The sequence below is a fragment of the Zonotrichia leucophrys genome, chromosome 1 (genome assembly GCF_028769735.1).
Source record: "Zonotrichia leucophrys gambelii isolate GWCS_2022_RI chromosome 1, RI_Zleu_2.0, whole genome shotgun sequence".
NCBI classification, from domain to species: Eukaryota; Metazoa; Chordata; class Aves; order Passeriformes; family Passerellidae; genus Zonotrichia; species Zonotrichia leucophrys.
The window spans coordinates 96280866-96336769 of record NC_088169.1 but is presented as its reverse complement, the minus strand read 5'-3'; the positions used below and the strand labels follow the sequence as shown (position 1 = coordinate 96336769).

Below are 55904 nucleotides of genomic sequence, written 5' to 3'. Positions count from 1 at the left end.
ATAAAAGGAGACAGTATCACCCTCTCAATAGAACCCGCCTTTCTCAATGACTCTGGCACATACTACTGTGCTGAGGGCGAGCACAGTGGTGAGACTGCTGAGGGAGCTGAGCACAAACCTGTCCCTGCACAAACAGAACCTGCTTTCCACTTGTGGCTGCTGCACGAGGCAGGGTGATCACTTCTCATTTGCTGCTCTGCTTCCCGGCCTTGCCTTCCTCCTCTTCTCAGATGCTGACAGTTTATTTGTCCATCAATTCTTCTTGCAACTCCAGGCTTCCCTCGGCATTTCAGTCTTATTTGCACTACACTTGCTTCTGTCACCACTTCTCCTGCTCTTTGTCCCCCTTCCCTTCCCTTCCTTCGCTTCTTCTTTTTGTCTTCAATCTGCACTCCACTGACTTCCTCTTACTTAACTCCAGTCAACCCTGCTCATACTTCTCACTGTGAAATGGAAGGAGGGCTTGTGTGGGAAGTTCTTGGTGCACCTGTGCATGAAGGCAAGGCCTGGCAGGTGTGGCAGTAGCCAGCACCGTGTGGCAGCTGCCCACATGCTCCTCTGTTCCAGCACCTTGTCTGTGGTTGTTCTGTGGCCACGGAATAGGAACAGCAGAGCACAAGCCTGTGCTTGCTCTGGTAAAGTGCTCAGTGTCTCCCCAACTCCTCCATGCAGAGTGGTGTCTGGGGCAAGGTCCAGCCCCTGATCCACATACAGTTTATCTTCAGCAACAAACATAGGATAAAAATTACAGGTTACATTAGCAAGCTGAGCAGATAACAGAAATTTCCCACAGGTTACAGTATTCTATACATCAGAGACTCAGATGAAGGGTAGAGAGTGTCCTTATCAAGTTCCCTGATAACAGCAACTTAGGAGGAGTTTCTGATACCTGAGAAGGCTGTGCAGCCCTTCAGATGGGCCTTGACAGCTTGGAGGGATGGGCAGAGAGGAACATTCTCAAATTCAGAAAAGGCAAATGCAGGGTTCTGGACCTGGGGAGGAATTGTGCGATGCAGCAGCATATGGAAGCACTAAGCGTCTGGGAAGTAGCTTTTCAGAGAAGGACCTGAGGGTCCTGGTGGACAAGAAGCTCTCCATGAGTCAGCAATTTGTCCTGGGGGCCACGAAGCCAGTAGTGTCCTGGGATGCATTAGGAAGGGCATTGCCAGCAGTGGGAGGGAAGTGAGGCTCCACTTAGCGTGTTCCCATTTTGGGCTCTTTGGTGCAAAGGAGACATGGAGCTCCTGGAGAATGTCCAGGATGGGAGATGAAAGGTGATTAGTAGAGTGGTGCATCTCTTTAGAGAACAAAGCCTGAGGGAGCTGGGCCAGTTCTCTTCTGAGAAGAATCAACCAAGTGGCCACCTCATCAAGGTCTACAAGTATTTGTAAGAAGGGTTCCTAGAGGTGCATCCATGTCCTTCACTGCGATGCCAAGCGCTAGGGCAAGAGGCAGAAAATGATGGACAGGAAGTTCCACCTGAGTCTGTGTTAAGAGCATTGCACTGGAGAAGACTGTGGAAAGGAGCAGACAGGCCAAAGAGGTTGTGAACCCTCACTCTCTCTGAAAATATTCCAGAAGCATGTGGAGACACTTGTGTGCCCTCTGCTCTGGGATGACTCTGCTTGAGCAGGGAGGTTGGAGCAGTGACCCAGAGATCTCTTCTTGGCTGGCCCATCCCATGATTCTGTCCTGCATGACACACACCCGTGCACAGCACAGGCCTGCTCAGGGCACTCCAGGTGCTTCCCACCCTGCACATTCCCATGCTAACATCCAAGCCTCCCAGAGCCTAAACACAGGGCCCCACACAGCAGCCATGCCTGTTCAACATCACTGACTCCTCAAATCCTGTGTCTTCTGCAAGGCTCCCCATGCACTGCCCTGCCCTCTGCTCACCCCAGGCAACTGGAGACCCTTGGCATGGACACATCAGGCACAGCCTCCTCTCTGCTGGAGCGCTGCTGCTGCTGCTGCTGCTGGCAGGATTTGGGATTCCTACAAAGCAGCCCGATCTCTTTGCTTTTTTCTGCAACTTCTGTAGAGGAATCTGGGGTCTTTGCTGAATCTTCTCTAGGCAGCCTGGGGAAATGAATGCAATGGGACACACTCAGAGCTGCAGCAGAGGATTTGGGAGAAGCTGCAGGCATCGCTGCTCTCCTCTGCTGACAGGACACAGGGGAACATCTTCACTGCAAAGCCCTTCAGAGCCCTGGGCACTGGCATCACTCCATGTCCTGTATGGGCCAGCCTCACCCTGCTGTGCACACAGCCCAGCACGGATGGGCAGAGGCTGTGCCAGAGCTCTGTGCCCAAACTCAGGGCACACAAACTACGAGTGTCCCTTCCTGCCTACAGGGATTGTCCACTGCCTTGGGCAGGTGAGCAAGGCTGGGTGGACAGAGAGAGCAGAGGACATGGTTTTCTCCAGCTTTGTCCATTTTTGTCCTGGTGCTCTTTTGCAGACTGCTGCGATAAAGAGGCAAGGATTATATCTGTTCTTCTCTGGCACAGAGAAGGTCAGGGTGTATCAGCACATCATGTGGGGCACTTCTGCTCAGAATTCTCTCCAAAGTGAAGTGTCTCCAAAAGGATAAACTGAGTGCAGATGCAAAGGCAGACTGTTCTCGCCTGGAGATCCCCCTCGGGAGTTAGAGAAGTACCAGCTACAGAACTATTCTCTGCCAGGCTCCAAGAGACACCAGCTCTGCAGGTCAGCAGCTTCTCCCATACCTGGACAACACGTCAGGCCTGACTGGGAGAAGCAGAGATTCCACTTTGCAGTTTGCAGGGCTGGGAATCTGTGAGTGTGAGGGAGGCTAGGGAGGACACAAACAGCGGGACACGGACACACAAACATGCATTCCCGAGATCTCCTTGTCTTCCCATCAATTTCTGCCACTGTGTGCACTCCTGCGCACACACTCACGCTGCCCCACAGCCCCATCCTGCTCCGTGGTAGCTCTGAACTCTGGCACCTACTGAAGTCCCCCCTCCTCTTGCCCAGCCACGCTCGCACCCAGCAGGAAGCCAGAGGAGCAGAGCACAGGCAGCTCATGACTGCCTGCAGGTGTCATTGCCCACCGTTCCTGGGCAGCCAAGAGCCTTGGTGACATTTCAGACTGCCGCTGCCTCCCCTGCCCACCCACACAGAGACGCATCTCTCGCTCTGCACCTCTCCTCTTTGCACACCTCTGTGTCTGTGCTGGCACCAGGGGCAGGTGCCTGGAAGGAGGGCGCCTTTCTCCATGGATTTCCACCTGTTCCTTGTGGCCATGCTGCTCCCGGTGGGTAAGTGGGCATTCCCTTGGTCCTGATCAGCTGCACTGGAGCTGCTGCTGCATCCTCAGCTCTGCTCCCAGTTGCTGGCCCTGCCCGTTCCCAAGGATTCCAGGGCAGGGGTGGGCAAGGAATCAGGCAAATTTTCCCAAGACCCACTGAATCAAAAAACTCTGAAAAGCTACAGATTTGTTTTTCCCTGCCCCATTTTAATACTTCACTAGAGAGTACTGAAGTAATTTTTTCTAAAAACAGATTCACTTTTACATTTTATGTTGGTTTGTGTTTGTTTGGGGTTTTTTGTTCCTATCTGCCTTTTTCAGAGAAGCTGGGCACTGGCCCAATGCTTTCTGATATCCTGGTGCCATTCCATCCCATGGCATACATCAAGGATGTGTATTTTTATCCTCTTGAATGCATCTAACTTCCCACCTTTCATCTCCTGTCTCTCCAGGCTGGGCCCTTCAGCAGTCACCAGATACAGTTGTCCGGGTTGGAGACACCATCACTCTGGAATGTTCTGGATTGGGGAATGCAGTCAAGACCATGTACTGGTACAAGTTACCCATGGAGAAGGATGCCAGAATGCAGCTGGTTGTGTACTCAGTGGAAGGCAGCAAAGCAGATATTGAGAAGGAATTCCAAAATCGCTTCCAGAGCAGTGGGACTAGGAACAACCATTTAGCTGTGCAGATACAGCATGCCCTACTCAATGACACAGGCACATATTTCTGTGCTGAACAAGATCCACAGTGAGTCAAAGGCTGGTGCAGCACAGCACAAACCTTTCCAGGCAAGCAGGGATCTGCCACCAGCACACACTGAGCCCTGTGTTTGACATAACCCCGTTTTCTTATTTGGCCTCCAGCTCATCAGGAAGAAAATGGTTTGGATCTCTGTCTGTCCATCTGTCTGACCATCTTTATTTCTTTTGCTCTTCTATTCGTTCCCATCTCTGAATCACTTTCTCACTCTCAATTCTTTCTGTCCTCACTGTCTGACCTCCGTTATATCCCATTCAGATTGTTTCTGACTTTGCTCTTTTCACGTCATTCTGTCTGTCCCCCTGAATTTTCCTCTCTGTCCTCTCATACCTAGTCCCTTCCTCTTTCCTATTCCCTTCCTCCTCCATATCTCCTTCCTTACAATCAGTTACATCAATTCAGGGCCTGGGAAGCAGGATGTGGAATAGTTCACACAGCACTTTCCCTCTCCACCAGCTGGAAAGACAAGGCTCACTGTGCCTCAGCTCCCCACAGGTATTCACCTTCCTCTCCTGCCGCTCTCACTGCAGCGCCCATGAGAGCCCTCCCAGCTCTGAGTGCTTGGGGTGCTGTGGTCTCTTTCAGGCTCCTGCCTCCCTCTCACAGGTGGCATTTGCTGTGCTCATAGGGCTCATAGAGAAGAAGAGCTGTCACACAGCTGGCTGGGACATGGGGTGGCCAGGCAGGGACTGAACCAGCCATGACTGGGGAAGACAGGGAGAGTGCATGAGAAAATTCCAGGCACCTCTGTGTGGCCTTTATCCCTCATTCCTCCATCTCGCAAGGACTTCAGAGGCAGGAGGGGAGCAGCCATCATTCCTCTGCCTTGCACACACTCAGACTGCCCTGCAAGCTCAGCATAGTTCTGTCCTTCCAACCCCATCCTTCCCTCCACACCCACTCATGCCAGCCTGTCCATTCCACCTGCTGAATCCCTGCAGGGCTCCTGCTTTCCTGCAGAAACAGAGTTTGTGCTGACACACAGTTTGTGTCATTGCCCAGGGTTCCCAGCCAGCCAATGCCTTCTGTCATTTCTTGGCCAGCCCCACCCCGAGATGTCTCACCCTCACTCACTGCTCCCTCTGCACAAACCTTTGGGCAGCTCCAAGAGGCAGCTTGCTGACAGGGCAGGGGCTCTCCCGCCATGGTTCCCTGCTGTTTCTTTGTGGCCATGCTGGCCCCTCTGGGTAAGTGAACTCAACCCAGCCCTGAGCACCTCCACTCATCCCGCTGCTGCTCTCCCAGCTGTGGAGCCACTTCCTGGCACTGCTTCATCCTGCAGAGCTTTCTGCATGGAGGATCAGCAGGGAATGTGGGGGCAATGGGAATGCCTGAATCTTCTGCAATGGCCATCCATTTGTCATTCTTTGTGCAGCCCGTAGATGGTTCCTGGGTTTGGACTTAACCAGCCCAGGAATGCACATTGCCTATTGCGGAGAAATTGTAAATTCACCTTCTGAATTTACAAGATCTGAAGAGCTGTGCCATGCATGGAGCTGCTCCCTTGGCTGCCCAATCCCTTCTCACCATTTCCCTACCTGCTCACAGTGCCTAGTTGAGTTTATTTCTAGTTTTTTCCTTTGCCTCACTGCTCCTACTTTTCCTTTCCAGTGTTAGCCCTGGAACAGTCTCCAGACATGGTGATCAAAGAAGGCAAATCCGTGAATCTGGAATGCTCTGAGAAGAAATCCTCTAACAGAGCTATGTACTGGTACCTGCTGCCTTCAGAGAAGAATTCCAGTCTGACCCAGCTGGTTTATGCAGTTGAAGGTGCCAATGCAGTGGTGGAGAAGGGTTTTGAGAGCCATTTCAAGAGCAGCAATATAAAAGGAGACAGTATCACCCTCTCAATAGAACACGCCTTTCTCAATGATTCTGGCACATACTACTGTGCTGAGAGTGAACACAGTGGTGAGACTGCTGAGGGAGCTGAGCACAAACCAGTCCCTGCACAAACAGAACCTGCTTGCCACTTGTGGCTGCTTCACAAGGCAGGGTGATCACTTCTCACTTCTTAGCTGCTCTGCTTCCTGAACTTGCCTTCCTCCTCAGATTCTTACAGTTTGTTTGTCCATCATTGTCTCCTTGCCACTCCAGGCCTCCCTTAACATCCAAGTCTTTTTTGCACTACACTTGCTTCTGTCAGCCCTTCTTTTTCTCTCTGTCTCCCTTCCCTTCCCCACGTTCTTCTTTCTGTCTTCAATCTGCACTCCATTGTCCTCCTCTTACTTATCTCCAGCCAACTCTGCTCACACTTCTAAGTGTGAAATGGAAGGAGTGCTTGTGTGGGAAGTTCTTGCTGCACCTGTGCATAATGGCAAGTCCTGGCAGGTGTGGCAGTAGCCAGCACCGTGTGGCAGCTGCCCACATGCTCCTCTGTTCCAGCGCCTTGTCTGTGGTTGTTCTGTGGCCAAGGAATAGGAACAGCAGAGCACAAACCTATGCTTGCTCTGGTAAAGTGTTCAGTGTCTCCCCAACTCCTCCATGCAGAGTGGTGTCTGGGGCAGGATCCAAATGCCTTCCAGCCCTTGATCCACATACAGTTTATCTTCAGCAACAAACATAGGATAAAAATTACAGGTTACATTTGCAAGCTGAGCGGATAACAGAAATTTCCCACAGGTTACGATGTTCTATACATCAGGGACTCAGATGAAGGGTAGAGAGTGTCTTCATCAATTTCCCTGAGAACAGCAAGTTAGGAGGAGTTTCTGATACCTGTGACGGCCGTGCAGCCCTTCAGATGGGCCTTGACAGGTTAGAGGGATGGGAAGAGAGGAACATTGTTGAATTCAGCAAACCAAATGCAGGGTCCTGCCCCTGGGGAGGAATTGCTCCATGTAGCAGCACAGGGAAGCACTGACCATCAGCTCTTCAGAGAAGGACATGGGGATCCTGCTGGACAAGAAGCTCCCCATAATTCAGCACTTTGTCCTGGTGGCCATGAATCCAGGAATGTCCTGGGATGCATTAGGAAGAGCATTGCCAGCAGGGCAAGCAAAGTGAGGCTGCACTCAGCCCTGGTGAGGGGCACATCTGCAGTGATGTGTCCTGTTCTGGGCTCTTTGGTGTAAGAGACACATGGAGCTCATGCAGAATGTCCAGGACATGAGATGGATGACAGGTGATTAGTAGAGTGGAGCACCTCTTTAGAGAACAAAGGCTGAGGGAGCTGGGCCGCTTCTGTCCGGAGAAGAAACAATTAAGTAGCCATCTCATCAATATCTACAAGGATCTGAAGGTAGGGTTCCAAGAGGTGGATCCAGGTCCTTCATTGTAATGCCAAGCATTAGGAGAAGGGGCAAAAGGTAGAAACACACCTTAGTCTGTGTCAAGAGCATTGCACTGGAGAAGACTGTGCAAAGGAGTAGATTGCCCAAAGGTGTTGTGTAGGCTGTCTCTCAGGAGATATCCCAGAACCATCTGTGTGCCCTGTGCTGTGCGATGACTCTGCTGGAGCAGGGAGGTTGGAGCAGTGACTCCCTTAAGTCCCTTCTTGGCTGGCCCATCCCATGATTCTGTCCTGCATGACACACACCCGTGCACATCACAGGCCTGCTCAGGGCACTCCAGGTGCTTCCCACCCTGCATATTCCCATGCTAACCTCCAAGCTTCCCAGAGCCTAAACACAGGGCCCCACACAGCAGCCATGCCTGTTCAACACCACTGACTCCTCAAATCCTGTGTCTTCTGCAAGGCTCCCCATGCACTGCCCTGCCCTCTGCTCACCCCAGGCAACTGGAGACCCTTGGCATGGACACATCAGGCACAGCCTCCTCTCTGCTGGAGTGCTCCTGCTGCTGCTGCTGATGGTGGTGGTGCTGGTAGAATTTGAGATTCCTACAAAGCAGCCCAATATCTTTGCTTCTTTCTACAACTTCTGTAGAGGAATCTGGGGTCTTCCCAGAATCTTCTCCTGGCAGCCTGGGGAAATGAATGCAATGGGACACACTCAGAGCTGCAGCAGAGGATTTGGGAGGAGCTGCAGGCATTGCTGCTCTCCTCTGCTGACAGGACACAGGGGAACATCTTCACTGCAAAGCCCTTCAGAGCCCTGGGCACTGGCATCACTCCATGTCCTGTATGGGCCAGCCTCACCCTGCTGTGCACACAGCCCAGCATGGATGGGCAGAGGCTGTGCCAGAGCTCTGTGCCCAAACTCAGGGCACACAAACTACAAGTGTCCCTTCCTGCCTACAGGGATTGTCCACTGCCTTGGGCAGGTGAGCAAGGCTGGGTGGACAGAGAGAGCAGAGGACATGGTTTTCTCCAGCTTTGTCCATTTGTGTCCTGGTACTCTTGTGCAGACTGCTGCAATAAAGAGGCAAGAATTGTATCTGTTCTTCTCTGGCACAGAGAAGGTCAGGGTGTATCAGCACATCCTGTGGGGAACACCCTTCTCCTCAGAAATCTCTCTGAGAAAATCGCTTCCAGAGTAACAGGACTAGGAACAACCATTTAGCTGTGCAGATACAACATGCCCTACTCAATGACACAGGCACATATTTCTGTGCTGAACAAGATCCACAGTGAGTCGAAGGCTGTTGAAGCACAGCACAAACCTTTCCAGGCAAACAGGGATCTGCCACCAGCACGCACTGAGCCCTCTGCTTGAGAGAGCCCCGTTTTCTTAGTTGGCCTCCAGGTGTTCAGAAAAGACACTGTGTGTCTGTTGGCCATCTGTCTGTATTTAGCATGGTCTATATCTGCTTTTCTGCTCTTTCCTATCTCTGAATCACCTTCTGACTCTGTTTTCTTCTTGTCCTCACTACCTCCACTCATTTCTTTGCCATTCTCAGACTGATTCTCACTTTCTTCCTTCTGCGTCTCTCTGTGTCCCTCTCCTTTCCTTTCTGTTCAGTTACAGCTATTCTTTTCCTATTTTCTATTCCATTCCCCATCCATCTCTCCTTTAAATGTCTGGTATGTCAACTTATGGTTTGAAAACCAGGATGTGGAATAGTTCATACAGCACATTCCTTCTCCACAATCTTAAAATACTTGGCCCTCTAATCGTTGGCCCTACTGGTCTGAAAGGGAAGGGCACACAGCTGTGCAGCTGGGACCCCATGTTACATCACTAGCTTGGGGCCTGAGCACTGCAATGTAATCCAATCTTCCCAGTATCCCAGGAGTGTAGGCAAAGAGTCCCAGGCAGCAGCAGATACTCATGGCTACAACACTCCCTGACCTTTCCTTCCTGCCCTCCTGCTACTTTCATTTCCTGCCTTCCTTTAAGTGTTCATTCTTAAATGGACTTTTGCCTTTTTATCTTCCTTCCTTCTCTCCTGCTCTTTTCGTTACTTTCCTCCCTTTATGGCTCATGTTCTTGCTTCCCTCCCAGCTCTAAATCTTGTCTTCCTGCACTTTTCTGCCTTCCTTCCTCACTTCCCTCCTTTCTCTCTCCTGACCTTTTCATCTTGGGATTTGGGACACCACAGCCTGGTTCTGGGACTCTGCAAGCACAAAACACGACGTCCCAATCAGCCTCCTGGCAAGGACCAACTGTTCAACATGGCAGATCCAAATACTCTACTGCAATGCCCTGCCCTCTCCTGGTCTCCTGACCCTCAACATCCTCATCCCTCTTCCATTCCTCAGGCGGGGATATAAGCAGGCCCAAACAAATGATGCCATACTGGAGCTGGTAGTGTTCCAAGAGAAAGAGGATGAATTTCAGAATGTGGTGGTTTGACCAGGAAGAAGTGGGAATTCTGGGAGGCTGTGGTCAAACCAATGGAGGCTCGGAGTTTGATATTGGCACCTGGTGTGACCAGTGCGGTTTGGACACACCTCCGAGAATACACAGGGGTTAAAGAGCAGGGCTTCGGCCCTGAGAGGGCTCTTGGGACGTCGAGGCGAAGAGGTCAGATCTCCCTCCCCTGTCCAGCCACTGCTGCTGGGCGGGGGAGGGGCAGCCATTCGGTAGGCCGGGGCCTGGACAGAGATGGGGGGTGAGAAGGCCGTCGAGGATGGAAGGGTGGAGGAGCAGCCCCAAGAGACATCGGGCAGACATTTTCCCCCCCAAACGAGGGAAAGAGAGGAGAGCCGGGGTCTGAATGTGATAGCAGCCAGCCCAGGAGGAGAAAGGGGGGGAAGAGTGCGGCCTGGCTGGCCGCAGCAGCAGCGCGTGTGGGAGTACCGGTGCTCCGGGACAGACAGAGACTGAAATTTTTAACCATTTCTTACATGATTGGGGCCTTGCAAAAATGCTGATCCTCCTCAGAGTTGAATAAGAAGGGAGATAAGAGATGAGATGAGACAAAGACCTGGCCTGAAGGATTGTGGAGACGGCTGAGTGGGGAGAGATGATTGAAGTGGCCTTTTGGCTGGACTTTTCTTGTGTAGCCATGGACTCAGTTTGTTCCTGTGACACAGAGACTGCACTTGGGGGAAGCAGTGCCTCAGAACCAGGAGGGTTCATCGTGGGGACCCCTCGGCCCCAGGGGGTTGGAAAAATATGGGGGGGACAGATGTCCCAAAGCAGAGACTGTGCCTTTTTGGAGTGAGACAAGGCATCCTTAAAAGACAGCCCTAGAAGCAGCTCTGGTCCATGCACAGTGGTGAGAGCACTGAGCATGGAAGGAAGAGGTCACAAGCAGCAAAAGGACTATTCTGGGCAGTGCCGAGTGACATTGGAAACACACGAGGTTTCAGCATGTTTCCAGGGAAAGACTATGGAATAAGAAGGACTCCTCTCCTCTTCATGGACTGAAGTTTGAGTATTCTAAAGGGTGGTGCCAGGCTGGGCAGTTGGTGATTTTGGGAGAATGTATCGGACTGGGAAATTCTGGTGGTGGGGAGGAGGAAAGTGTTTTTTGTAAGGTTTTCAATTTTTTTTCTTTTCCTTATAGTTTCTTCCTATTTTCCTGTAGTTTAGGTAATAAAGTGTTCTTTATGTTTAAGCTAGAGCCTGTTTTGCTTACTCCTGGTCACATCTCACAGCAGACACCAGGGTGAGGGCATTTTCATGGGGGCACTGGCTCTGTGCCAGGCTCAAACCATGACACAGAATCACTTCAAGAACTGTTGAAATATTGGCTAATAATTTTCCTGCTCAAAAAGAACAGAAATGATGTTCTGCTTCAGAAACAAGAGCATGTGACTGACTGAAATAATCCTGATGATGAGTCTGCAAGGTGTTCCAAGACCCTGTCAATTGACAGGCACTACAAATAATAAGTATTTTCTCCTAACTGGTGTTCACTGCCACTGTGCTCCATATAAAAGCCTTTGGAAGTTTCCAGCAAAACTATGCACAAAGTAGGGGTGTCTGAAAGTTTTTATTAATTTCTCATAATTTTTGCTTGTCCAGACCCAAAAGAACAGAAATGATGAGGAAAAAATACAGGTCACGCCAAACAAGCATCTCAGTTGGAGGCAATGGTGGACTGGATCCAGGAGACGTAGTTGCAAACCTTGGTGTAAACTCCGGGATGGCCTCGCTGGGCACATCCATAACCCCAGGAGACAATGCCCTGGAGCTGTCCATTGCAGACCACGGGACCGCCGGAATCTCCCTGTGCACACAAAGGGTATGGATAAATAGCAAATGGCATCAGCCTGAGCAATGAGCCAGAGATCCCTGAGACCACTGACCCTGGAGGAAGCCCTGCCGGGCGTACTCTGCACAAAGTTCTACCAGGGCTGTTCCTGATTCACACTCTCCACCTGATGCTACCGTGCCTGACTTGAGCTCCAAGGGCACCACAGCTAAGGGTGAGTCAGCTGCCTGCTTTTGCTGGATGCTGTACTTGGCAAACCTTCAGGACATGTGTGCCTGAAGCCTCTGCTGTCATTCAGAAACTCAGATTTACCAGTGCAGTGAGTATAGCTGACTCTGTAATGTGGAGGCCTCTTCAGCTAGGAAAAGGTGGGAGAGAAACGACTGGGTGAGGAGAGGCAGATGAGTTACCTGGCAGGAGTCTTTTCCTCCCTCCACATATCCGACACACATCATGTTCTTGGTAATTTGCCCAGGGTAGGAATCAGAGCACTGCTGGTCAGTGAGGACAGGAGCCTTCAGGCACTGCAGCTCATCCGGGTAGTTAGCTGCAAAGAAATAGGGAGAGATGATTGCTGGCATTGCTGAGTCCTTTTCAGAGCTCAGGCAAGATCTTAGCAGAAAAGCAAATGCTGGACACCCTGTTCTAGCAGCCATTCTGCTCCCTGTCCACAGTAAGCACAGCATGGGTCCCTTCTGTAGAGATGGAACAAATTCCACCCATGGGCCCAAAATTCTACACTGCAGCCACCTTAACTTTTCTGGTACCTGGAAGTTCATCAGTTGGCAAAGGTGGGGCCACTCTTGTGATACATGCACTGGAAGAAACCTGAGCCTCAGGAAAACCATCCTCTCCTCTGGTGCAGGTTCAATGGAATACACACCACTGGCCATGCACATCTCTGACCATGGGTGTGAGAGAACAGGGATCTCTGGTAGGAATTCAAGTTCCACAGTCCCAGACTTCACCCTTACTCTCAGAGAACTGACAACTCTGTTGACATTAACTGTGCAGTCCCTACACTGACGCATCACTCCAAAAAGCTGTCCCACAGCACTTCCCTGTGTTTTAGCCTGTCCTGTTGGGGGTTAGTGGCCAGGTCCTAGAGACTGTCCTAGGCCCCCAGGGGTCTGTAGGCTCCCCCAGAGTACTCACAGCCACTGCTGAGAGTGTTGCCCCAGCCGGAGATCAGGCAGGTGGTGCCGGCGGCCACGCAGCTGGTAGGCAGAGCAATGGCCTGGATAGCTTTGCTGAGCTTGGCTGGGCTGGCCAGCTTGATGAGCATGATGTCGTTGTCCAGGGTGTAGGAGCTGTAGCCAGAGTGCCGGATGACTTTAGCAGAGTTGATAAACTGCTGTGTGGATTCAGTGAGCCCCAGGTTGTGTTTCCCCAGCTGCACTTGGATGCGACTGGAAAACAGAAGGCACAGCGTGTCCTTTACTGCTAGGGGCAGGTTGAGAGAAACCTCCCTGTCACTGAGTGCACTCGCTCCAACACCACTGCCACAGAAGCCTTCTGGGCAGAGCATCTTTCTTGTCCTGCAGGGAGCCCTGGGAATCCACACTGAGATCTTAACTCACTCCATGCGTGGGTGGTGAATTTCTGCAAGTCTGTAAATACCTGGCAGCAGTTGAATACAGAGCAGCACTAGATACAGATATTCTGGGACAAGGCAAACGGCTCCAGCCGAACCTTGATCCTCTTCCTGTTCTCCAGGAAGAATGCTTTAGCAAGATTCATGTAATTGATAGGAAATCAAAGCCCAGACCTCTCTGCTTGATTATCTCATTGTTATATCAGAAAATGCTCTGCATTCACAGGAATGTTTGCATAAGTGGAAAACCCCTCAGGATGCCTCGGCCTGGCTTCCTGAATGATCCACCCATCCCTTGGCTGTCTCTGGTGAGAATGGAGGCACTTACATATTTCTATCTCATAGCTCAGAATGCCGGCTAGAAGTGAACTGGAAGACAAAGTAGGTTCTAGAAGGATGTAATTTTTTGACTCACGATTTGTAGCAGTGAGCAGCTGACACGACCCACTGGCTGCTGATGAGGGAACCTCCACAGAAGTGATATCCAGAATTCAGGGACACCTGATAGGGCACAGAGTTCTGTGCACAGGTGTAGCCTCCCACAATCTTGTCATCATCGTCTTCAGCAAAGGTGGGGAAGGCAACTGGAGGACAAGAAGTGCCATGTGTCAACAGCTGGCCTAAGGTAATGTGGCCTGTAATCTGCCCTGTGGCTGCCTGTCTGAAGCCCCTCACTTGCAGGCTCCCCTTCTATGGACACTCAGGGCAGCGCTGGTGGGCAGGTCTAAGGCACATGCATTTGCTTGTGCAAACAAAGACGGGGATCAGACTTACACGGGTGCCTCACGTATCTGCAAATAAAGCCCTGCTGGCTACTCCCTGAGGGAGCATAGGGACACAGAAATGTTCTGGTTGGATCAGATCATGGGTGTGTCTTTCCCTGAATCCCATCTACTGAGACAGTCAAGTGATGACTGAGGGAAAAAGTAAAAACTACTGTGCAGTGACATCTTCTTGGAGCACCCACCAAGGGTCCAAAATTTTGCAGTTGCTTTAGGACTTCTCGGTCCAGAGCTATTCCCTGTGCACTCCTGAGTCCCGAAGGAGGAGGCATCCTTTTCTGAAGCTGTGGCCACATCTCCATAGCTGGGTCAGGAACGCCTATGAAGGGGTTCATTCTCCAGCTTGTGGCACAAGGCATTACAGAATGAACAGACAGAAGATGGAACCTGCAGGGCTCTGACTTGTGCAAGTCAAAACTGACTTGGCTTTCCCACAACAGGCTACCTTGCAGTTTTCATTTAGAAAATCAGCTTCCTACTAAATGGCAGAAATAGAAATAAAAGATATACTCACCAGCCACCCCAATAAAGGCAAGAAGCAGCAGGCACTTCATGGTCTCGATTTGACCTCAAACCCAGACTGGCTGACTGGACGTGGCAGCTGCTAGAAATACGTTTTTGGTGATGGTCTTATCTCTAGTCCAAGGTTTTCTCCAGAAAAAAAGTACACAGTGGAAAATTCGAAGACCCAAATGTGGGAATTAACAGGCATTGGTAGAATGTACAAATGTCATACACGTTAATCATAAACCTCTGCTAAGATAGAGATCTATTCTAATTTTTCCGTAAGGTAGCCTTCAATCTAAAAATATCTTTTGGCTTTGGAAGACGTGTAGTTGTTTGTCTGTCTCATTCTTATACACAGCACCTGTACAACAGGAATAACAACTCTCAAACCTTTTTCAATTTCCTCTGTGCTGATGGTATCTTTCTTAAAAATGCATGGTTTTACTCAAAGTTGCATAGTTTAGATAGCAGACACAAAGATACATTGCATTTATTTGGGAAAAAAAAGCAAAAAACTCCAGCAAACCCAGTGGTTAACTTTGTTAAATTTATTTTAGCAAATTCCTTTTCTTGAATAATATGTGCTTGTATCATATGCAATACAGTGTTTTCCTAAATCAAATTCCTCCATTGTAATTTCAAAAGGGAGGATAGAAAAACGATCCTGTGCCCCTCCTCGTTTCCCAAGTCAAATAGGTCAAATGGAATGCTCAGCATCTCCCTTTTCTAATTTCTCTCTCCTAACCTGTAATAAAATGTCTGCCTATGTACTGAACCATGCTTTTCTTCATCTTTGGAATGTTCTACAGACTCATTTTTGCCATATAAGAATTTCAGTACAATTCTGATGTTTATGAGTGTAATGTAGATGAGCAATAATGCTGTAAACACAAATAGTGAGATCTTCTGAAATCCCTCTCTGTAGGAGTGGGGATTTCTGTCATGATGCAAAGCTTTCTAAAGCTTAATGCTTTGCTGAATAATCATGTTCATTCTCCAAGCAGCTGCAAACAACATCATGTTAGCTCCTGAAAGACAAAGGCTTTTCTCCTGAGACATTAAAGAGAAGCCATATGTTTGGAAATGCTGGAATAGTTTGAGACACTATGGAATAGTTTGAGACACTAAATAAGAATACTCTTCCTCTCCCTTTCTTGATTCAAATTTTGTAGACTATGGAGGACTGATACACACAGTGTCACGATCCAGAGAGAAATTTGTGGCAGTGGTCACAAGGGTTGCAGGATGAAGAGAGAGACGAGAATATTGACCTCATGTTCAGAAGGCTTGCTTTATTATTTTATGATATATATTACATTATGACTATACCAAAAAGAATAGAAGGAAAAGTCCTCAGAAGGCTAGCTAAGCTAAGAATAGAAAAGAATGAATAACAAAGGTCTGTGTCCCAGCAGAGAGTGAGACCCAGCTCTGCCGTGCGTGGTCAGTAAATCCAAACATCAACCTGAGACCAATCACAGATCCACCTGTTGCATTCCACAGCAGCAGATAACCATTGTTTACATTTTGTAGCAATGTAAACAATTTCTGAGGCCACAGCTACTCAGAAGGGAGAAAAATCCTAAAGAAAGGATTTTAATGAAAAGATGTCTGTGACATGTCAGCTTTTTAATTTAATTTAATGAAAAAGAAAAGTGTTTGTAATTTTCCCTGCTGTGCACATGCAGCGGAAAGAACAAACACTTAACAGGTTACCTGTTGCCAATCAAACCCTCACTCAAGTACTGGTGTGGAATGAACAGGGGATTTCTTCACCTGTAGAACATACAATTCTATCAAATCACCAAAACAATTTTACAATATAAGAAAAGGCAAAAACAATGCAAAGAAAGTTCAAGTCCAAACAGCTGAGTTTCAAGAAAAAAGTCCGTGGACTGAAGATGTTCCTCTTTGACATCTTTGCAACTCCCTTTTGGTCCTGAAACAGGCTTGCTGCAGAAAGGTCCATCAATAGCTATCAAAAGCCATTGACAGTCATCAAACAATTTCAAACAATTTGAGACAACTTCTGGAATGTCCTGGCCACAGCCCTTTATTGAACAACTTTGGGCTGAAGGTAATTTTTGGCCCTTCAATGCTCCAGAGCTGCTGCCAGCTATTTCAACTCTTTGTATTTAATTTAATTTTTTGGAGGTTTTTTTTTTTTTTTTTTTTTGTTAGAGAAAAGAGCAGCAGCAGAGCAGCCAAAGAGAGGCCCTGGGGGGCCCTGGTCAATGTGGAAGGATCAGGAACCCCAGATCCTGATCCGCCACAGAAAGGCGGGCCAGGACCAGTAGGGGGAAACAAAACCCCCAACCCATCAAGAAGCCGGGCAGTGGCCCTGGCCCATTGACCCGAGCCCAACAGCCCAGCTCTGCATTCCCACAGCCTGGCCCCACACTGCCAATCGAATGGTGACCAAACGCTTCTTTTCCCCAAAATTACCAAGGCATGCCAGCAGCAGAGGAATAGAAGCCTTCCCCAGAAATCCCATCTTGGGTCTGGGGATGTTTTTTCCCCACAGCAAACAAGCCATTATCGCTTCCTGCTGTGCCCTCTGCCTCTGCAAAGCAAATGCAACAGGTGTGTCTCCCATCTGCCTCACGGCACCATCCCCTCCGGGCTAGGGACCAAAGGCAGAACTTTGGGGACCCACCTGCCCCTTTCCGCTGGGGTGCAAGAGGGGCGGCAGAGATGGCAACCTCCAAGGGACAGCAATTGACCAGACAACCCCCAACCTGCCGAGAATGCTGATTTTGAACGCAGGCAGACGGGCTGCACCCACAGTCAGCTGGCGAGCCCTGCCTCCACGGAAGTGGAGTTTTTTCCCAGTTTTTTCCTCATTCTCATTGCTCCTACTTTTCTTTCCAGTGTTAGCCCTGGAACAGTCTCCAGACATGGTGATCAAGGAAGGACAATCCGTGAATCTGGAATGCTCCGAGAAGAAATCCTCCAACAGAGCTATGTACTGGTACCTGCTGCCTTCAGAGAAGAAGGGAGGGAAGCGAGGCTCCACTTAGCGTGTTCCCATTTTGGGCTCCTGGGTGCAAGAGAGATATGGAGCTCCTGGAGAATGCCCAGGACAGGAGATGAAAGGTGAGTAGTAGAGTGGAGCATCTCTTTAGAGAACAAAGGCTGAGGGAGGTGGGGCTGTTCTGCCTTGAGAAGAAACAACCAAGTGGCCACCTCATCAACATCTACAAGGACCTGAAGGCAGGGTTCCTAGAGGCGGATCCAGGTTCTTCACTTTGATGCCAACCACGAGAGAAGTGGTAAGACACAGAAAATGATGCACAGGAAGTTTCAGTTGAATCTATGGTAAAAGCTCTGCACAGTTGAAGAATGTGCACCTGAGCAGACTGCCCAAAGAAGTTATGGAGCCTCTCTCTCTGGAGATACTCCAGAATCAGCTGGATACTGTGTGCTTAATGCTTTGGGTTGACTCTGCTTGAGCAGAGAGTTTGGAGCAGTGACCCCCCTGAGGTCCCTTCTTAGCTGGCTGTTCTAGGGTGATGTTATGATGCTTCTGTCCTCAGCTGTCTTTTCTGTTTATGCTGGATATTATGTTCTGTGCCTTCAAGACTGGCTCTGAAGAGTGGAGGTTTTTTTTGTCATCAGCCTGCTCCCCCAAAGCTGATGGGACACAGAGACAGGGCCGTACCTAGTGCAGGGTTTGCTTTTTGCTTTGCTCTCGCTCTTCCTTCTTCTTTGCTTCTGCTTTGCTCTTGCTTTTGCTTCTCCTCATTAGTCAGTTTAGCTAAGCAGTCAGAATTTTTCCCTGGACAGTTTTTCTCTTTCCTTTATGGAACCACTGGAGCCTGCTCTTGACTAGCAGCTGGGAACACCGAGAGTTTCCACCTTGTGGCTGCTGCAGCAGCCCCAGCACCGGAGGGACTGAGAACGGAGTGGCCGACCCCAAGAGAGACTTTCTGAACTTCTCAATTTTTTTCACAGTAGTGAAAGAGTGGTGTCATCTGGTATTGGTCATCTTCAGTGCTGAGGGGTGCTGTGCCTCTTAAATAAAATAAGGATTCTAAAGCATTCTTACCAAACCAGTGGGGGAAGGGACATGTGGGTTTGTTTCTGGAGGGACTCACTTTGGAGGCTTTAATTTGCCCTAAACGAGGACAGTTGCCCATCCCATGATTCTGTCCTGCATGACACACACCCCTGCACAGCACAGGCCTGCTCAGGGCACTCCAGGTGCTTCCCACCCTGCACATTCCCATGCTAACCTCCAAGCCTCCCAGAGCCTAAACACAGGGCCCCACACAGCAGCCATGCCTGTTCAACATCACTGACTCCTCAAATCCTGTGTCTTCTGCAAGGCTCCCCATGCACTGCCCTGCCCTCTGCTCACCCCAGGCAACTGGAGACCCTTGGCATGGACACATCAGGCACAGCCTCCTCTCTGCTGGAGTGCTGCTGCTGATGGTGCTGCTGCTGGTGCTGGCAGGATTTGGGGTTCCTACAAAGCAGCCCAATATCTTTTTTCTAAAATCGCTTCTTTCTACAACTTCTGTAGAGGAATCTGGGGTCTTCCCAGAATCTTCTCCTGGCAGCCTGGGGAAATGAATGCAATGGGACACACTCAGAGCTGCAGCAGAGGATTTGGAAGGAGCTGCAGGCATTGCTGCTCTCCTCTGCTGACAGGACACAGGGGAACATCTTCACTGCAAAGCCCTTCAGATCCCTGGGCACTGGCATCACTCCATGTCCTGTATGGGCCAGCCTCACCCTGCTGTGCACACAGCCCAGCACGGATGGACAGAGGCTGTGCCAGAGCTCTGTGCCCAAACTCAGGGCACACAAACTACGAGTGTCCCTTCCTGCCTACAGGGATTGTCCACTGCCTTGGGCAGGTGAGCAAGGCTGGGTGGACAGAGAGAGCAGAGGACATGGTTTTCTCCAGCTTTGTCCATTTGTGTCCTGGTGCTCTTTTTCAGACTGCTGCGATAAAGAGGCAAGGATTATAGCTGTTCTTCTCTGGCACAGAGAAGGTCAGGGTGTATCAGCACATCCTGTGGGGCACTTCTGCTCAGAATTCTCTCCAAAGTGAAGTGTCTCCAAAAGGATAATCCCAGTGCAGAATCAAAGGCAGCCTGTTCTCTCCTGGAGATCCCCCTCGGGAGTTAGAGAAGAACAGCTACAGAACTATTCTCTGCCAGGCTCCAAGAGACACCAGCTCTGCAGGTCAGCAGCTTCTCCCATACCTGGGATAACACGTCAGGCCTGACTGGGAGAAGCAGAGATTCCACTTTGCAGCTTGCAGGGTTGGCAATATGTGAGTGTCAGGGAGGCTCGGGAGGAGACAAACAGCGGGACACGGACACACAAACATCCATTCCTGAGATCTCCTTGTCTTCCCATCAATTTCTGCCACTTTGTGCACTCCTCCACACACACTCACGCTGCCCCACAGCCCCATCCTGCTCCGTGGTAGCTCTGAACTCTGGCACCTCCTGAAGTCCCCCCTCCTCTTGCCCAGCCACGCTCGCACTCAGCAGGAAGCCAGAGGAGCAGAGCACAGGCAGCTCATGACTGCCTGCAGGTGTCATTGCCCACCATTCCTGGGCAGCCAAGAGCCTTGGTGACATTTCAGACTGCCGCTGCCTCTCCTGCCCACCCACACAGAGACACATCTCTCGCTCTGCACCTCTCCTCTTTGCACACCTCTGTGTCTGTGCTGGCACCAGGGGCAGGTGCCTGGAAGGAGGGCGCCTTTCTCCATGGATTTCCACCGGTTCCTTGTGGCCATGCTGCTCCCTGTGGGTGAGTGGGAATTCCCTTGGTCCTGATCAGCTGCACTGGAGCTGCTGCTGCATCCTCAGCTCTGCTCCCAGTTGCTGGCACTACCCCTTCCCAAGGATTCCAGGGCAGGGGTGGGCAATGATCCAGGTAAAAATTTTCACCACATATTTAATCAGGTAACCCTGCAAAGCTAATTTTTTTTTCCTGCCGCATTTTAATATTTTACTTGAGAGTACCAAAGTCATAATTTCTCAAAACAGATTCACTGTTGTATTTGAAATCGGTTTGCTTGGTGTTTTTGGAATCTACGTGTCTTTTTCAGAGAGGATGTATACTGTCTCATTGCTTTCTTATATCCTGGTGCCATTCCATGCCATGTGATACTTTAAGGACGTGTATTATGTCTTCAATGCATTTCACTCCACACCTTCCATCTCCTGTCTCTCCAGGCTGGGCCCTTCAGCAATCACCAGATACAGTTGTCCGGGTGGGAGACACCGTCACTCTGCAATGTTCTGCATCAGGGAAAACTTTTGTAAACATGTACTGGTACAAGTTACCCATGGAGAAGGATGCCAGAATGCAGCTGGTTGTGTACTCAGTGGAAGGCAGCAAAGCAGATATTGAGAAGGAATTCCAAAATCGCTTCCAGAGCAGTGGGACTAGGAACAACCATTTAGCTGTGCAGATACAGCATGCCCTACTCAATGACACAGGCACATATTTCTGTGCTGAAAAAATCCACAGTGACTCAAAGGCTGGTGCAGCACAGCACAAACCTTTCCAGGCAAACAGGGATGTGCCACCAGCACACGCTGAACCCTGTGCTTGAGAGGACCCCGTTTTCTTACTTCCCCCCAGCTCTTCAGATAAAACACGGTATGACAGTCTGTCTGTCCATCTCTCCGTCTATCTCTCGATTGGTCTCTCTTCTGTTTTGGTCTCTATCTGCTTTTCTAATCTTTCCCATCTGTGAATCACCATCTCACTCTGGTTCCTTCTTGTGCTCACTGTCTCGACTCCTTTCTCCGACATTCAGATTGTTTCCCACTTAGCTCTTTTCATGTCTTTCAGTGTATCCCCATGACTTTTCCTTTCTGTACTCTCATACCGAGTCCCTTCCTATTTTCCATTCCCTTCCTCCTCCATCTCTCGTTCATTACAATCTGTTACATCAATTCTTGGCCAGGAAAGCAGGATGTGGAAGAGTTCACACAGCACTTTCCCTCTCCACCAGCTGGAAAGGCAAAGCCCACTGGTCCTTGGCCCCACTGGCCTACAGGAAATCGACACACAGCCCATGTTACACCCATACCCTGTGACCTGAACAATCTGATGTCTGAGAATTGTTCCTGCCCACAGCAGGAGGCTGCCCAGGTGAGCCATGGAATGTCCCTGGTGACCAGGACAAGGGCCAGGAGGAAGAACTCCAAGAGGAGTTTTCAGCAGGGCTTGTTGGTGTCTCCGAGCATCTTGTCTGGTCCATCCACTCCATCTCCTGCTGCTTGCTGAAAGTGACGAGCTGCCCTAACTGGCTTATTCCTCTTTATCTCCAGTTTAAAAAGAGGCCAAGGGCCCAGGGGAATCCTCACCTAAATGCTCATAATCCGTCAAGAACAGCTGCTGGGAATTCCTCGCTGGAGTGTGAAGCACAGGCTTGGTCAGGGGAGCTGCAGCTCATGCCATAGCAGTGGGGACATGGAGATGCTTTCTGGTGCTCAGGTCCTTGTGGTTAAAGCCCAGTCAGCTGCTGGGTGTTACATGCACTCCCACACTACCCCCTTGCCCTGGTGGGATGGGAAAAAGGGTAGAACTGACAGGCTGAGATCCCCATCCTTCCCTCCACACCCACCCATGCCAGCCTCTCCATTCCACCTGATGCATCTCTGCAGGGTTCCTGCTTTCCTGCAGAAACAGAGTTTGTGCTGACACACAGTTTGTGTCATTGCCCAGGGTTCCCAGCCAGCCAATGCCTTCTGTCATTTCTCGGCCAGCCCCACCCCGAGATGTCTCACCCTCACTCACTGCTCCCTCTGCACAAACCTTTGGGCAGCTCCAAGAGGCAGCTTGCTGACAGGGCAGGGGCCCTCCTGCCATGGTTCCCTGCTGTTTCTTTGTGGCCATGCTGGCCCCTCTGGGTAAGTGAACTCAACCCAGCCCTGAGCACCTCCACTCATCCCACTGCTGCTCTCCCAGCTGTGCAGCCCCTTCCTGGCACTGCTTCATCCTGCAGAGCTTTCTGCATGGAGAATCAGCAGGGAATGTGGGGGCAATGGGAATGCCTGAATCTTCTGCAATGGCCATCTATTTGTCATTCTTTGTGCAGCCTGTAGATGGTTCCTGGTTTTGGACACAAACAGCCCAGGAATACACCTTGCCTTTTGAGGAGAGATTGGAAATTCACCTGCTGATCTGAAGAGCTGTGCCATGCATGGAACTGCTCCCTTGGCTGCCCAAACCCTTCTCACCACTTCCATACCAACTCACAGTGCCTAGTTGATTTTCCTCTCAGTTTTTACCTCTTCCTCACTGCTCCTACTTTTCCTTTCCAGTGTTAGCCCTGGAACAGTCTCCAGACATGGTGATCAAAGAAGGCGAATCCGTGAATCTGGAATGCACTGAGAAGAAATCCTCTAACATAGCTATGTACTGGTTCATGCTGCCTTCAGAGAAGAATTCCAGTCTGACCCAGCTGGTTTATGCATATGAAGGTGCCAATGCAGTGGTGGAGAAAGGTTTTGAGAGCCATTTCAAGAGCAGCAATATAAAAGGAGACAGTATCACCCTCTCAATAGAACATGCCTTTCTCAATGACTCTGGCACATACTACTGTGCTGAGAGTGAACACAGTGGTGAGACTGCTGAGGGAGCTGAGCACAAACCAGTCCCTGCACAAACAGGACCTGCTTTCCATTTGTGGCTGCTGCATGAGGCAGGGTGATCACTTCTTACTCATTTGCTGCTCTGCTTCCTGGCCTTGCCTTCCTTCTCTTCTCAGATGCTGACAGTTTGTTTGTCCATCATTGTCTCCTTGCCACTCCAGGACTCTTATAACATGTAAGTCTTTCTTCAACTACACTTGCTTCTGCCAGCTCTTCTTCTTCTCTCTCCCTCCCTTCCTTTCCCCACGTTCTTCTTTCTGTCATCAATCTGCACTCCACTGTCTTCCTCTTACTTAACTCAAGTCAACCCTGCTCACACTGCTTGCTGTGAAATGGAAGTAGGGCTTGTGTGGGAAGTTCTTGGTGCACCTGTGCATGAAGGCAAGGCCTGTCAGGTGTGGCAGTAGCCAGCACCGTTTGGCAGCTGCCCACATGCTCCTCTGTTGCAGCGCCTTGTCTGTGGTTGTTCTGTGGCCAAGGAACAGGAACAGCAGAGCACAAGCCTGTGCTTGCTCTGATAAAGTGTTCAGTGGATCCCTAAGTCCTTCATGTAGAGTTGTGTCTGGGGCAGGATCCACCTGCCTTCCAGCAGTTTATCCACATAATACCATTCAGCTTTACGAAAAACATTCTAGAGTTCCTATATATGTTCACAAGCTCTGCAGCTAATAGAGATTTCCAAGAGGTTACAGTGTTCTGTTCATCTGTGATTCTGGCGATGGTGTAGAGGGTCTCCTCATGAACATCACTGATAACACAAATTAGGAAGAATTCCTGATAGCCCACAATTCTGCGGAACCCCTCAGATGGTCCTTGACAGATGTGAGGAACGTGCAGAGAGGAGCATCCTGAAAATCAGCAAAGGCAAATGCAGGATTTTAAGTGAGTGGAAAAATAACCTGCTGTACCGGCACAGGCTGACCTGCTGGGGAGCAGCACTTCAGAGAAGGACCTGGGGGTCCTGGTGGACAAGAAGTTCCCCATGGTCCAGCAATGTGTCCTGGTGGCCAAGAAGCCAGAGGTGTGCTGGGATGCATCAGGAAGAGCATTGCCAGCAGGGCAAGGGAGGTGGATCCAGGTTATTCACTGTGAGACCAAGCAGAAGGACAAGAGGCCAAGGGCAGAAAATGATGCACAAGATGTTCCACCTGAATCTAAGGTCAGAGCTTTGCACTGTGATAGACTGTTTCCCTGTAAGAAACTGCCAAAGAAATTGTGGAGTCTATTGGGAGATATCCCAGAACCATCTGGATACAATTGTGTGCCACGTGCTCTGGGATGACTCTGCTTGATCAGGGAATTTGGAGCAGGGACCCCTGAGGTCCCTTCTTAGAGGGTTTGTCCTGGTTTAGAGCAAATTTGGGAGAGAATCCCAAAAGGGGCTCCAGTAGGACAGCAAATTCAATTGTCCCCTACCCCCAACCAGTCCGGTAGAAAATACCTCCTTGGAGAAAAGTGGAAAAACCTGTTTATTATACAATAAAACCTTAACAATATTACAAAATAAAACCCCTTGCTGCTCCAAAAGTGATGACAAACTGAGAAAGTCCTCTCCCAGGGTTGCAGTTCAGCTCACTCAGTCTCTGATCAGCCCCTCAGGCACTGGAAATGCCACGGCCCAGGCCCGGCCCGGTGGGCCCAGGTGTGAGCTGCCGGTGCCCTGCTGGTGTTCAGGCCAGAGCAGCTTTGAACAGCTCCAGAGAAAATGGGAAAAAACCCACTGGCCAGGGAACTTCTCTGCCTCAGCTAGCTGAACTAACTAAAGACAAAAAAGACCTCGGTCCCACAGACAACACAGTCCAGAGCAGGAATGTGGAGGAGGGACAGCAGTGCCTAGAAAATAAAAACTGTGCACTTCTCCTCTCCCACCTTCACTCTCTGCAACAAGACTTAAAGGGGCAAAACTTATTATTCAGCATAACAGAATGAGAAGATTGGGGATAAAAGCATCATATAGTCAACACAGGACACTGGCCCATCCCATGATTCTGTCCTTCATGACACACACCCGTGCACAGCACAGGCCTGCTCAGGGCACTCCAGGTGCTTCCCACCCTGCACATTCCCATGCTAGCCTCCAAGCTTCCCAGAGCCTAAACACAGGGCCCCACACAGCAGCCATGCCTGTTCAACATCACTGACTCCTCAAATCCTGTGTCTTCTGCAAGGCTCCCCATGCACTGCCCTGCCCTCTGCTCACCCCAGGCAACTGGAGACCCTTGGCATGGACACATCAGGCACAGCCTCCTCTCTGCTGGAGTGCTGCTGCTGATGGTGCTGCTGCTGGTGCTGGCAGGATTTGGGGTTCCTACAAAGCAGCCCAATATCTTTGCTTTTTTCTGCAACTTCTGTAGAGGAATCTGGGGTCTTCCCTGAATCTCTTCTAGGCAGCCTGGGGAAATGAATGCAATGGGACACACTCAGAGCTGCAGCAGAGGATTTGGGAGGAGCTGCAGGCATTGCTGCTCTCCTCTGCTGACAGGACACAGGGGAACATCTTCACTGCAAAGCCCTTCAGAGCCCTGGGCACTGGCATCACTCCATGTCCTGTATGGGCCAGCCTCACCCTGCTGTGCACACAGCCCAGCACGGATGGGCAGAGGCTGTGCCAGAGCTCTGTGCCCAAACTCAGGGCACACAAACTACGAGTGTCCCTTCCTGCCTACAGGGATTTCCCACAGCCTTGGGCAGGTGAGCCAGGCTGGGTGGACACAGAGAGCAGAGGACATGGTTTTCTCCAGCTTTGTCCATTTGTGTCCTGGTGCTCTTTTCCAGACTGCTGCGATAAAGAGGCAAGGATTATAGCTGCTGTTCTCTGGCACAGAGAAGGTCAGGGTGTATCAGCACATCCTGTGGGGAACACCCTTCTCCTCAGAAATCTCTCTGAGAAAATCGCTTCCAGAGTAACAGGACTAGGAACAACCATTTAGCTGTGCAGATACAGCATGCCCTACTCAATGACACAGGCACATATTTCTGTGCTGAACAAGATCCACAGTGAGTCAAAGGCTGGTGAAGCACAGCACAAACCTTTCCATGCAAACAGGGATCTGCCACCAGCACGCACTGAGCCCTCTGCTTGAGAGAGCCCTGTTTTCTTAGCTGGTCTCCAGGTGTTCAGAAAAGACACTGTGTGTCTGTTGGCCATCTGTCTGTATTTAGCATGGTCTATATCTGCTTTTCTGCTCTTTCCTATCTCTGAATCACCTTCTGACTCTGTTTTCTTCTTGTCCTCACTACCTCCACTCATTTCTTTGCCATTCTCAGACTGATTCTCACTTTCTTCCTTCTGCGTCTCTCTGTGTCCCTTTCCTTTCCTTTCTGTTCAGTTACAGCTATTCTTTTCCTATTTTCTATTCCATTCCCCATCCATCTCTCCTTTAAATCTGTCTGGTATGTCAACTTATGGTTTGAAAACCAGGATGTGGAATAGTTCATACAGCCCATTCCTTCTCCAGAATCTCAAAATACTTGGCCCTCTAATCGTTGGCCCTACTGGTCTGAAAGGGAAGGGCACACAGCTGTGCAGCTGGGACCCCATGTTACATCACTAGCTTGGAGCCTGAGCACTGCAATGTAATCCAATCTTCCCAGTATCCCAGGAGTGTAGGCAAAGAGTCCCAGGCAGCAGCAGATACTCATGGCTACAACACTCCCTGACCTTTCCTTCCTGCCCTCCTGCTACTTTCATTTCCTGCCTTCCTTTAAGTGTTCATTCTTAAATGGACTTTTGCCTTTATATCTTCCTTCCTTCTCTCCTGCTCTTTTCGTTACTTTCCTCCCTTTATGGCTCATGTTCTTGCTTCCCTCCCAGCTCTAAATCTTGTCTTTCTGCAGCTTTTCTGCCTTCCTTCCTCACTTGCCTCCTTCCTCTCTCCTGACCTTTTCATCTTGAGATTTGGGACACCACAGCCTGGTTCTGGGACTCTGCAAGCACAAAACACGACGTCCCAATCAGCCTCCTGGCAAGGACCAACTGTTCAACATGGCAGATCCAAATACTCTACTGCAATGCCCTGCCCTCTCCTGGTCTCCTGACCCTCAACATCCTCATCCCTCTTCCATTCCTCAGGCGGGGATATAAGCAGGCCCAAACAAATGATGCCATACTGGAGCTGGTAGTGTTCCAAGAGAAAGAGGATGAATTTCAGAATCACTTCAAGAACTGTTGAAATATTGGCTAATAATTTTCCTGCTCAAAAAGAACAGAAATGGTGATCTCCTTCAGAAACAAGAGCATGTGACTGACTGAGAGAATCCTGATGATGAGTCTGCAAGGTGTTCCAAGACCCTGTCAAATGACAGGCACTACAAATAAGTATTTTCTCCTAACTGGTGTTCACTGCCACTGTGCCCCATATAAGAGCCTTTGGAAGTTTCTGGCAAAATCATGCACAAAGTAGGGGTGTCTGAAAGTTTTTATTAATTTCTCATAATTTTTGCTTGTCCAGACCCAAAAGAACAGAAATGATGAGGAAAAAATACAGGTCATGCCAAACAAGCATCTCAGTTGGAGGCAATGGTGGACTGGATCCAGGAGACGTAGTTGCAAACCTTGGTGTAAACTCCGGGATGGCCTCGCTGGGCACATCCATAACCCCAGGAGACAATGCCCTGGAGCTGTCCATTGCAGACCACGGGACCGCCGGAATCTCCCTGTGCACACAAAGGGTATGGATATTCAGCAAATGGCATCAGCCTGAGCAATGAGCCAGAGATCCCTGAGACCACTGACCCTGGAGGAAGCCCTGCCGGGCGTACTCTGCACAAAGTTCTACCAGGGCTGTTCCTGATTCACACTCTCCACCTGATGCTACCGTGCCTGACTTGAGCTCCAAGGGCACCACAGCTAAGGGTGAGTCAGCTGCCTGCTTTTGCTGGATGCTGTACTTGGCAAACCTTCAGGACATGTGTGCCTGAAGCCTCTGCTGTCATTCAGAAACTCAGATTTACCAGTGCAGTGAGTATAGCTGACTCTGTAATGTGGAGGCCTCTTCAGCTAGGAAAAGGTGGGAGAGAAACGACTGGGTGAGGAGAGGCAGATGAGTTACCTGGCAGGAGTCTTTTCCTCCCTCCACGTATCCGACACACATCATGTTCTTGGTAATTTGCCCAGGGTAGGAATCAGAGCACTGCTGGTCAGTGAGGACAGGAGCCTTCAGGCACTGCAGCTCATCCGGGTAGTTAGCTGCAAAGAAATAGGGAGAGATGATTGCTGGCATTGCTGAGTCCTTTTCAGAGCTCAGGGAAGTTCTCAGCAGAAAAGCAAATGCTGGACACCCTGTTCTAGCAGCCATCCTGCTTTCTGTCCACAGTAAGCACAGCATGGATCCCTTCTGTAGAGATGGAACAAATTCCACCCATGGGCCCACCATTCTACACTGCAGCCACCTTAACTTTTCTGGTACCTGGGAGTTCATCAGTTGGCAAAGGTGGGGCCACTCTTGTGATACATGCACTGGAAGAAACCTGAGCCTCAGGAAAACCATCCTCTCCTCTGGTGCAGGTTCAATGGAATACACACCACTGGCCATGCACATCTCTGATCATGGGTGTGAGAGAACAGGGATCTCTGGTAGGAATTCAAGTTCCACAGTCCCAGACTTCACCCTTACTCTCAGAGAACTGACAACTCTGTTGACATTAACTGTGCAGTCCCTACACTGACGCATCACTCCAAAAAGCTGTCCCACAGCACTTCCCTGTGTTTTAGCCTGTCCTGTTGGGGGTTAGTGGCCAGGTCCTAGAGACTGTCCTAGGCCCCCAGGGGTCTGTAGGCTCCCCCAGAGTACTCACAGCCACTGCTGAGAGTGTTGCCCCAGCCGGAGATCAGGCAGGTGGTGCCGGCGGCCACGCAGCTGGTAGGCAGAGCAATGGCCTGGATAGCTTTGCTGAGCTTGGCTGGGCTGGCCAGCTTGATGAGCATGATGTCGTTGTCCAGGGTGTAGGAGCTGTAGCCAGAGTGCCGGATGACTTTAGCAGAGTTGATAAACTGCTGTGTGGATTCAGTGAGCCCCAGGTTGTGTTTCCCCAGCTGCACTTGGATGCGACTGGAAAACAGAAGGCACAGCGTGTCCTTTACTGCTAGGGGCAGGTTGAGAGAAACCTCCCTGTCACTGAGTGCACTCGCTCCAACACCACTGCCACAGAAGCCTTCTGGAGCAGAGCATCTTTCTTGTCCTGCAGGGAGCCCTGGGAATCCACACTGAGATCTTAACTCACTCCATGCGTGGGTGGTGAATTTCTGCAAGTCTGTAAATACCTGGCAGCAGTTGAATACAGAGCAGCACTAGATACAGATATTCTGGGACAAGGCAAACGGCTCCAGCTGAACCTTGATCCTCTTCCTGTTCTCCAGGAAGAATGCTTTAGCAAGATTCATGTAATTGATAGGAAATCAAAGCCCAGACCTCTCTGCTTGATTATCTCATTGTTATATCAGAAAATGCTCTGCATTCACAGGAATGTTTGCATAAGTGGAAAACCCCTCAGGATGCCTCGGCCTGGCTTCCTGAATGATCCACCCATCCCTTGGCTGTCTCTGATGAGAATGGAGGCACTTACATATTTCTATCTCATAGCTCAGAATGCCTGCTAGAAGTGAACTGGAAGACAGAAAGTTAGAAGGATGTAATTTTTTGACTCACGATTTGTAGCAGTGAGCAGCTGACACGACCCACTGGCTGCTGATGAGGGAACCTCCACAGAAGTGATATCCAGAATTCAGAGACACCTGATAGGGCACAGAGTTCTGTGCACAGGTGTAGCCTCCCACAATCTTGTCATCATCGTCTTCAGCAAAGGTGGGGAAGGCAACTGGAGGACAAGAAGTGCCATGTGTCAACAGCTGGCCTAAGGTAATGTGGCCTGTAATCTGCCCTGTGGCTGCCTGTCTGAAGCCCCTCACTTGCAGGCTCCCCTTCTATGGACACTCAGGGCAGCGCTGGTGGGCAGGTCTAAGGCACATGCATTTGCTTGTGCAAACAAAGACGGGGATCAGACTTACACGGGTGCCTCACGTATCTGCAAGTAAAGCCCTGCTGGCTACTCCCTGAGGGAGCACAGGGACACAGAAATGTTCTGGTTGGATCAGATCATGGGTGTGTCTTTCCCTGAATCCCATCCACTGAGACAGTCAAGTGATGACTGAGGGAAAAAGTAAAAACTACTGTGCAGTGACATCTTCTTGGAGCACCCACCGAGGGTCCAAAATTTTGCAGTTGCTTTAGGACTTCTCGGTCCAGAGCTATTTCCTGTGCACTCCTGAGTCCCGAAGGAGGAGGCAGCCGTTTCTGAAGCTGTGGCCACATCTCCATAGCTGGGTCAGGAACCCCTATGAAGGTGTTCATTCTCCAGCTTGTGGCACAAGGCATTATGAGCAGACAGAAGAGGGAACCTGCAGGGCTCTGACTTGTGCAAGTCAAAACTGACTTGGCTTTCCCACAACAGGCTACCTTGCAGTTTTCATTTAGAAAATCAGCTTCCTATTAAATGGCAGAAATAGAAATAAAAGATATACTCACCAGCCACCCCAATAAAGGCAAGAAGCAGCAGGCACTTCATGGTCTCGATTTGACCTCAAACCCAGACTGGCTGACTGGACGTGGCAGCTGCTAGAAATATGTTTTCGGTGATGGTCTTATCTCTAGTCCAAGGTTTTCTCCAGACAAAAAGTACACAGTGGAAAATTTAAAGGTCCAAATGTGGGAATTAACAGGCATTGGTAGAATGTACAAATGTCATACACGTTAATCATAAACCTCTGCTAAGACAGAGAGCTACTCTAATTTTTCTGTAAGGTAGCCTTCAATCCAAAAATACCTTTTGGCTTTGGAAGACGTGTAGTTGTTTGTCTGTCTCATTCTTATACACAGCACCTGTACAACAGGAATAACAACTCTCAAACCTCTTTCAAATTCCTCTGTGCTGATGGTATCTTTCTTAAAAATGCGTGGTTTTACCCAAAGTTGCATAGTTTAGATAGTAGACACAAAGATACATTGCATTTATTTGGGAAAAAAAGCAAAAAACTCCAGCAAACCCAGTGGTTAACTTTGTTAAATTTATTTTAGCAAATTCCTTTTCTTGAATAACGTCTGTTTGTATCATATGCAATACAGTGTTTTCCTAAATCAAATTCCTCCATTGTAATTTCAAAAGGGAGGATAGAAAAACAATCCTGTGCCCCTCCTCGTTTCCCAAGTCAAATAGGTCAAATGTGGGAATGCTCAGCATCTCCCTTTTCTAATTTCTCTCTCCTAACCTGTAATAAAATGTCTGCCTATGTACTGAACCATGCTTTTCGTCATCTTTGGAATGTTCTACAGACTCATTTTTGCCACATAAGAATTTCAGTACAATTCTGATGTTTATGAGTGTAATGTAGATGTACAATAATGCTGCAAACACAAATAGTGAGATCTTCTGAAATCCCTCTCTGTAGGAGTGGGGATTTCTGTCATGATGCAAAGCTTTCTAAAGCTTAATGCTTTGCTGAATAATCATGTTTATTCTCCAAGCAGCTGCCAACTTCATCATGTTAGCTGCTGAAAGACAAAGGATTCTCTTCCGAGACATTAAAGAGAAGCCATATGTTTGGAAATGCTGGAATAGTTTGAGACACTAAATAAGAATACTCTTCCTCTCCATTTCTTGATTCAATTTTTGTAGACCCTGGAGTACTGCTACACACAGTATCACCATCCAGAGGGAAATTTTCCTTCATGTTGAAGTACAAGTCCAAGGCCTGGGCCTCCTCCAAGGTGGTGCATGAATTCTGTTGGCCTTTAAACTGGTATTAGTGCACAGCTTTCTTATAAGCATGTTGTATCTTGTGAATAAAAGAAGGATTAGAAACTTCCTGCGGGAAAGGAAAATGTTCTAAGGACTAATAGGGTCAAAAACTACCAAAGCTATCCAATCTCATCATATGTAAGTGAAGCAAGAAAAATTTCCATTTTACTCTAGGGTCTCATTTGATCTGTGGATTTCTGGTGTTTTTGTCTGAAACGTGTCATTAGCATAGAAGCAGACCCATATTTTAGAACAGTATTTTTCCTGATCTATAGCTTTCATGTCCTGTAAGGTAACACTTAGGCTACAACTTTTCTTCCTTTCTTGGGGTTTTTTATTCGATTTAATATCCACACAAATTTTACGTTAATTAGCAAGTGAGCATTTGAATCAGAAAGCTTGCCCATACCTGCCTTTACCATAGTACTTTTTACTGTTTTTCTCTGTTACTTATTTAATCCTATCTCATCTTTAACATACAAATTATTCTTAACAGCATGAAGAAGTCCATCATATAGCTCTGGCTGATAATCCCCCATAAGAGCATTGCCATGGCTACCAGAGCCTGGGCTAGGTCTTATAATTCTGGCACCATGCCAGGAGTGGGGAACTGCCTCACGATAGGGATTTACCAGAGGCAGAACCTTTAAATCCACTTGCTCTATGGTGCCAGACACAAGCCATGACAGGGACCGGGCAGAAGAGAAAGGAGGAGGGTCTCTGTCTTGAGGTTGTACAACAAAGCGTTTATTTCAAGTACAGAGACCCCACACGAAGAGCTCTGGGAGTGGCTGTGCAAGGGGTTTTATTGAGATACAACTCAGGGGGTGGATACAAGCAGCTAACCAATAGGGAATCCTCAGGGGAGGACTGAGGGGATTACAGCAAGTGTCTGGGGCCAACTGGAGTAGGAGGGTGGAGAGGATGGCTCACATGGGCCAATGGGGCTTCCAGGAGTAGGGGAATTCCAAAATGGTGTTGCAGTCAGGGATTTGCCCCAGGTTATGGTGGTAGAGAAGGTTCAGGAACAAAAGGGGCTGGGTTGCCTTGACAGGCAGGGAAAGAGCTGGAACAATAGGTGGGGCATGGTATGAGGGACAGCTTTGAGGAAGGGTAGAACCCAGGGGTAAACCAACTCAGGGAGAGCATGGGGGTACAACAGAACAAACCACTTAACAAGGAAAATCAATAAAATTTCGAACTGCAACAAAACATGATCTCTCTGGTTCCATAAGCTACTTGCTTAAATCAGCAAGAGGAGACTCCTGACCTGTTCCTAGGCTACTGCTAAAGCTCACAGCCAAAGGTCTGGATCATAGCTCCTGTGGTTCTTGTGTTTCTAAGTCTTTGATGGCAGGTATCTAGTGAACATACCTCACCCCAGCCCCTCTCATTCTCCTAACAGCCTCTCTGACACCCCTTCTAGAGGCTCCCATAAAGCCCAGAACTCCATGGTGTTCTGCTCATGGGGCAAACTGATGTCTAAGGAAGGCAAATGGCATTTCTGACGCAGGATTCAGAGGTCATCCAGCAAGCAGTCTCAGAGCAGCCTTTCAGGTCTTTCCATGAGAACTGCGGAGGATGAACAAACCCCTTTGAATTACATCTGAAATCAGAACACCCTCTGATGACCCTCCTTTCTTTCTTTTTTTCCTTAGGAGAAGAAATCCCTGTCTGAAACACAAATAAGTCCTTCTTCTCAGTGGTGCTGAACATCTCACAGACCCATTGAAAGGTTTTTTATAGTATCCTTCAAAGAATACACTCAAGGGTGTACATCCATTGCTGCAAAGAAGTTTCTCATTTCATGTAGTAATGCTGCACTAGAAAGCTGGTGGCTCCTGGGGGCACAAGAAGGGGCAGGGATGGTGACTGAAGGGTAGTTGTGTTAGATATTATCAATGGACAAGCAATGGCAGCTGATTTTCTGGAACTCCATGTTCCTAGTTCAAGTATTTTGGTCAGCTGTGTCATCACAGGACTCAGATAAAGCAAATATATTTGTCCAGGCTGATGCAAGATCCTGGGAAAGAGAAACCTGTTGAGACTATGGGCTGACAGAGCCTCCCATGAGCATAAAACATGAAGTTTCTGAGCTTGGTCATTTTGCATCTCAGTCATGGGTTTGATCCCTGTATGAGCCATTCACTGATGAGCTGGAATTGATCCTTGAGGGACCCTTCCACCTCAGAATATTCTGTGACTCCATGATCTCAAAGAGCTTTGTGGTGGAGGAGCAATTGCTCCTCTCTTCCCATGTATCTTCTGCCAGTGAAGTAGTGTTCCTGGACAGGCACCCCTAGGACTTGGAACATCAACTCCTCAGTTGCTGGGGATCAGGGGAGTGTTTGGTGAAGGGCTGTGCATCTTCTAGACTTTGCATCTGAAATCCATATTCAGTGACAGGCTGCTGGCTTATGATGTTCCTGTGCAGAAGTCTTCAAAGTGGGGTGCAAGATGATGCACTGAGGTGTGAGGGGGAAGCATTAGAACTTTAGTGTTACACATGTCTAATCATCAGCTACTAAATGTACATATACTGGGTGTATGTGTTTAAAAATACTTCTCTGATATGGGTGTATATTGAAGAATTTTTGGAGAACACTGTTCTAGTACTGTCAAAAAATATTTCACATGGGGTTTCTTACATTTTGCTATAACATCCAGTGTCCAATAGTGTCCAATTCTGCAGAGCCTTCATGTCCTCTCTGATTTCTTCACTGTCTTGCAGCCATTCTGTTTTTTGTTAAGTTTTGGGGGGGGTGAAGAAGGAAAGTTATAACTTCTTTCAAAGTGCCTGGGGTCAGGAACTAGGAAGGAATTCTGGATGACTGTGGCCAGAGGGAATAAAAAAGTAAGAAAATAGCATGGTACTAGGAAGAAGGGTAGGAAAATCCTAAGATAAGGGGTCGCACATTAAGCCAGATGTGGATATAAAGCCTCCGCCTTTGAGGCTGGAAACAGACTGTGTACCAGTAATCTTCAGCAAATGGCTGGACCAGGAAGGAAGGGCCTTGAAAGGACATAGCAGAGGGGGACATCAAATTTGAAAGTATTTATTTGTGGCCTTCACATTCCCTGAAAAATTCCTTTGCCCAGGATTTTTCTCCTGGGAAGCTGAGAGGCCTCAGAGAAAAGGAAAAACGATTCTTATCTCATTTGCTTCTCCTGTGTTGTGCTCATGTGTGGAATATGTTTGGAGATTGTTTACCCAGAGGTGAGTGCCTGATTGGATTCTGGTGTGAGTTGTTTTAACTCATTGGCCAGTTGGGAACCAAACTGTGTTGGGACTCTGGAAAGAGTAATGAGTTTTCATTATTATCTTTTTAGCATTGAGTAAGTATCTTTTCTGTATTCTTTAGTATAGTGTAGTATAGTATTTTTTAATATAATATTATATTATATAATAAAGTAATAAGTTAGCCTTCTGAGAACACGTAGTTAGATGCATCATTCCTGCCTTCATCGGGGTTCCCTGCAAATACAATATTTATTTAATCCATCTCATGCAGCACATGATCTGCAAGAGAGCTGAAGAACCTTCCCTGGAGGGTCTATGAACCCCAAGCCTATACAAACTGGGCAATTTTAACATCTCTAAACCTACAAGCTGACTCTTTGCTATAAAAATATGGGATGGAGAGTTTAGGACAGACAAAAAAGAAGACAAGGAAGGACTGGGAAAAGTGTAAAGGTGGTGATGTGGAAAGTCAGATGGTCTGAAAAACTTGGGAAGAAGTTTAGGGATGGCAGCCAGCAAGGCTGGCATGGTGAAATAGAATGGATGAGGAGAAGGAACTTTGACCAAATAAGCAGACAAGCTACTTCCATTAGAAATAGAATTTGACTGGACTGTTTGGGGGTGAGAGCTGTAAAGAAAGGAGCAACATGGGTCTGACTGGGCAAGGGATGACAAGCATGAGGAGGAAGGATTCCTCTAAAAATTGTCTGCAAAGAATTGGCCCTGGAGGACCTTCCTGTACTAGTGTAGACTACTGAAAGGGACTGGCCTGAGATGCCTTAAATCCCCTAAAACTACGGAGCCATCTGATGCTCACAGTCACCACTGTCTTGGATGCAATTCTAGTCCAGACTTTAGGAACTAAGACTACATGTAGGTCGGATAATGGGTTTCCAGTGCCTTCCTTGCTTTGCAACAGGCATTTTTCTCTAACATTTGGGAGATGGAAGACCACCTTTGCCTGGTGCTCTTGTTTCATGACATTGGTTTCCAAATCCAGCATAAACCTCTGCTAAGCCAGTACTTGCTGTTACCAGTGTATGTTAAACACTCTTCAGTAGGAATCTTTTCCTTATTCCCTTGGTTCTCTTCCATGTGGGCAGCTTACCTCAGCCCTTTCCTCATTGTCATAACTCTTCCATGGTCTCTTTTACCCTTAAGGAGGAGATCTCATGGTTTTTCACCGAGGCTCACTGTTAGGCTGGGCTGACAGAGGGGAAGCTACCACAGCTCCAGGCTCCCTGGCCCAGCTGGCAGTAAGAATGAGAATGTCTCCCCACTATTTATACCGATAAATACCAAGCATACATACATCTGTACACAGGTGAACACATGGATCAACACAGATGCACCCACAGAACAACACCGATGGCCTAATCCTTTATCCCTTTCTGGCTGGGATTCACAGAGGGAAATCACGGTTCTATACCAGTTCCAGTTCCTAGTTACATCTTGGACCTCTGAGTCCCTTAGAGCTGCAGTCCAGTTGCCATTATGTCCGCACACACACTTCTCACACAGCTTCCTCTCCAAAAAATGTCTGTGACTCTCCTGCTTCCTCTTGTTGCCACCTCTCACTGTTCTTGTCATTAGAGACACACACCTGGAGCCCAGGTCACCTCACTTACCTGCCAGGTAGTCTGGCTTCATGTTCACTAGTGATCACACACTTGCACACCCTTCCTCTCCCCACACAGGGGAACACATGGCCCCTCTAGCCTGTGGCCCTTCTCCAGTGTCTGCTGCTTAAGTTCACCTAGTCTGCTCTCTCCAGCTGCTGCTGCCTGTCGTCTGACTCCAGTTCCTAGCCCATAGATGTCCAGACACAAAACACATGCACATAGAATAGACAGTTCCTCCCTCAGGTAAATACTTAGAAATGGAACTTAGTAAGACAGGGCTTAGTAAGACTGAGCTAAGCCAGTACAAAGCATAGGCAGACAAGCATACTCACAAGCATCTTGCTTACCTGTGAATGGCCCATTTTATAATTGTATTCCTCCACTTTACTGCATCTATTATTCCTGGAGCGCAGTAGTTCAGGGTCTTACTTGGGAAGATTGAACATATCTGCCTTTATCTTGGTACTTTTTTGTTTCCCCTTGTCTCATCTTTAATCTTAAAAGAAAACAGACTGAAAGAATTAGACATTTTGAAGTGAAAAATGAAAGGTCTGTCAATTTAGCTACTCTTCAAAAGGCAGTAACATATTAAGCAATTCCCAAAAGACACACTAGAGGTCCTGAGTTACATCTTCCAGTTGGTTCCTTTCTTTGGAAAGTCTGCGATTATCTTTTGCTTCCTGAGACAAAAAAGCTCATCTGAATAAAATTTCTTCATCCTGGAATGAGTAGTAAATTCTAACATAAGTGATTAAAGAAGAAGGTGTAGCCCAACTGCATTGAAATGTTTTTTTCCTTGTCTCAGAGTTCTTACACAGAACAATCTTAGAATTACTTCCCATAGCCTCCACAATCTGTTTAATTTCCCATCAAGTCTCTGAAACAGTTTCTTCCTCCAGGATTTAAGGTCTGATTACTACTGGGAAAAAAGGCTTTTAACAGGTTTGGCATGAAAGACAATAATCAAACTAAAAATCCTTACTGTCTTCGTGCAAAAGGCATGCATTTTGGGACATTGATCAAAGCAGCAGTGTCCTATGGAACTGTCTCAGCAGGCTCCATGGAAACATCCAAAAGTGTCCCATCCTAGCAGTAAGGTGAAAGGGCAAAATGTCAATAAAATAAAATGAAGAACAAGTAAAATCAAAATAAACCTTCCATAAAAAGAAGAAAAGTCTGTGAGGAGTAAAAGCTAAAAATATGCATCAAAGAATAATCAGTATTGAAACATAAAAGTATATGGAATTATATTAAATTTGTTCAAATTTATTGCTAACTGATCTATTGACTTTGAAAAAAGCATAAAAATTCAAAGAAAAATTTAAAAGTTATGGAAGGTAATTAAAAAGCCAAAAAGGTCCATATCACCTGTAATTTCTTGACAAGTCACTGAAACTGTAATATCTCCAGCACAGAGTTCAACCTCATGGCAGCACTGTTATGGAATAATTTCTCCTGAGAAAACCCAAGAACTGGCCAAACTCCTATTTCTTAGATGCAAAGTGTTCCTGACACTAGAAATCATACAAAACTTTTATACATCATATAAAATGCATTTTCATTCCGGATCGGGAAGAAGCTATAACTACTCAGGCAATTTCTGTCAACTCCCTTAAAAATAAGGATTTAAAAAGTGACACAGGGAACATTCACTGCCAGATTTTTGAGATTTCCACTGCTCTGAATCCTGGAGGATTCAGGAACTAGGCTTCAGGCTCTAAGTACAATATTGTCAGGCTTATAGAAAGAACATGTCTTTTATATAAATGTCTAGATGCCTAGGGAAGATATAAATCTCAATAGAGCATCCGGCAAATATGGGAGAAGGGATAACAACAAAATATGAAGAAAAAGAGAAAGAAGTATCTCAGAGTTTTTGAACGTGCAATATCAGGATTACTGTAGGTCATTGGCAGTAATTATGTGTATTCCATTAAAAGTGCTAGGGAGAAAAGAAGCAATTGCAATAATAATTATGAATCATATATTCAGAAAAGAATGGAGAGTGGCGTAAGTTCTATATATAGAACTGTATATAACAGAATAGAATATATTACATATACAGAATAGGATATCCACTGCCCCTAGGTTTCTGTCTGGCCTCCAACACCCAGACCCTCTCAATCATGGAATGACAGCTCAGCATTCAGCCAGCAATATACTGGTGTGCGAGAAATTCCACATTTGTGTCAGCAGCTCAGAACACTGACTTGTGGAAAAGCTAAAGCAGACCTTGGAGCCACATGAAGATTTAGCTTTGCTTTTACTGGCTCACCAAAGAAAGCATCCCAGCTGGACAGTCCCTTCTCTCTTCCCTGCCCAAACCTACAGACAAATCAGGGCAGAGGGAGGGGCATGGGTCTCTCTTAGCTCTTGTGTAACAGTGAGCAGGAGCACACTGTCCTGGGAGAACTGGAGGGCCATGCTGGCTGTTGTGCTTGCTCTTTTACCTGGTGAGAGACAACAGATCCATCTGCAGCAGGGCTCTCATCCAGGCCATGCAGGGCTACTGTAAGGTAGAGGACCCCTTTGGCCATCATCTGTACTCCTACTCCTCACTCTCTTGTTATCTCCTATTAATGCAGGTGTTGGGGTTACACTCTCCATTGCTCAGTGGCCTGAAAAAATCATTCTGAGACCTGGAGGCTCTTTGACCATCTCCTGCTCCCAGAGTTACAGTAACCTTGCCTATATGTTCTGGTACCAGCAGCCTCCAAGAAATGGCTTGAAGTTAATAGTCAGCAGTACTTCTTGGAGGTATCAGTCTTATGAGGATGGTTACTCTGAGGCCAAGTTTGAAGTAACCAGACAGAATACTGATTACTCTCTGATGACAATCAAGAATGTGACAGCCCAGGATGCAGCCATGTATTTCTGTGCTGCGAGCGGTCACACGGTGTAGCGACAGGGTTGAACACCAAGATAAAATCCCCACCTTCTCTGAGTGAGAGATGGAGTCTTTGAAAAATGTGAGACAGTTAGGAGAGGGGAAGAGGAAGAGCAGAAACAAGACTTCATAGAGGTTGGGGCAATAGACCCAGGATATCTTGAATGGGAGTGAGATAGATCAGTGCAGCAGCCTCTGTCTTTGAAGGCAAAGACAGAAATACAAACCCATAGATCAGCATAGAGAACTGAGGCACAGCTGGTATGGTTAGATAAGGCAGCAGATATTTCTGGTGATTGCTACTCCAGACGCACAGTCATGTCCCAGGGCACTAGTTCTCCACAGATACTCCCACAGCACCGGTAAAATAATACAGAGCTGCCAGAGAATTCAAAGTTCTTCCCCATAGTCATGATCTACACAGAACTGAGGTGCCCAATGAGAAACTGATTGGTGTGTGAGAAGAACTCAGCCCCTGATTATGGACTTAGGAGGATGGGGCCAGTAACAGTGGAGGAAAACATACCCAGGGGACCAGGCATACCTGCCCATTGTGGAAGTCCCTTGGCATCTTTGCGAGCAACAGTGTGCACTGCATCATTTTATTCACCTGCTTCACACACTACTTAATTGCAGGATCCCTTTCTTCCCTGCCACAGGAATGCATACAGTTCTGAGCTGGACCCAGGCATCCCTTCAGGGCAAAACTTCATAGGCAGAGAAAAGAAACCACAAAGAGCTGCTTTTACTTGTGAGAAACAGCTGAAGGCAGAAATTTCCTCCCATTGTGCCTCTGTCTCCATTGCTTGCAGAGCTGAACTTTTGATGAACTATTTGTTCTTGCATGATAGACCTGAAAAGCTGAGGGTAGGGTATTATTAGGGTTCCCTCACCTGCCATTGCCTGTCCATGCTCCTGCTTTTATTGCAAAACCTAGGACTTACCTTTTCTCCAAAGGAAGGCAAAGAGCCCATAAAAGAGCAAAAGTTATTTTTTAAAAAGTGTGGCTATACCCTGTGTATTTTGGATTCTGTTTTTGTGCTGTGGCCCTGACAGTCTGCATACCTACCACTGAGCATGAACCAATTGATTGTTTCATGTGCTCATGTGGAGGGCATGGCATATGAAGCACTTGGCTATCACAGGTAGCAAATGTGCTGCTCCATGATGTGGACAAAGCTGGATATGGGTATGCGGAAGTGACACACACGGTGTGATCACAGCAAGAAAAGGAGTGGGAGGTGGTAAGAATAGCTGGTGAGAGCAAGGAGCAGGAATCAGCTGGGAGCAGGTCCTGTAAAAGATCCTCACACTCCACTTCACCAGCATTGCTGGAAGGCTCCTGCAGTGCCAAGATGGATCACTTAGTTTCATGGCAGCATCCGAGTCTTCTGAGAAACCGCACTACATAAACCTACCTGTGCTCTGAAAGAAAGTGTTGGGGGCTAGGGAAATCCAGATGTGTGACACCCTTGGAGCCAATATTCTCCTGACTTCAAGAACTGCTCAGCAGCAAATGTAACACACCACTTCTTGCTCTCAAGGAGTGCTCCTCTGCTCCTCAGAACACCCTCAGGTCCATGATCTCCTGCCTGTTCATGTCAGGCTACAGACAAACAGCAGGGAAGCACTGGGAAAGTGTTGTTTCTCACATACCAGAGACATACTGAGTTCCTTTTTTCTTCAGCCTCTGATCTTTTTGAAGACATCATCTTTGTAAAACATGTTCACACTGATGCTGTCTGGAATTATTGAATTATTACTGCTGATCCAAATTCCCTGTGAAAGTTTCAGGAAAACTAGTTCATAGTGGAATTATGAAGAAATATAAACACTTTGATGGAGGCTTTGGGGTGATTTTTTTGTATTGGTTTGGTTTTTTTTTTTTGTTGAGTTTTTGGTTGGGTTTTTTTTTGTTTGTTTGTTTTTTGTTTTTTTAAATTCTATTTTAGTAAGTTACCCATTCCTGAAAAGCATGTTACAGTCCTAGCTCAGACGTTTTTCATAAGCACTGCAAACCACATTTTCAGCTCTGGTAATACAACAGAGGAAGGATCCTTTTTACTTCTCACCTCCACAGCACTTTTAGTTTTGAGTGGCAAAGGCAATTTTTAGGCCTTGTGATAACAAACTTATCAGTCACCTTGAACATTCAACAATTTAATGAAATGGCTCTTGAGTGCTCACAGCTGTGCAATTTCCAAGTGGCAATAGCAAACCACAGAGCTCTCTAGGTTTATTGCCATTGTGAATTCTTTGATTACAGTTCCCTCTTCCAGCTCTAAGGGACATTTATCTCCCATGCAGTACTTCTTTGGCCAGCCTGAATTGCATCTGCACAAAAAGCCACTATTCTAAGTTTCTCATGAAACAGCTACTCTCCTTGTCTAATTGCTTGTCCTCAGATTTGTTCAGATCATTAACCAGATTCCTCCTTCAAATGTCTTATCTTTTCAGTGCACAGATAGGCCCTTAAAAAGAAAAATGGAGAAAAAGAGAAAAAAGAGAGAAAGATAGAACCCCAGAAGTATCCCAATTGTTTGCAAGATGCAATATCAGGATTACTGAAGGTCATTGAAATTAAATGTATTTTATAAAAGTACTAGGGAGAAAAGAAGCAGTTGCAATAATAATTTTGAATCTTATATGTTCAGAAAAGAATGGAGAATGGCATAGGTTCTATAAAGAGAGTTGTATAGAATAGAACAGAATGTATTCTGTATATAGAATTGGATATCTGGGATGTATCTGGCAGGCTAGAAACAGAGTGTTCATGAGGTTTATGTTTAACTATGGTTTTTGTTGTGAGAAAAAAATGGCTGGTGGAGATGTCTTGATTTCTGTAAAAGTGAATTACAGCTCCCAGGAACATTAACTAGCAGGGAATGTGCATGCCTGTCTGGAAAACTGAAGAAACTAAGACATGATTAAACACAATTTTTGTGCCTTTGCTATCTTGATCTAACATCCTGCTTCTGACTAACAAAATCCAATCTGTGAAATACTGTGCTCCAGATATTAAGAACAACTCTTCAGAATGAAACAGTACAGGTGTACTTCTGCTGGAAATCCTTCTGCAAAGATGGTCCAAGTTATAGCCACTGATATAAATGGGTCCAAAAAATCATTTACGAATCCACTGATCCTTGGTTTCTGTCTGGCCTCCAACACCCAGACCCTCTCAATCATGGAATGACAGCTCAGCATTCAGCCAGCAATATACTGGTGTGCGAGAAATTCCACATTTGTGTCAGCAGCTCAGAACACTGACTTGTGGAAAAGCTAAAGCAGACCTTGGAGCCACATGAAGATTTAGCTTTGCTTTTATTGGCTCACCAAAGAAAGCATCCCAGCTGGACAGTCCCTTCTCTCTTCCCTGCCCAAACCTGACAGACAAATCAGGGCAGAGGGAGGGGCATGGGTCTCTCTTAGCTCTTGTGTAACAGTGAGCAGGAGCACACTGTCCTGGGAGAACTGGAGGGCCATGCTGGCTGTTGTGCTTGCTCTTTTACCTGGTGAGAGACAACAGATCCATCTGCAGCAGGGCTCTCATCCAGGCCATGCAGGGCTACTGTAAGGTAGAGGACCCCTTTGGCCATCATCTGTACTCCCTCTCCTCACTCTCTTGTTATCTCCTATTAATGCAGGTGTTGGGATTGGAGCCTACATTGCTCAGTGGCCTGAAAAAATCATTCTGAGACCTGGAGGCTCTTTGACCATCTCCTGCTATCAGAATTACAGTAACCTTGCCTATATGTTCTGGTACCAGCAGCCTCCAAGAAATGGCTTGAAGTTAATAGTCAGCAGTAGTACATGGAGTCATAACTCTTATGAGGATGGTTACTCTGAGGCCAAGTTTGAAGTAACCAGACAGAATACTGATTACTCTCTGATGACAATCAAGAATGTGACAGCCCAGGATGCAGCCACGTATTTCTGTGCTGCGAACGATCGCACGGTGTAGCGACAGGGTTGAACACCAAGATAAAATCCCCACCTTCTCTGAGTGAGAGATGGAGTCTTTGAAAAATGTGAGACAGTTAGGAGAGGGGAAGAGGAAGAGCAGAAAAAAGAATTCATAGAGGTTGGGGCAATAGACCCAGAATGTTTTGAATTGGAGAGCAACAGAGCAGTGCAGCAGCCTCTGTCTTCGAAGCTGAATTATTAATCAGATCCCTCCTTCCACCATCATATCTTTTCAGTGCACAGATATGGCCTGAAGAAGAGCTGTTTCCTAACTTTATCAGGTTCTGGTCAAAACCATTGGATATTTATGAAAGGCACCCTAGTGTCTCTAAAACAAGTCTGTAAAGCTCAGGGAGTCTCTGTAGACTGGCCTGCTTCTTTGCAGCTGCTTCTTCTGTAAACTCCAAAGAATGGAGGACAGGTATGACTGATGCAGTCTCTAGTTTCCTGTAAAATTCTCCCACCAAAATAATATAATTGTTAGAATATATATAATTAAAAGTTTATTCCTTACATATTGTTGTTTTTTCTTGTCTGAAGTCTTAGGCAGCATAGCCTCCAAAGCTCAAAAAGCCTCCTATGAAAGACTTGGAAATAAAAAATCAAGGATCTCCCTCCCCTTTGTTCTGTCACTCACATTTATTTGAATTCATGGCCTTCAAGTCCTTTCCTTTTGACAGCTTACAAAGAAACGTTAAGGTGCAACAAGACTGGTCTCTGCTGGCATGTCTTGGAAATTGCCTTTTGAATATGACCTGAGGAGCTGCTAGCACCACATACTCCATCAAAACTAATAGAGAGGTGACTCCCTTCTTTTTAAATGAAAGACACCTCGTGGAAGAGAGTCTGCAAGTGACAGTAAGTACACTAATGGAGCTCTAGACTGGAGATGCAGACAGAATAGTCTTAAATGAATTTTAGTCCAATTGATTAAGTCCCTGAATAAATAATGTTAAGGTCACAGATATACTAAGACCAAGGCAGGAAAATAATATTCCACGATTGGTGTATTATTTAGGCAGTGACAGCAAAAAAAAAAAAAAAAAAACTAAATGTATTTTTTGGAAGAATTCAATATATACAAACAAAAGTTCTGTATAAACAGACATAATTGGTGATTAAGTACTCTGTTCACTGTTGTAGAAGAGAGAACAACCCAGAAGCATGCCGAGATGACCAGCCCGATACTTCATGTTCTATAGTCCTCTCTCTTGGTCCTACATGTTGGATCTTAGCCTATGTTTCTCATTCCCTTCTCTAGAACACTAACACCTCTTCCTAGCTAAACAGACTGTATCAGAAATTGTGGCTTCTTCACTGATATCTGAAAATAATAGAAAAAATATTTTATGATTTTCCTGGTAGAATGACCTTGTTTTGAGGGATTTTCTCCTGTGCTTTACAGTCTCTTTTTCATATCCAGACAGACTCAAAGGAAGCCATTAAAGAGCAGTATTAAAAACAGGTTTACTACAGATCCTTGGTCAGGTTGCTAACTGTGTGTTGAAACTTTGTGAGACAAGACTGTGTCATGTATAAGGGAGGGAGATAAATACTACCTCTCCCCATCAGTTCCCATCCCTTCAGACAGTCTGCAAAATGAAAGCTTGCTCTTACTCCTAGATGAGGCCTTTTCATAGGCAGAGGCACAAGCCCTGGGAGGATGCTCTCAAGCAACACCAAGCTACAGAGAGAAACACCAGCCCATAGTAAGCAAATGACTCTCATTGCAAACCAAAAATTGCAAACTGTGAGCTGGAGGTTTGCTTGTCATCCTGGGGACAGAAGAGAGAAAGAATAGAAAAGAAAGCAGCATGAACATGGCCATGGTCATTACCAAGTGAAAAATTGCTGCATTTAAAGTCAATCAATACATGTGTTACTTTTTTGAGTATAAGAAAAAAATCTCGAGATTATAAATTGAGCAATAATGGATACACTGAGAGGTGACTGGACTATCACATAGAAACAGCAATGGCAAAGGAAGGATGTGGTCTGTGGTTGTGTCATGGTTTAGCCCCAGCCAGCATCAAGCCCCACAGCTGCTTACTCACTCCCCACCAGCAGGACTGGAGAGAGAATCGGAAAAGCACAAGTGAAACACTCGTGGCTTGAGATAAAGACAGTTTAAGAGGTAAAGCAAAAACTGTGCACACGAGCAAATGACAACAAGGAATTCATCCCCCTCTTGCCATGGACAAGCAGGTGTTCAGCCATTCCCAGGAAGGCAGGGCCCCCTCACACATAACGGTGCTTGGGAAGACAAACACCATCTCTCCAAATATCTTTCTCTTCCTTCTTCTTCCACTACTCGCCTCTTTCACATACTGAACGTGACACCATGGGATATGGCATATTCCTTGGATCATTTGGGATCAGCTCTCCCTGCTGTCCTTCCTCCCAAGCTGCCATGCACCACCAGCCTCCTTGGCAGCATGGGGGGATGAGAAGCAGAAAAGTCCTTGAATGCCGTGTAAGCACTGCTCAGCAATAACAAAAACATTTCTCTCTTGCCAACAGTATTTGCAGAACAAGCCCAAAGCACAACCTCACTGTAGCTACTGTGAGGGAAATTAACTGTACAGCAGTCCAAACAAGCATAAGTAATCATGGCAATCATTCCTAGTTAACAAAAATAGAGGGTGGAGTCATGGGTGGGATTGTTTTTGTAGGAGACTGTATCATTGTGGGGACAGGGGGATCCACGATGATACATTCCCCAGGAAGCCTTTACAAAAACCCAAGGGTGCATGAGCCTTGTGGCAGAGCGTGTGAAGGCAGCTGCACAGAATCCTGCAGCAGAGCAGGCATGTTCTGCCTTGGTTTCTCTAACCAGACCTTCTGTGCTGGGACTTACTTTCATCATCTGAGAACTGAGCCTGCCCTCCACGGCAAGCCAGCTAGGAAATTCTGAGATATCGAAATTCATTTTCACCAATCCAAACTGTGACTGCAGATGCACCTGAAGCCTATCAACCATGTAAAGCTGGAATTATTATTTTTTTCCAGATTAACCAATGTTTGCAAGGGATGACAAAATGGTTCATTCTTAAAGTGATACAAGTATTACGGAAAGAATTCTGACATATAGCAGGTATCTCCCAGAGGCACTACATGAAATGTGTTGGGCTTTTTTCTCTGAAATAATCCTCCAGTATTTGCTGACTATCTCATGCCTATGAGAGCAAAGGTTGCCTGTAATCCCTATCCCCACTGTCTCACTGCAGCTCTTCCTAATGGCTATGAAGGGTTTGTGTGGGACCAGTCAACAGATTCTTCTGGACCCTCCTTGTGTGGATTATTTTAACCTATCAGAAAACTGAAGGGGATCCTGAAAGACTATCCAAGACAGCCATGGAAGGGGAAACAAAGGGATTTGTTTTAGTTCCCTGCCAAAGGTGAACCACGTGCATTTGACTATGAAAACCACAAAGCACATATAATTTGATTATTAACTTCACAAGTTATAGAAAAGAAGGTGTCACAATGCTTGGAATACAAGACTGACAGTGAGCAAGTTCTAGATGTAGAAATGTTCTGTTCCTAGATAGTGACAACCTTTGGGTGTGTCTGCTTGTTTTTGAGATGTGCCAAATGAGAATGGCAGATGAAATCATTGATGTAACATGGAGATTGGAGAAAGGTTGCAAAAACAACTTGGGGTGAAATGTAGACAAAGTATCAAACAAATCTGGGAAATGCTTTTATGAATTCTACCCACTATACAACTGATTCCAAGCTGGTTTTCTGCCGTATCCCAGAGATTGATGCTTGGAATTCCAAATGCCAAAAATTATCTCTTGGGCTTCGCTTATAGTAAGGCAGCTGCATTGCATCTCTTCTCTTAGCTTATGATACATCACTTTGTCACTGTGTACACCTCTGGGTTCTCTTTCGGCAGTGGCACAAAACTTACAGTAATAGGTAAGAACTTTTTGCTTCCTCTTTTAATTCACTTCCAATGCCATGTCTTCTCTTTAGAAAATTTCATTACTATGCTCCCTATCATAATTAAACTGGTGTGTGTTAGTAACCCTGTCTACTTGAGAGAATAGAATAAGTTGGGTCCTCTAGGCAGGGACACACCTTTTCATTTTGGAAAAGGGAATGAATGTGTTTTCAGTAAAGAAAAAGTTAAAAGCTGTCCCTAGAAAGAACGAGGATAAGGAATGGGACAAATAAGGTGTGCATGACATTAAAAAAAGTTGTCCTAATGAATCAACACGTACAAAAAATTCCCCAAAAGTATAGCTACTCTCTGTAATGCTGGTTCTGCTGGGGCTAGAGATGATTAAGGATAAGTGAGTGAAAAGCTGTCTATCTCTCTGAAAAGAACTGACTTACAGTTACACTTTGAAGGGGTCTAGGAAACTAAATCAAGCTGATACAAGCTTAAATTACCTTGGATCTTCCCAAGGTCAATTAAAGAATGTGTTGTCTCAGATAACCAGGAAAAACAAATGTGCTAGCATTTTTGGTTGATAAAACAGAAGGCAAAAATAAATGCTTAACTTTATAATAAGCAATCCTAAAATCTCACTGCAGATTTTTAAGTCCTTGTTGTTATGGAAAGTAGCTCTGCACTGCACAACCAGTTTCTTTCCACTGTACAGGCTTGCCAGGATGGTGATAAAAACATCATTAAGGACAACAGTCTTACTATTTCAGAATACATGATAAACAGCCACTGAAAACCACAGAAGAAGAATATATGATTCATTTCAAGGGGAAGGAGCTCTCAGAGAATGTTTCTTTCTGAGCCACATTTATGGATTTGGATTGTCCAAATCTGGGGAAAAGACGGCTGATGCTCAGATGCTGAGAAATTATGGAAGAATTGATTCGTCAGATATTTGTGCCACGTTGTGCCACTACAGAATAAATTGATAAAAATGGTGAAATTCAATCTCCATAGGAAAAAATGATCAGCACATTTTTTGAAATTCAAAGTTTATCTGAGATGCCTGAGATGGTAAAAATGAATATGCTGACCCCTCATTGATCAGAGCATTTATGCAGCAAATGTGAATAATCATCACCAGGGGGGGACAAAGAATAAAAGCAGAGACTTCCTTTCAAGGAAAGCCTTCCAGAGAAAGGGAAAGGGAAATGGAAGGGGAAAGGGGGCATGTTTAGGAACCTCTATGAATGGCAGAGTGGACCAAGACACTGTGCTATATATTAGAAATTATTTTGTATGTTATAAAAAGGCATTTATCTTATAAATGAACAATACACAAAAAGTTGAACAAAATTTAAAGGAATTGTAGTTATTTAGCTGAGAAAAAGAAATTACTTAGTCTGCATATGGGAAATATTTTCTAATATTCTAATATGACCCCTAGATAAATAGATAAATGTTCTCTAAAGACATGGTGGAACCTCCAAGAACTGATTCACCTACACCTAAAGCAAAAGGGCTCTGGACAGGGTATATCTGATGTTAACCTCAGCTGTTTAGACACACAGATTTCGGTGGTGTTCCCTTAGAGACCTGGTTTTTTTAGAAGACCTCAGTACTTTGTGTTTCTTCTTTTGCTGGTACCACATGAGGGGAGGGTTAGTCCACAGGCTTGGTTCAGACATCTAGGAGTAGAGGAGAGGTTTTTCTGCAGCTGCAAAATGGTGTGAATAATGAGCAATTGTTCTTTGGCAGTGGGACAAAACTTACGGTCATAGGTAAGTAAGAAGGCAGATCTCTTTGATCTATGTGATACTGGTTGGGGGACAAGAACATTCTTAATTAAAAGTTTAATACTGCTAATTTTTCATGCAGCCATGAGAACAGGAGTAATGCTTTATAGCTTCCTTATTAAAATGAGATGTGCTACAATGAAACTGTAGAATTTGAAAGCAATGATTTTGAGATCTCTGTGTCTGCAGCATTTAGCTTTCATATCGGGAAAATTCATGAAGGGAGAAGGGGATAAACAATTTTGTTTCCTCTTATTATCCCAGGAAATATTATAGAGGTTGGGAATGAAAACGACCAGTATAGAAGACTAAACAGATCAGACTGAACAGACTAGACTGACTGACAGGGCTGCTGATCAGACACTTCTTCCAGTTTTGACTTTTAGCAGTCTCCTTTTGCCATTTCTAACCTGCTCATTCTCTTACTCTTCCTAGTAGAATTATTATTCTTTCTGTCTCCCTTTTTACCTGTCTTTCTTTTTTTTTAATGGGGCAATGTTATTTTGTAAGTTTTATCCTTTTCTTTTGTGCCCTCCTATCTGTTTCCATCTCTTCACTCATTAGCCTTTAGGGTTATGACCTGAAGAATTTGTCAGAGAGACTTCTTGGAAAGGAAAAAAAATCATAACGCTAAGTGGTGGCAGGGAGAAGTAGGAGCAATCAAGCTCTCTTCATACCCACGAAAAGGAAAGCAGAGCAGTGCTAAACCCCCTAGGGAGTTACCTCTATTTAATATCAGGTCATCTAAAGTCTGTACAAGCTCATACAGAAGCAGCCTGGGGATCTTTGCAGAGCAAGCTCTGGTGGTCACAATTAAGGCATCATTTGAATGCAAACACGAGGACTTAGGGGACAAGATCTCTGCAAGATATTAATTTCTGCTCATTCTGCTACCTCTCTCCCTCTGCAAAGGGGAGAGTGCTCAGGAAGAACGTCCACAATTCACCATGCCTTCATACAAAAAAAACACCCCAGAGTAATAATTTTCTCTTTGGCTCCATAGTTTCCCCTACATTCCTTTTTCCTGCAGCACTCACAGACCTCATGGGCTTCTCATGCTAGATGGGTCAAAAAGGCATTTTGATTTAGTATATGGAAACACCCCTGTCTTTTAGGCTCACTGCTTGGCTTCTGAGTAACTTCTCATGTCGACCTTGAACGACCTTCTGACTGAACTCTCTCCTTATTTATCATACAAGTAGGTATTAAACACTTTAGGACAGGGAAACACATTTGATTTGCAAGTCTATGGAATCTTGCATCATTCTGGGAAGGTGTGTAGCCTAGGATCAGAGCTTCTCATACCTACAATAACCAAAAAATTAAATTCCATAAAATCCTGTTTAATGTTCTTAAAAATGCATTGGTTAAGACCCAAGAAAAAACCCATCACTTGCAGATTCACATTACCTGCCTTGTTGGAATCCCTAAAGTTAGAGGGTTTTTAGGAAATAGTTAAAAGGTGTACAGGCCTTAGCCTGAAGTTCTGTTAGCATTGCAAATACAGCAGAAAAAGTTCCCAAGCAAGCAGAAAAGTTTCCCAAGCAGTAGAGCATACGTGACAAATAACAATAGGCCTCTGTAGAATTGGCTTTAAGATTGCAACAAAGTTATTTAATGTATATCTTTAGAAGGTTAGCATGAATAGAGCTCTGTTCTTTGTCTCTTATGAACCAGTCGTTGTTTTAACTCCCATTAGGTAAGTTTTATAAGATTAGACAATTAGACAATTAGACCTCTAGTTACCCTTTACCCCAATATGCCTCAGTTGTTTTTCACTTCAGACAGTGAGAAGGATCAACTCCTTCCTTGATTCCTTCCTTCCTTCCTTCCAGCTCATCTCATAGATGGGGGGCCAAGTAGCGTATCCCATGCCAGTACAATTCTGAACACTGCAATGACCACCATGTCTTAACTCCCTCTCCAGGAATGCAACCCAGATTGCTGAAGATGTTTGTGTCTTATAAGAGACTCCCTTAACTTTAAATACAATGTCACAAATAGAGTCCTTACAGCAAAACTGGGGACTTTTCTGCCCATCTGTTTGCTCAGTTTCTTTGCAGATTTGTATGCTTCTGGCAAGAGACCATACAAGAATTTCATGTGCTTGTGCATTTCTGTGGCCAGACCCGTGAAAATTCTGTGTGATGAGCAAAAAGAAATCCTTCCACTGTCCTGGTGTGTCATATCCAGTAGACATGTATTGTCCAATAGACAGCAGTTAAAAGGCCAGGTATTTCAGGAGTAACACAGCACAAACTCAGGACCATTTCCAGGGGGTTCTGACTGAACAGAGGGATGGAGGCTCTGGACCATGTTGCTTTGTGTTTCAGGCGAGAATGATGAAATCATACCTCCAGCGGTGGCCATCTTTTCCCCATCAAAGCAGGAGATCCAGCAGAAGAGCAAGGCCACGCTGGTGTGCCTGGCCTCTGGTTTCTACCCTGACCACCTGACTCTGGTCTGGAGGGTGAATGGTGTGAAAAGGACCGAAGGGGTGGGGACAGACGAGTCCTCCACACAGAATGGGAGCACCTACTCGCTGACCAGCCGACTGAGGATGCCAGCCTGGGAGTGGTTCAACCCTCTGAATCGCTTTGAGTGTGTTGCCAATTTTTTTCAGAATGGAACAACAGCCTCAATAAACAAATTTATCCATGGTGATGCTGGTGAGTAAAAAAACATCTCTTACCATACTGTATCAGAGAGAAATCACAAATCAAAAGAGCAAGTGTTATGATATGAGCCACATCTATAGATAGCTTCTATACAAGGCGTTCTTCTGCACAATTACAGACCTAAAGATCTAGGTATTAGCATATGTCTCTTCCCATTCCTGGGCCTTTGTCCCTGGGTTACCATTCTACATCTAGAGTTTCTTCAGGCTTTCCACTGAGAAATCTCTGTAGTAGAGTAAATTGCACAGTATCATAAAACACCTACTTTCAGTAGGAAGAATGAGGCAGTGTTTGATAAACTGAGACTTCTAAAATCTGTATTCTGTTTGCTCTGAAGAGAAACATGACTTTCAGCTCCTTTGTGTCTTTCAGGTTGTGCACTCACAGAAGGTACGTGTGGCTTCTCACGTAAAGGGAATTTTGCCTCTTCTCTCAGGCTGTTATCAATGTGTATTTTAATGCCAGTTTTACTGACATTATGTACAACGTGTGGGAGATATCTGTATGAATAGCTTCTACTTCTCCTGTAAGTGATTTGCATGTGATATTAAAAAAAAAACAAAAACCAAAGAAAAAGAAGAAAAGTTTTTTGGAGGGCTGTTTATGGATATTGGATGTATCTCAGCTTTGGGGTTTAGGTCTCCCCTATGATTCCATTTTGAAAATTGATGGAGTCATGGTGCCTTCCTGTAGACTGTCATTTACTCTTCATATTCTCCTCCACTCCTAGAAACTGACTTCCGTTAGGAATATTTTGCTCAGCCAGGAAAGAAATGATCCATACCTACCCAACTGATTCTGACATCAAGATTCAGGATGTAATATTCTGACTATTTCTCAGTATCAAACTAGGAACAATTCGCATGACGAGTCACATTCTGCTCAACACTGCTGTCATGTATGGAGGATATCCACACTACAAATTACATTTCTTTACACTTTATGTACAAATTTGCACACTCTTGTTTATCAAGAATTTTCTGAATGCATCGGGAATCTTAAGGATGAACCAAGACAGATCTTGTATCTCAATTCTATGGCACCTTAAGAGTGAAAAATCTTCAAGAATAAAACCTCTAGAAGGCATGTTATTCTGGGCTTTTTAAATCTTCCTGATACATCAGCAGCACTCATTATGCCACTGACAATAATGAGACAAAATAAAACATTGGTATCTTTTGATTCAGCCTCCCTTGCATTCCTAATGGGGATGTCAGATGAGCAGCTCAGTTCATCAGTAGGTGTGGAACTCTGTACTTTCCCAGCATAAGGCCAATCTCTGTCTTTCCTAGACTTGCATTCTCTTTTGGTTCTTTGAGTCACTATGGTCTGTCCCTTCCCTGGTTCTCTGGTGCCAACTGAACCACTCATTTGCCTCTAGTTCCTTTATGTTGCTTAGCTAAAGATTTCAAGGGTTCTCTTTTGATGAAAGCTGCATCAGAGCCAGCATCTTGTAATGATGATGATGAAAATGGAATGCACAAATTCAAATGGTGTTTGACTTGCAGAGTCGTACTTGCGGTATGGAAATTCCCTGAAGCTCACTTACCTCATCCTCTGTGGCAAAGCATTGGTCTATGCAGTTTTGGTGAGTGGTCTGGTGTGGACAGCCAAGGTAAGTCAGAGTTTCCCAGGAAGGCTGGGCTTTTACTCACTAGTCAAGGATCAGTGGGTGCAGACTAAACCTGTTCTCGGAGGTGTGGCTCTTCTGCAGGTGCTCTGCCAGGCTTTGTGCAGTTCAGCCTGAAAATTCACAAATGATGGGATTTCTCTTTCTGTGTTTCCAGAACTCAAATAAAATCAATGCTATCTAGCAGAGGAATTCCTTCTCACAATCCTCTTTAAATTCATGAAAAAGATGAGAATTAAGGACAAGTTGCCCAGAAAGTAAATGAAGGAAAGATCAGATATATCATGCAGTTGTGTAACCATTGTAAAGGGGCTTACAGCTCCACTGAAAATAACAGGCAGTTTTTTGAGGTGATGTAGGGCATAAAATGTGGTCAAATATTTACAAAGATTTATAAAGAACAGTGGGATCAGTCTGAACGAATTGGTTAAATTAAACAAACTACCAGGAAATGTTTTTTATTACTAAGTTTTTTCCTACAGCAGAAACATCCATGCAGTGAGAGCAGCAGAAGTCTCTGCACTTGACCCTTTAAAAGCAGAAGAGGGAGATATATTTGAAACATGACCTGGTAGAGTTGAGGGCAAGGAGGCCAATCATCTCAGTTATACTTGTTTTGTTCCTTTTGCAAAGATATACTGGAGGGGGTAGATTTGTCCTTTTCTGGATCATAATCCTAGAATCACAGAATGGATTGTGGTAGAAAGAGCATTTAGAGATTATCTACTTCCATCCTCACTCTGAAATGGGCAGGGATATCCTTCACTGGACCAGGTTGCTCAAAGCCGCATGCAACCAGGCCTTAAACACTTCCAGGGGTGGGACATGCACAGCTTCTGTGGGAAACCTGTTCCACTGTCTCAGCACCCTCAGCAGAACAAATGTCTTCCTTTAATCTGAAGCTACCCTGTATCAGTTTAAATCCAGGGCTCTTCATCCTGTCACTGCAGGACTTGGCAAAACATCTCTGTTTTTCATAAAAGTCCCCCACTGCTGTATCTGGGAAGGCCCCAGGCAGGCCTCTCCAGAGGCTTTTCTTCTCCAGTCTCAAGAGGGGTTGTTCTCTCAGCCTGTCTCCATACCCTGAGCCCCTGTGACTGGCTTTTGTGGGCCTCCTTGGGACCTGCTCTGTCACGGCCATGAGTTTCCTGTGCTGGGGCCTCCAGAGCTGGACACAGAACTGCAGGAGGGATTGGTGGGGGCTCACATGGGCCCGCTCTCTGAGTCTGCCCAGGTCCCTGTGGCTGGCATCCCTTCTCTCAAACACACCAAGGGCCACACAGCTTCATGTCAGCCATGAACTTGCTGAGGGTGCCCTTGCTCCCTGTGTCAATGAGACACTGATGAAAGTTGCAAAAATGCTTTTGGCACCAGTACAGACCCCTGAGGGAAACTGTTTGTGACTGACTGCCACTTGAACACTCAGCCATGGATGGTGACTCTTTGGGCAAGGTCATGCAGCCAATTTCTCTATTTGTTTCCGTTGGTTGGTGTATGTTGTTGTCTTCTCTGCTGTTTTACAGTTCTTCTAATTTTATCCCATTTTGTTTTCTATTAGACTGGTGTCAAGTTATCTAGAGAATAAATGAAGAGCCCTTGTCATCACATCAGCAGGAACATGACAAGTTTGCTACCTTTCCGTAGCAAAATATCTAAGCTTCTACGAACTTCTGAATATCATTTTTTTGTAGTTGTCTGTTGCCATTCTGTTCTTCACTATTTTGTAATCACTGCTGAGCTTTCCCTGTACTTCCATATCACAATGTATCATATTTTCTTGTAACATATCTTTAAAAGTAGCACCTTCTTAATGCTCAGAGGCTGGGAACTCATCTCCTTGATTTAGGAATAAAGGTTTTGCTTCTTTTCCCTTGAAAAGCCTGAGTAACTGTTTTTAAATTTGGTCTTCTGTAGTAATAGTGTCCTACCACACATCTTTCAATGTTGAATAGTGCCATAAGCAACTCTCATTAAAGATCATTCACTGACAATCCCGGTAGAAATAACTTATCTGTTAGGGGAACAGCAGAGACTCATCCACTACTCACACTGTGTACCAACAAGTGGAGCAGGGCTGTGGGCTTTGGAGGCTTGCCCTCACCAGGGGCTGCTTTGGAGCCAGAAGAGCTGCATAATTCAAAGGTGGTAGAGAAGAAAACAGCACTCCAGCCAGATGAGAAGTGACATTCTCTTGGGAGAGGCATGGGAGCTGCCTTTTCTCTCTCTTGGTTCTTTTGTGAGATTATCTTGGTGAAGACACCAGACTCACTGTGGCAGTGAAGAAAAATTTGGTGAAGAGATGAAAATTCACCTGACACTTAATGTGTT

The 55904-nt window shown here is 46.4% G+C and overlaps 2 protein-coding genes and 1 gene segment (V, D, J or C); 1 reads left to right on the top strand and 2 right to left on the bottom strand.

Moving 5' to 3' along the window:
- Positions 1-11329: 11329 nt before the first annotated feature.
- Positions 11330-13680, bottom strand: LOC135442807 (trypsin-like). Its single transcript, XM_064703050.1, has 4 exons — positions 13559-13680; positions 12705-12958; positions 11960-12096; positions 11330-11564 (listed from the first exon to the last, which is right to left on the bottom strand). Exons 2-4 carry the CDS (start codon positions 12832-12834, stop codon positions 11415-11417), a joined length of 417 nt encoding a protein of 138 aa, XP_064559120.1. The 5' UTR covers positions 12835-12958; positions 13559-13680; the 3' UTR covers positions 11330-11414.
- Positions 13681-22245: 8565 nt separating this feature from the next.
- Positions 22246-55270, top strand: LOC135453341 (T cell receptor beta constant 2-like). The segment is given in 7 exon segments: positions 22246-22321; positions 22736-23035; positions 49173-49253; positions 51602-51937; positions 52319-52336; positions 53455-53561; positions 55135-55270. Coding segments are annotated over 7 exon segments (912 nt in total).
- On the bottom strand, positions 27496-30636 carry LOC135453350 (trypsin-like). Its single transcript, XM_064724318.1, has 5 exons — positions 30589-30636; positions 29713-29881; positions 28862-29115; positions 28117-28253; positions 27496-27721 (listed from the first exon to the last, which is right to left on the bottom strand). Exons 1-5 carry the CDS (start codon positions 30626-30628, stop codon positions 27572-27574), a joined length of 750 nt encoding a protein of 249 aa, XP_064580388.1. The 5' UTR covers positions 30629-30636; the 3' UTR covers positions 27496-27571.
- Positions 55271-55904: the final 634 nt, after the last annotated feature.

Bases quoted from the DNA above. Each gene is read 5' to 3' on its own strand.
- LOC135442807 (XM_064703050.1), bottom strand. From the start codon at position 12,834: ATGCTCATCAAGCTGGCCAGCCCAGCCAAGCTCAGCAAAGCTATCCAG. The intron at 12,097-12,704 runs GTGAGTACTCTG...ATTTCTTTGCAG, and splicing joins CAACACTCTCAGCAGTGGCT to CTAACTACCCGGATGAGCTG. The intron at 11,565-11,959 runs GTAACTCATCTG...TTGTGTGCACAG, and splicing joins GAGGAAAAGACTCCTGCCAG to GGAGATTCCGGCGGTCCCGT.
- LOC135453350 (XM_064724318.1), bottom strand. From the start codon at position 30,628: ATGAAGTGCCTGCTGCTTCTTGCCTTTATTGGGGTGGCTG. The intron at 29,116-29,712 runs GTGAGTCAAAAA...TCTGTTTTCCAG, and splicing joins GCTGCTCACTGCTACAAATC to TCGCATCCAAGTGCAGCTGG. The intron at 27,722-28,116 runs GTAACTCATCTG...TTGTGTGCACAG, and splicing joins GAGGAAAAGACTCCTGCCAG to GGAGATTCCGGCGGTCCCGT.